This window comes from Eumetopias jubatus, unplaced genomic scaffold (genome assembly GCF_037043125.1).
Source record: "Eumetopias jubatus isolate StellerSeaLion01/CBP00866 unplaced genomic scaffold, mEumJub1_p1.0 scaffold_11, whole genome shotgun sequence".
NCBI classification, from domain to species: Eukaryota; Metazoa; Chordata; class Mammalia; order Carnivora; family Otariidae; genus Eumetopias; species Eumetopias jubatus.
This window is the reverse complement of record NW_028274817.1, coordinates 109,395,457-109,467,545: the sequence shown is the minus strand read 5'-3', so window position 1 is coordinate 109,467,545 and position 72,089 is coordinate 109,395,457. Positions and strand designations below refer to the sequence as shown.

Here is a 72,089-nt window from a genome sequence, read left to right as displayed (position 1 = left end):
ATGCAGCTCATTAAATATGTTATTATGTTGGCTTATGTTTCTCTTTCAATTTAAGAACTCAGCTCTTAGAAAACATTTGCCTGAAATGAGTCCAAGTAGTTTAAGCCGCAGAAGCAAATCCATTTTGACTAATAAAAGACTAATTCTCTAAATAAGCAAGATGGTTTTTCTTAAATGAGAATCTAATTGTGAAATCCTATATCCTTAAATTTAGCAAATTACTAGCATAGACATTTCTAAGCCTATGCGACTTGGATCAGATTTCTCATCATCAGAAAAAGGAATAATTTCTCTATCATCAGAATTTGAAATGAGCTGCAAGAACACAGGCCTCAGCTGGCAATCACCTCTAGAAGTAAACAAACCCACACGCTAGGACCTGGAAGATTTGGGTCCTCCATGACTTCTACTATCCCCCTTCCATGCACACCCCACACCCACCAGCCAATCACCTTAAGATCCTTAATTGGCCTTCTTGTCTGCCCTTTATTGGGGGCTAGGAATGGCTCCCATCCTTAATGTTCTTCCTCAAATTCCAGAGACAAGACATTAGTGCTCATACTTTCATGTAGAGCAGGTAGTCAGGTGTGACTGATCGACTCCCAGCCCTCAAGCCAGAACTGCATAAATTGACACACTCTAAAAGAGAAAATTAGCATGTAACATCTGGGTCTCTTCACTCAGAAATGCGTCAGTTAAGAATTAGTCTTCTGGCTATAAACAAATGACTTAGAGCCGTGTATCTTACAAAGGCAGATCTCACCACTCGGTCCTGGGGGAGCTGCTTTTGTCCCTTGGCATACGGTCAGCCACAAGAGCATCAATATTCTGGCTGTATCCTTTGAATTGTTGCAAACATCATTGGCCCAGTTCTGTCTTCTTATTACAGCCACCAGGTAAAGTCTCCTCACACTACCGGGCTCACTTATAGGCTGTCTTGCAATGTAGTGTGCGGATGACAAAAGTCTCAAAAAGGGGAGATTTGTGTAATGAAAATAAGCAGCAGAGACCAGAGAGGACTCTGAAAAAATGAAAAGGCTATGCACATATTCATTGCCTTGAGCCTTTTGGACATGTGTATATCCTAGACTTTTCAAAATAAATTACTTTGAGCAGACCCTCAAACCAAATTGTATTCTCTGTTGTTTGTTCTTGCTTATGAGTACATTCGTTGAATAAAAACAAAATGACTACTCTTGTATGCAAGGCACTAGCTGGGGACAGGCTAGTGGAACAGAGTCGCAGTCTCCAACCTCAGGAAGGTCACAGTCAATCAGGGGAGCCAGTCAATTACATAAGAAAAAAAACAATACCTGGTGAGAAAGGCTCTGATAAAATCAAGTGCTGGAGCTTTGGCGATGCAGACAAGGAGGGATGGACAGGAGGTACCATTTATACTGGCCGCCAGGAGAGGTGAATCCCCTGGGGCGAGTGGGAGCAGGGAGGTAGGGGTGAGGAAGAGAGACGGAAGGGTGCATCAGGAGAAGGCAGTAGCACAGATGAAGGCTTGCAAGTGACAGCATGCCCTATTATTGGACCTGATCGTCTCCTGATCATCCAAAGCTCAAAGAAAATGCATGAGAGAGGAGGAGAAGTTGCAAGAGAAGGTGAGAAAGTAAGAAAACAGATTGTGAAGGGTTTAGGACTGAATCCTAAGGTCAAGGAAAAGTGGGGTCGATTGGGTTGTTGCTCCCAATTCTTTCCCCCATTCATGTTACAGAACTGACCAGAGCTTTACGGTGTGCAGAGCAAACGTCCCTGCCCCTTGACCTTGGGTTTAGCAATGTGACTTGCTTTGGCCAATGAAACGGTAGCAGAGAAGGCCGGTGGAAGCTATGAATGAGCTACTTGGGTTCACCTGTCCTTTTGCGCCGCTGCGGTGGTCCGTGTCAAGGATATGCTTCGGGGAGCTGATGCCCCTTCAGGCTAGGCCCTAGAATGATGGTTCATAGGCGACACCTAAACCCTACCAGAAACCTGGAGTCCTACCCAGCTGAACCCACCCTGGGTGAGCCAAACTGCTGCCAACCTGCAGACCTAAAAGCATGAAAATATTTATTTTGGTAAGTCACTCAGATGTGGGGGCTGTTATAGAGCAAAAACTGACTAAAATACAAAACCATGGCAAATTTTGCCGAAGGGACTGACACGGTCATAGTTGTATTTTAAAACACTCCCTGGCTCCATTATGGAGAACAGATTGAGGGAGAGAAGCCCAGTTGGAAGAGGAACACAGCCAAGCTGAGAGATGGTTTTGTTAACCCAGAGAAAAATAAATGATGGGGTCTTGTCTAGGGTGTCAGTGGTAGGGGGCAGAGAGAAGCCCTGATTCTTGTTTAATATGTATTCCTTTTAGTGCAGTATTCTTGTTTTGTGGGGGGTTTTCTTTTTAATATAAAATCTATTTTCCTCTAAGACCAAGATAAGCCCACAATCTCTCTAAGACATTAGAGTGCAGGCCTGTTTAGCAATCCGGCTTCATTTGTTCATTCAGGTATTTATTCTACTGACATTTATCGAATGCCCGCCGAGTGTCAGCATAAGGAAATACGCCATCCCTGCCACCCCAAAGGCCATAGTCCAGGCTGGAGAGACAGGCACGTGAGCAAACATTTGCAATAATACATTGAAGGTACTGTAATAAAAATGAGAATAAAACCTACAGTGACATGAAGGAGAGAATAAAATCCTTTATTCTATTAATGTTCCTGAAGACATTTATATTCATTTGCATGGGCAGCAGTCTTTGTTTTATTCACTGATACATTGCAGCTGCCTGAAAGAAAATGCCTAGCACGCATGATTAGCGGATGCTTAATAAATGTTTAGGTTTCGTGCTTAATTTCCTGACCTGTGGCTCAGATCCACCCTTCTGTCTCTTTCCAGTCTGGACTGCCTCGGATACGAGTCCCAGGAACTGAGATGGTGGTCAGTAGGTTCACGTAGCAAAGCGAGTGTAGGATAAAGACTGAGAAGACATTGCACTGGGCCACCAGGATGGTGCTACTGGCTTTTGAGGGCAGAGTTTCAGTAGAGGCCTGGAGTAAAACATCACACTGCAAACACAAGCTTCTTCACCCTATTTTAAGTTCTTCAGCAGTAGGGACTGGAATAGTCACCATATGCACTGTAGATGGGGGAGAAAAGGTACACAACCAAGAAGGGCTAGCAGGATGGCTACTCCATTGATGGTGTTTATCTTAATGAATTCACCCTGGTCTAACTAAGTCTGGCCCTTGGTTGTTACTGTCTATGAGATTTATCTCAGAGATCATGATTCATACTAACCCACAGGGGACTAAATATGACACCCCAATATGCTTCATGATGAATTTTTATTGAGAAATAGAACTGCTGTGTGGACTTTTTTATTCTTATTTGTCTGTGATAAACATGGGGGTGCATATATCTTTTCAAATTAGTGTTTTTGTTTTCTTTGGGTAAATACCCAATAGTGGAATTATTGTGTCCTATGGTATTTCTACTTTTAATTTTTTGAGGGACCTCCATACTGTTTTCCACAATGGCTGCACCAATTTACATTCCAACAGTGTACAAGGGTTCCTTTTCCTCCACATCCTCGCCAACACTTGTTGTTTCTTGTCTTTTTTATTTTAGCCATTCTGACAGGTGTGAAGAGATATCTCATTATATTTTTGATTTGCATTTCCCTGATGTTGAGTGATGTTGAGCATCTTTTCATGTGTCTGTTGGCCGTCTGGATGTCTTCTTTGGAAAAGAAGTCTGGTTGGTTGGTTAGTTGGTTGGTTGGTTTGTTGGTTGATTGGTTGGTTTTGAGTTGTATAAGTTCTTTATATATTTTGGATATTAAACCCTTATCAGATATATCATTTGCAAATATCTCCTCCCATTCAGTAGATTGCCTTTTTGTTTTGTTGATGGTTTCTTTTGCTGTGCAAAAACTTTTTAAAGCTTTTTATTTTGATGTAGTCCTTTTTTTTTTTTTTTTTTTTGCTTTTATTTCTCTTGCCTTAGGAAACATATCTAGAAAAATGTTGCTAGGGCAAATGTCAGAGAAATTGCTGCCTGTGTTTTTTTTAATATTAAAAAAAATTTTAAGTAATCTCTACACTTCATGTTGGGCTCAAACTCACAACCCCAAGATCAAGAGTTGCATGCTATACTGACTAAGCCAGCCAGGCTCCCTCTGCCTGTTTTTTCTTCTAGGATTTTTTACGGTTTCAGGTCTCACATTTAGGTCTTCAATTCATTTTGAGCTTATTTTTGTGTATAGTGTTAAAAGGTGATCTAGTTTCATCCTTTTGCATGTAGCTGTCCAGTTTTCACAGCACTATATATTAAAAAGACTGTCTTTTCCCCAAAATGGAATCAAATTTCATTAGCTTGCCATAATTTCAGGGTTTGAAGCATCAGGCATTTTGGATATTTGTTGAGACTCACAGTGGACCCTCTCCCCAGGACAGGGCATAGAATGTTTACCCAGCTCACCGTGCTTTTTTCTAGGGCTTCATTACTGACCAAATGTTGCTTCTGATTAACACTTAGGTTTCCACAAAGCTTTTGAGGACAATTCCATACCTGAAGGCCATGTAGCTCTCACACGTGTAATGTTTGAATCCAGAAAGGTTGAATATGCCAATGCAGTTTGTAAAAACAATCTGCAAGTGAAGTAATGCTAAATAAATTAAAATTTGACTGGCTCTTCTTATAAAGCTGGTTGTAGTACCATAATGCTGGCACGCTGATTTTCATTTGGGGTTACACCTCCGTGACAAAGGATTAAGGAAAATTTCACAGCTATTTGTTTGAACAATCTTTAGTCTTCCAATGAACCACAAATTAATAAACCATTCTGTTAGTGATGTATTCACCTTTACATCTCCCCCAACTTACCCCTAATTGACTCAGCAGTTTCAAGATAAAATTGCATAGTACTGAATAAAATGTAAGCACACACATGTAAATAATATCACCATAGATCACCATTCTTATCAAATTTAGCCTGTCTGCATTTACCCATGCATTTATTGCTCTACAGGTTATTGGAACAGAGTAGCAGATTTCGATTGGCAGTTACTCAAGTCACCTGGTTGAGTGGGAATGGCGGTATCTTGCAACTTTCTCCATCTTAACTGGAAGGGGAAGTCCTTTCTTATTTACTTAAAATCCTTGATTGGCTTGTTAGTATTTCTACTACAATTGGTACTTGGTTTCCAGCATAAATTGTTTTTCTCTTGAGGCATCTGTATTCCTCAGATGTCTGGTTATTTTGGCCTATGAACTCATATTCCCATGGAGGTCCTGGCAGCTTAGCCTCATATCAACAGGTAATGGCTGAAGGCCAGCCCTAATCTGAGTCAACCCTAATCAAAGTTCAAGGGAAGCAGCAAGGAGTACTCCCTATATGCAAGTTCTCACACAAGGCTCTAACTATATCATTTGCTGGGGACAGGATGGTTAAAGAGTCATCTGTTTACTCTCATCCCACTGAGCAAATTCTGAGGGTAAGGGTACACCTTTGGACTCTCAGAGCAGTGGCACTTGGAGAAGGCAGTCTCCATCAGCTATGCAGGGGGCAGGGTGATTGCCTGAGGTCAGGCAGTCCACCCTGTCTTCAGCCACTCCACACCCCAGGAGCACCTGGGCTCTGGTTAAATTACTCCCACAGTCCCCCACAACCATGCTTTGGTCTCACTTGATTGTGCCCCTGCATTTGCTTTTTCCAAGAGCCCTGAAAATAATCCAGTCTGCAACCATCTCTTAAACTAATTTCCTAGCTTGGGGCTGCCAGGCCACAGAGGTAGTATAAATTCAGACTGAAAACTACCCTCAGAAAAGGTGATGATTATTTATTCCCATGGATGTGTGTGTGTGTGTGTGTGTGTGTGTGTATCCCTCCAACTCAAAGCTCAGATAAGGGTAGACCAGCTGCTTTGTTTTCTACCTCAGCTAATGGATGGCTTTGCTTCCTATTCCACTGTAGCCTTCTCAGGGTCCTAAGTTTATACAAGGTTCTTAGTTCCAGATCCCCATCTTGTCTGCTCCCAGACCCTTTTCGCTGGACCGCCAAGGCTGTTAAAACCCAAGCATCTTAGTTACAAAAATAAGAGTTCTCTCTTCCTCTCCGGGGGAAACAGTGTCAGCAGCTCCTTACCATGTGGAACTGTAGGTCCAGCTCTGATTTTGGCCTTGAAATATTTTCCTTACTTTCCTAACTGTGCATTTAAAATAATACTTGCCAGGGCGCCTGGGTGGCTCGATTGGTCAGGCTTCCAACTCTTGATTTCGGCTCCAGTAGTGATCTCAGGGGTGTGGGATCAGGCCCCAAGTCAGGCTCCGGGCTCCACGCAGGGTCTGCTCCTGATTTTCTCTCCTTCTTCCTCTGTCCTTCCCTCTACTTGTGCTCTCAATAACTAACTAAATAAATAAATAAATAGAATCGATAGATAGATAGATAGATGATAGATAGATAGATAGATAGATAGATAGATAGATAGATAGATAGATAAATGAAATGACACTTGCCTCCACAGGGTGCCTGGGTGGCTTAGTGGTTAAGCGTCCAACTCTTGATTTCGGCTCAGGTCATGATCTCCTGGGTCATGAGATCAAGGCCCAGTCTGACTCCATGCTCAGCCAACACTCTGAGATTCTCATGTCCTCTGCCTCTCCCCACACTTGCATGCGAGTGCACATAACACGAACATGTCCATGTTCTAGCCTCAGAGAGTCTCAGCCTTGCATCTAGCCAGGGGCCAGGACCAGGGCTATTGTGAAGATGCACCCCCCTCCAAGTGATTCTCATGTGTGTCTCCACTTAAAAACCATTGGAAAAGAAAATAACAAGCCTGGGTCATTACAGCATGCACGAAGACTGTTTATATTTTGCTGGAAAATAATCTTTGTCTATTTTTCAAAAGAAATGAAACCTTTATTGGCATCTACAAAGATAAAATGTTTTGCTACAGATGATTGCCTTTTGATGGTTAGTTCTTTTTATAGCTAATTGGATGCAGAAGAATTTGTTGGAATTATGTATTATTATGTAGTGGACAATTCCATTTTCTGAAAGGTAAGAAAAAATAGATGTTTGCATCATGTTTCCTGCATGAAAACTTTTCTTGACCAAAATTTTACTGAGCTCTGAAAACATTTTAAAATTTTTGCGTCATTTGCTTTACGTGTCAGTATGCCAAAAACCAGTATCAGAGATTTTGACCTTTGGCAGTTTTATCGCTGAATGGATAATAATTCAGCAATTTTTAATTGTGCCACTGATAAGATAACTGAATAAGTAAATGAAAATTTCCAAGTGCTAAGTACAGATATCCAATTTGCAGTTCTCACCAAAACCCATTAAATCCGGGTGGATAAAATGTCCATTCTAAATACTGTACATAATATTGTACAGAATTTGCCCAGAAGATATAAGCTAAATTTTTCAAGTCACCTATCAGAATTATTGTTGACACAATATATGCTCTGTGTTAAGGCGATAAAAATAGAAATTTTAAAAATTAGCTTTCTGCAAATTTCTTAGTTATCAAAAAATATTGGAAAATAAATGGAAGGGTGCCTGGCTGCGTCCATCAGTGGAGCATATGACTCTTGATCTGGGTGTTGTGGGTTTGAGCCCCACGTTGGGTGTAGACATTACTTAAAAAAATAACATTTTTTAAAGAAAAAAGAAAAAGAAAAGAAGAATTTTCTTCTGTGTTTTGACAATACTCATTATAATATCTAAACAGCGTCTCCTTGCCCCAGCTTAAACCAGGCAAAAATCCATATTCCATATACCATAAGTTGTTTTTTTTTTAAGATTTTATTTTGGGGGCACCTGGGTGGCTCAGTAGGTTAAGCAGCTGCCTTCAGCTCAGGTCATGATCTCAGGGTTCAGGATTGAGCCTGCATCAGGCTCCCTGCTCAGCAGGGAGTCTGCTTCTCCCTCTCCCTCTCCCTCTGCCCCTCCCCCGCCCCATCCTCCACCCCCCCCCGCTCACGCTCTCTCTCAAATAAATAAAATCTTAAAAAAAAATTTATTTTTAATAATCTGTACACCCAATGTGGGCTCAAACTCACAACAGTGAGATCAAGAGTCATATGATCTACTGACTGAGCCAGCCAGGCACCCCCATGATAAGTTTTATATGAGGTATCTCATTTATTCCTTGCAAGAACCCCCTGCTCATATTCATCCACATTTTACAAATGAAAAATGAAGTAATGTGCAAGACTGCACAACTGATAGGTGGTAGAGTTTTGATTTGAACCTAGAACTTATATGTTTAAGAAAACTGCACTGGCTCTTACATTTAAAAAACTAAAAAGCCCCCACATAGAAGCAGCTTCTCGTGTCCTTCTCGAACGTCTTTCAGGTTCAGCCTACTCGCCTCCACTCTAGCCTCCACCATGTCCATCAGGGTGAGCCAGAAGTCCTACAAGGTGTCCTCCTGCAGCCCCCGGGGCCTTCAGTTGCCCTATGTACGCAAGTGCACCCGGCACCCACATCAGCTCTTCAGCCTTCTCCTGTGTGGCCTGAGCACCAGCGTGAGTATGGTCTGGAGCCACAGTGGGGCTGAGAGTATGAGGGGCATCACTGCTAGCTCAGTGAACCAGAGCCTGCTGAGTCCCCTTAAGCTGGAGGTGGACCCCAGCAACGAGGCTGTGCACCCCCAGGAGAAGGAGCAGTTGGAAACCCTCGACAAGTTCACCTCCTTCATCAAGGTGTGGCACCTAGAGCAGCAGAACAAAATTCTGGAGACCAAGTGGAGCCTCGCGCAGCAGCAGGAAATGGCTCGGAGCAACAAGGACAACATGTTCGAGCTATGACAACCACCTTTGGTGACAGCTGGACACGCTGGGCCAGGAGAAGCTGAAGCTGGAGGTGGAACTTGGCAACATGCAGGGACTGGTGGAGGATTCAGGAAAAAGTAGGAGGGGGAGATCAAACAGCATGCAGACATGGAACATAAATGTGTCCTAATCAAGCAGGATGTGGACAATACTGACATGAACAAGGTAGAGCTGGAGTCCCACCTCAAAGGGCTGACTGACAAGATCAGCTTCTTAAGGCAGCTGTATGAAGAGAAGATCGGTGAGCTGCAGGCCCAGATCTCAGACACGTTTGTGTCTGCTCCATGGATCTGGACAGCATCATTGCCCAGGTCAAGTCCAGGACAAGGACATCACCAACGACAGCCAGGCTGAGGCCTACACCATGTACCAGATCAAGCACGAGGAGCTGCAGATATTGACTGGGAAGCACGGGGATGACTGCTGTCACACGAAGATGGAGATTTCTGAGATGAACCAGAACATGAGCCAACTCCAGGTTGAGATGGAGGGCCTCAAAGGCCAGAGGGCTTCCCTGGAGGCCGCCACCAATGATGCAGAGCAGTGTGGGGAGCCAGCTGTTAAGGACGCCAATGCCAAGCTGGCCAAGCTGGAGGCTGCCCTGCAGTGAGCCAAGCAGGACCTGGCGTGGCAGCTGCATGAGTAACAGGAGTCCGTGAACATCAACCTGGCCCTGAACATCGAGATCACCACCTCCTGCAATTTGCTGGAGGGCGAAGACAGCCAGCTGGAGTCTGTGAGGCAGAAAATGACTACTCACGTGGGCTGAGCTCAGCCTACAGGGCCCTCATGAGCCCTGCCAGTCACCTACAGCCTTAGCTCCTTCCAGTCCAGCTTCAGCTGCGGGAGGTCTCCAGTTCCTTCAGCCAAGTCAGCTCCTCCAAGACCATGGTTGTGAAGCTGGTGTGCAAGTCATCTGATGTCCAGTCCAAGTGAACAGCCACTGTGGTCTCTTCCAGCCTCCCTGCTCCTGAGGCTACCACAGAGCCTTTGGGGGAAGGAGCTGTGGAGGTTGCATCAGGAACAAGACACACACCTGAGGCTCAGCCTTCAGCCCTCAGCCTACCCTTGGGGGTGTCTACTGCCTTGGGTACCCCCTCTTGCCCATGCCCCCAACTAAAAGCCAATTCAAGTGTCTTTTCCCAAATAAAGCCTCAGATGGCTCTGCCAACCCCTCCACCTCAAAATTTTAAAATAAATAAGTAAAATAAAAAACTAAAAAGCAGAAACACACAAATAGGAAACCTACTCAAAGAACAACCTAGGATCACAATGTTTAACATCAAGTTTCATTGGCTAGACCCCTACAAATATATCCTAAATCCAACAACCTCTCACCTCCACTGCCTCTCACTGGGACTTCGCAATCAGGGACCTCAGTGGCTCGCACCGCAGTGTGCTCTTGGGATCAGCAGTATGGGCATCACCCGGGAACTGGTTAGAAATGCAAATTCTCCACCCACTCCGCCAACCCAGATCTAATTACTCAGAAACTCTGGGGGGTGGGAGTGGTGAGCTGTGGTTCTCTTTACTAGACAGTTATGGGGAGAGAAGTAGAGAATGCTCAGTCTTTAATGTATCTTGTCTTCTCATACACTTAGCTATGAAGTTAATGAAACTTTCCTATGGAAAAGGTACCACTGAGTAATTATTTCTTTTTAATGATAGTGGGTACACATACAAACAACAGACTTTTCACTTAAAATGCAGTAAGTTTTGATCTTGCTCTTTTTAGCAATATCTACTAACCTATACCAGGAATTCCATGCTGCATGGGGGGTTTTTTGCTTAAGGTTATAAAGGTAAAATTGGGAAACAGCAGGGCTTCTGGAGAATGGCAGAAAAGCCAAATTGCAATTTCTTAAAATATGAATATTGGCAGCACATGTCAACTTTAAAAGGAACTGGTCATTGGCACAGAGCACAGAAATAATCAATAGCTCTTCCCTGGAGTAAGTCCCCAATGTTAAATTTATAGTCTTTGGCCATTTTTCCTCAACCTAGGATCTGAGAGTAGCTGGGGTTAGGCAGATATATTCTCAAAGATCTGCAGTAACTTATCCCTTTTTTAAAAAAAAAAGGCTTGTAGGGGTGCCTGGGTGGCTCAGTCGTTAAGCGTCTGCCTTCGGCTCGGGTCATGATCCCAGGGTCCTAGGATTGAGTCCCACATCGGGCTCCCTGCTCAGGGGGAGGCCTGCTTCTCCCTCTCCCATTCCCCCTGCTTGTGTTCCCTCTCTCGCTGTCTCTCTCTCTCTGTCAAATAAATAAATAAAATCTTAAAAAAAAAAAAGGCCTATAGGAGGTAACCAGGAGCTGGGAAGAGGCGGGGAATAGATAGTTATTATTTAATGGGTTCAGAGTTTCTCTTTGGGATGATGAAAAAGTTCTGGAAATAGTGATGATGGTTATATACCATTGTGACTGCACTTAATGCCACTTTAAAATGGCTGAAACTGTAATGTTTATGTATATATATTTTACCACAATTTTAAAAAATCAGGTCCGTAGGGACTTCCATTTCCAGTAAAATGGCACATTAGCTATCCTGAAAAACTTCCTAGAACAAAAATGCATAAAATATTAGAAAAGTATTTTAAATATTTTGTAAATGCATGGTTGAAGTAGTGGAAAGTAAGGGAAATCCTCAAAGGTTTTATTTTTTTTAAGATTTTTTATTTATTTGAGACAGAGAGAGAGAGCACAAGCAGGGGGAGCAGCAGTAGGAGAGGGAGAAGCAGACTCCCCACTGAGCGGGGAGCCTGCCGATGACACAGGACTTAATCCCAGGACCCTGAGATCATGACCTGAGCCGAAGGCAGACGTTCAACCGACTGAGACACCCAGGCACCTTCAAAGGTTCTAAAAAATTTCAGGATGAGAAAACATGAATTCAGAGAGGGGAGTAAGCTCTAAAACTGATGTCATCTGCTGACCTTAGCTATTTTAATGTGCCCTCAGTAGGGACAGAAGATGTGGAAACTGGACCCTCAGTGAGTGAACTAGAACAGACCAAACATCCCCTGAGCATGACATTAAAGAAGAAACTCACCCTTCCTGGCCTTGGCTATAGATGGAAGAGAAAAAAAAAGTCTCCCATGGAATTTTCTGATTACAAACTAGCCTCCAGCAGCTTTGGAGCCTGTAAGTCTTGATAATTCCTATTGCTCCTAGATGAGGCTTCTTTTCAAACACCATCTTTTTTTAAAATGTGAAAAAAAAAATCATAATAGATAAACTTTTCAGGTAGAACTCACCTAATTCATTCACCTGTTCTTCATATGACATATTTTCCAGACCACTTACCCCCCTAACAGTCTTTCTTTGGGTACTTTCTGGTTTGTTCCAGGATCCTCTTGAGGAATAATGGCCACAGTGGGAAATAACATAGATTTGGCTCAACCTGTACAAAGTAGAATAGGACTATTACTGCTGGTGATTGGTGTGATACTTATCTACTACTTGATAACAAATAACACCAAAACTGAGTGTCTTGAAGTAACATTTCTGATCTCACCATTTCTGTGGGTCAGAAATCTGGGCCCAGTTTAGCTGGGTCTTCTGGCTCAGGGTCTCTCACGAGGTGGCAGTCAAGTTGTCAGCTGGGCCGCAGTCGTCTCAAGGTTCAGTCGGGGAAGGATCTGCTGCCAACCCTGCTCGTGAGGTTGTGGACAGTATTCAGTTCTTCAGGCTGTTGGTCTGAAGGCCTCAGTTCCTCACTAGCTATTGGCCAGAGGCTGCCCTCAGTTCCTTGCCTCTCAACAGGACAGCTTATAACACAGTAACTTGTCTCATCAGAGTGAGAAGTGAGAAGAGCCAGAAAGAGAGAGAGAGGGAGAGAGAATAAGGAATATAGAAGTCACAGTCTTTTGTAACCTAATCATGGAAGTCACACCCCATCATTTTGGCAGTATTGTATTTGTTAGAAGCACATCACTAGGTCTAGCCCACATACAAAGGGAGGGGATCACACAAGGCATGATTACGAAGAGGCAATGATCATTGGGAGCCATTTCAGAAGCAGCCTACCACAACTGGACACCACACCTCTAATGGTGTCCTAATCCATCTAATTGGGACCTAAAAAATTAATGATTTGGATTTAAGTGACGCCTCAGGTTAGTGGAGCCCTAAGGTACTTAGCAAAAGTAAATGTTACTCCTCTCAGGAGGAGCTTACCTTAAGCTCAGGCATTAATTACTTCCACCAGATAGAATTCCAACAAACATGAGTTTGCAATAAAAAAGGAAAAAAACACACATTACCATGAGCAATAATTAGCAGAAACAAAGGATCAGAACAGCTGACATTACAGATACTGGAATCATCGGATACACAATATATAATGACCGTGTTTAATATGTAGAATTGAAAATATGACTAAGGAACAAGAAAAAGTAAAAAAAAAATAGCAAATCAGATTTGAAACAAAACCGAATATAATTTCTAGAAACTAAAAATAAAATAATTAAAATTGGAAAATCAATAGACCGTTCAGAACAGCAAATTAAACACAGCCAAAGTAAGAAATAATGAACTGAAAGATGAATTTCAGGAAACACCCAGAATGCAGCATGATAAAGACACGGAAAATATTAAAGAGAGGGAAAAAGACAGGGCGGATAAAGAATCTATTACATCTAATCAGACTTTCAAAATGAGGGGGGAAAAAGAACAAAATGAGAATGGCTAAGAATTTGCCATGTTTGATGAAGATGACAAATCCTAAAATTCAACAAGCTGAATAGTGCTGTATACCTACCTAGCTTTCAGCTCCACATTCATCCTTCTATCCCCAGCAAGGTAGCCCTGGGGTTGGGTGTTTGCAAAATGCTGTCCCAGGCTCCTTTAGCAGGTGGCTTCTTCCTGGATTCCACCAATAAGAGGCACTGGTTGGTACTTAATCTTAAGTAGAAAGAGGGTAACAGTAGGAGTTCTGCTCTCACACTTGCTCTCTTAATTTTTCTCCTTCTGGCCAACAGCCCTTAGCCACAACATTTCCTCCAACCATCCAGCCCAATCATTCCTGGGATGGTGGCCCCTTCCCCCACCCTCCAAGGTTCTAGTAGCATAACCTCCTCCCTTTGGTGCCTTGAGCCTTAGGGATATGCTAGCTACTTTATGCTTTCCAGTCTCCCAGCTACCTCGCCTTTGTTCCTCTTTCAACCTTCCGATATATGTGTAGCCAATTCCCTTATAAAATCCTCTCTGCTTTGAAGTACCTAGCATTGTTGTCATTTTCCTGCCTGGACCCTGACCCATATACCAACAAATTCCAAGCAAGTTAAATAAAAAGAAATGCACATCTAAACACGCCAAAGAGGAACACCAAAAAGAAGACAGATTACCTAAAACAAGAGACAGTTAAACTGACAACAGACTTCTCGACACCAACAATAGAAGCCAGAAATTAAGTAACATTCTCAAAATGCTAAGTGAAAACAACTTTCAACCTAGAATTATATGCCCTATGAAACTATCTAAAATAAGAGGGAAATCAAGATATTTTCAGATAAGCAGTAAGGGATTACTTTCAGAGCCTGCTGGATTAAATTACATTTTTTTATTAAATTACGAATTAAATAACAGCGATGCAATGAAGTTTTGTTTAAACCTTGGAACTTGGCACTTGGGATCTTGTTTCCCCCTGAGCCTTGTCTTTAGAAGTCCAAATGGCTGAAGCAGAGCAAAATATACCTACAACCCCAGAATATGCCTCTTTGGCATATTGATTATTTTAAACTAGTTTGTTTTGTTTTGTTTTGTTTTGTTTTTTAAGAAACAGCAAAGGGGAAGCTTTGAAAACTGAATACAAGTTACCCTTTGTAAGAAAGAAACATTTACAAGGCAAATCTCCATTTGTAGGGGTGTCTCCCTCTGTACCAGAAGGAGGAGGATGACTCTTAATCTCTAGAAACTCTTATCAGTGCAGAAGGCAACAACTTAAATCTGTTTAACAACCTTACTCTTGTTTACTGTGCTTGTCCTGGTCACCTCCCATAACTAGCTCCCCCCACTAACATCGTTTGTTTCTAGCTGAAGATATTTAAGGTGGTGGCTTGGGCTATTTCAAGGAGTTACTCAGTTTTCCTGGGTCTCTCCGCTGTATATAGGAGGTGTACATGTTATTAAGCTTCTGTTTGCTTTTCTCCTGTTAATCTTTTATTATGGGGGCGGGGTCTCAGCCAAGAAACTCAAAGGGTAGAAGGAAAATTACTTTTCCTCCCCTATATGGCCAAATGCCTACTTCAATATCATTTCTGGAATCTCTGAAAATTTGCACAACCAGTGATCATATGACAGAGGAGATATCATGATATATAATTAGTGAAACAATGTCAATAATATGAATAAGGTGTATCACTTGAATGTACTGAAAATATTTTAATGTTCACTTTCAAACATACATGCAGAGTCTAAAATAACTTGAGGTAAAAACATTTTTATGTGCTTTCTAAGTTTAAATCCATCACTTGATTAACAAATGTATACCCATTACTGAAGAGTAAAATGCTGTGATAATTATAATTTTTTTAAAACTATTAAGCTTATGTAGAGAAACAATTAAGAATCTGCATTGCTTGGCTTTTGCTAGGTTATGGTGTAGCAACAAACTCTAAAATAAAGAACTGTATTTAATTTTTTCTTCTTCACTTCCACTTAGGTTATAAGCCTTACAAGAAAAAGTCTCACTAAGGAATTCTTCACATCTTGCAAGGGTAAATTAATGGCAGAATGTCAGTTTGTCACGTCAAAATTTCACAAGCAGGAAAAATTCCAAAGTCCTGTTCAATAGCATCCTTGATAAATCATCCTCAATTTATACATAAAAAAAAATAAAGTATAAGAAGAATAAAAGAAAGTGCTAAAGCAAAATGAGGTCTCAAAACCACATTTTATTCCCACTTAGCAAATTTCAAAATAATAGACCTCTTGAGAAGGTTTTAAGAAGAGAATTCCTTATAGTTCTATGCCTAGGGAAGCTAAAAGTTAAAGAAAATCTTATCGACAATATTACTATAGACCATAGGTCAGCACACTTTTTCTTTTAAGGGCCGGATAACATTTTAGGCATTGGCAGCCATTAAGTCTCTGTCACAACTACTTAGTTCTGTTTTGGTGCAAAGGTAGATAATATGCAAACAGAGGAGCATAGCTGTGTTCCAACAGAACATCATTTACACAACAGGCAGAGGGCTAGATCTGACCCTCAGGCCATAATTTGACATCTCCTACCAGATACTACGAACTATTTTCAATATTTGAAGATGAAGGATTTTTTTTTTGTATTTGCTAGAGCTATAAATGCTAGTTTTAAGTTCCTTCTAAAAAAGTGTCATTGGAAAATTTCTTGAATACTGTTCTGCTGTATATAGAAAGGCTACAATATTGTTAAATGTGTTACTTTATAGAGGACATCAGACATTTGCATATGTAGAAACAACTACAGGTCATATTTAAGTCAGATGAAATGGTAGATTAATAATGAATTCCACTCTGTTTCTGTTCAGAGATTGCTGTGGTCTCACACAGCTATCAACATTGCATTCTGACTAAAGAACTACTTATAGAATGGAAAAATCAGTTGTAAAATGTGTCACTATTATTAATAATAAAACAAACATGGTAAAGGCTAAGAGTGATTTAGGAATCATAAGTATACAGTGTTTTGTTTATACACACTTCAGTACTCTAATCAAAAAGCCATTATCACTGTCTATAAGCAGAAGGATAGTGGGCCACTTCATCAAACTTCAAAGACAAAAGTACATGATGTCCAAAGATTTTGGAATTGCCTTGTCATATATTTAACAAGATGTTTAAACAATTTAAAAGCCATCTTGAACAAAACCAAAATAATATGTTTTAGATGAAAACAATACATCTTATTACAACTGCTTGCAGAGCAAGTACTTTGCTTGCTGGAACCTGATGAAAAAGTAACCAAACTGATAGTTTCAGAGTACAAGTTTTTCTTACATGATAGCTGTTAAAGAGATTCTCTTCTGGGCGCCTGGGTGGCTCAGTTGGTTAAGCGACTGCCTTTGGCTCAGGCCATGATCCTGGAGTTCCAGGATCAAGTCCTGCATCGGGCTCCCTGCTCAGCAGGGAGTCTGCTTCTCCCTCTGACCCTCCCTCCTTTCATGTGCTCTCTCTCTCTCATTCTCTCTCTCAAATAAATAAATAAAATCCTTAAAAAAAAATTAAAAAAAACATTTTCTTCTCCCACCAGAAAGATGAAGACACTCATGTACACGAGATGAAACTGAAACACAGATGGAAAAACCTAGATGACTGGTTTCTTGAAAGCCAATTATATTGCTCGATTAGCACATTTTTAGAACCAAGGTTTATAAGGACAAACATTATTCACATGACTGTAAAACAGCAATTGCAGGCAAAATGTCTATATATATTAGGAATGAAATGATAAGACAGCACTTTCCGAAGAGATTCAGAAAATATTTTCTTCAACTGGCACAAGAAACTTCCATTTATGGGACTGTTTCCACCAAACTGTGCCATCTTCAGCAACCATACCGACTGGGATTTAAAATGGAGAGGAGTCTTTACCTTAGTCGGTGCCTAGTAAACAGAAAGGAAAGGCTTAGTAATTATGTGGCAGCATCGCATCAACACTAGCAGTATCCCATAATGACAGCACTAACCAAACATTTTGTGTCACTACACCCTCCATAGGTGAGAGTGAATGGCTATTTATGTGGTAGATAACACTACTGTGTATTTCCAAGTGTTCTTCTCTCTTTCCGGGTGATGACACTCCCTCTGCCCTTTATGTTAAGTACAACTATTTGACTACTTTTGGCTAATGAAACATGAGTGGAAGTAACATGTGCACATATGGGCCATAGCACTTCACTGCCAGTGGTACATACTCTAGTCTTCTCTTTCTCTGCTGCACTAAACTCTGAACCTCATTTTGAGATGTGAGCATGATAAAATGGTGGAGTCTCCATCAGCATGTGAACCCATCATGGATACATAGCACAAACAAAAAATAATTCTTTACTGTTTTTAGCTCTTAAGATTTCTTTTTAAGATTTTTTTATTTATTGGGGTGCCTGGGTGGCTCAGTCCGTTAAGTGTTTGCCTTCAGCTCAGGTCATGGTCCCAGGGTTCTGGGATTGAGTCCCACATTAGGCCCCCTGCTCAGTGGGGAGTCTGCTCCTCCCTTTCCCTCTGTCCCTCTCCCCCTGCTCATGCTCTCTTTTTCTCTCCCTCAAATAAATAAAATCTTTTTAAAAAACTATTTTTTATTTATTTATTTGAGTTCAAGAGCAGGGGGAGGAGCAGAGGGAGAGGGACAAGCAGATTCCACACTGAGTATGGAGCCCAATGTGGGGCTTGATGCAGGGCTCAATCCCAGGACTCCCAGACCATGACCTGAGCTGAAACCAAGACTCAGATGCTTAACCGACTGAGCCAGGCTCCCCTAGACCCTGGGATTTTAGAATTTGTTATCCAGGCATAACCTAGTTTATCCTGACTGGTATAATTTAGTGTCACAAATGTAGAGTATAATGACCCCAGAAGCAAACTATCAGCTTACATTGATAAGAAACAAATATTCCTGGGATGCCTGGGTGGCTCACTTGGTTAAGCATCTGCCTTCGGCTGAGGTCATGATCCCAAGGTCCTAGGATGGAGTCCCACATCAGGCTCCCTGCTCAGTGGGGAGTCTGCTTCTCTCTCTCCCTCTGCAGCTCCCCTGGCTTGTGCTCTCTCTGTCAAATAAATAAATAAAATCTTAAAAAAAAAAGAAAGACATATTCCTGCATAAAACATCAGACTTTAAAAATCTGAATACTAATATTTTTCATAATAAATTTGTAATAATATTTTAAATTAATATCTAATGTTATATCTCATGTTGATTCGGGCATCTCAGAAGTTTATTATATGATGTTGATATTCTGCTTCAGCCAAATATTGATTTTTAATAATGAGGCTATTTTGCATTCAGCCAAAATATATATCTGGTACCCCCTCTAAAAATAATAAATTAAAATTATATGAATAATTTCATAATAATAGAGGCTATGTGTCCTCTATTTAAAAGTTACCGGACACGGGTGCCTGGCTGGCTCAGCCAACAGAACATGCGATCTTGGGGTTGTGAGTTCAAACCCCATGTTGGGTGTAAAGCTTCAAACAATCAATCAATCAATAAAATAATTACCTGACAGAAATGTGAAACGACCTGTAAATTAGGTCACAAATTTGTTTTTAAGGAAATATACTTTGATCTTCTGGAATTCAGGAATTTTTTGCTGCCATCTTGCATCCTCTATCTTGTCTCTTCTGCTGCCACCAGCTGGCTTCCACTACTGATAAATTCCAGAAACCAGCAGGATTCAATTTAGTGTTTTGTTTTGACTGCTGGGTCCCTGATGAGAACACCAAGTCAGCTGAATAAGTAAATTTTTAGGTTGGGAACAGAAAAACACAATCAACTCATTTCCTACATATTTTGGGTAATCAGATAGCCACACAGTAGCTAGTACTTGTCCCAGCAAGGGGTCCAGAAAGGGCTTCAGGCTAACAAAAAAGATCTTAAGTTCATAGTCTCTTCTGGGGGGGGGGGGGGGGCAAACAATGTTAAAAACTGCAGTCGTTATGTAAGAGTGAACAAAGGTCAGTTCAAACACAATAGCCTACCAACAGTCTCAGTGCAGTTTTAAGCTTTAATAACTTCAGAAGTACAAATTCTACAAACTTAAAACATCCTTTGAAAGTAAAAATACCATGGCACCTGGACAGCCCAGTTGGTTAAGCCTTTGGCTCTGGTCATGATCGCAGGGTCCTGGGATTGAGCCCAGATTGAGCCCCGCCTCGGGCTCGTGGGTCATCGGCTTCATCAGGGAACCTGCTTCTCCCTCTCCCCCCTGCTTGTGCACTCTCTCCCTCTCTCTCTCTCAGATGAATAAATAAAATCTTAAAAAAAAAAAAGTAAAAATACCTAAATTTCTTTCATGCTTAGTCTTGGGAATTTTTGAACAGTAAATGTATTTCAATTTTTTGTTTCAATGTTTATCTTCAGTTGAGAGACTAAAACACTTGAAATTTAAAATTATTCAAAATTCATAAAATAAGTATAAAAGAAATTTAAATAAACTTTCAAGTGATGGCTTTTATAAGTTTGTAGCAATTATACTTCTGAAATTATCAAAACCTAAAAGTGCACTAAGACTGTTGGGGCACCTATACATGGAAAACTGTGGGGTCAGAGAGTGCTTGAATACAAACTTTTATAATTTACACCCAGCTACATCCAAAATAAGTTGAAACATTTTGTAACAACATATATGCGCACATGTATGCAAGGAGATGTAAAACTGAGTCTTAAGGGCTCTTGAAACTAGAGGGACATGGTACTAAATTATTAAATCTTTAGGAAAAGGATGGGAGAATGAGGCAAATTAATACCAATATTTGTAATACAGCTTTATAGTATTATACTATCATTTTTACTTCGGAGGCCGTTGAGGGTCCATTTTTATTAGGAATACTTGTTCTTAAAATAGTATTATGTTCTCCATATTAGTACTGATATTATCATTGCTAATGATGCTTTTCCGGAAAAGTTAACTTACAAAAACATGAACATTAAGAGAATGCATTAAAACACTCCATAAATAAGGGTTTTCCTTCCCTTTAGAAGTCCTCTAGTTCAGTGATTCTCAATCTTGTCTGCACAGTGGAATGACCTAAGGAGCTTAAAAAATACTGACTCTTGGGGCGCCTGGGTGGCTCAGTCGTTAAGCGTCTGCCTTCGGCTCGGGTCGTGATCCCAGGGTCCTGGGATGGAGCCTTACATCGGGCTCCCTGCCCCACGGGGAGGCCTGCTTCTCCCTCTCCTACTACCTCTCCTACTCCCCCTGCTTGTGTTCCCTCTCTCGCTATGTCTCTCTCTGTCAAATAAATAAATAAAATCTTTAAAATAAATAAATAAATAAAAATTAAAAAAAAAATACTGACTCTTGGGTCCCACTCTGAGCTTCTGATTCAATTAGTCTAGGCTGGAAAATGGGCAACGGAAATTTTAAAAGCCCCGCGATGATCCTACTGTACAGCCAAGGCTGAAAACCACTACTCCAGGTCAACATATAATCAGGTATAAGTCAACATAAAAATAAGTGCAGATATTCAGAGCTCCAATTTTTTAAACATAACACCAATTGCAAAAAGAACCTAATTTAATCAACATGAATGAATCTCAAAACTATTATGTTGGTGGGTGGAACTAGAGGGTATTATGCTAAGGGAAATAAGTCAGTCAGAGAAAGACAACTATCATATGATTGCACTCATATGTGGAATTTAAGAAACAAAACAGAGGCTCATAGAGAAAGGGAGGGGAAAATAAGATGAAAACAGAGGGAGGCAAACCATAAGAGATTTAACTATAGGAAATAAACAGGTTTGCTGGAGGGGATGTGGGAAGGGGGATGGGGTAACTGGGTGATGGGCAGGAAGGAGGGCACTTGATGTAATGAGCACTGGGTGTTCTATGCAACTGAAGAATCAATAAACTACCTCTGAAACTAATAATACACTATATATTAACTAATTGAATTAAATAAAATTTTTAAAAAAGTATTATGGTGAGCGAAATAAGCCAGACACAAAAGAGTATACTTATCCTATAGCTCTATTTACACAGTTTAAATACATTGGAACAGGGCGCCTGGGTGGCTCAGTTGGTTAAGCAACTGCCTTCGGCTCAGGTCATGATCCTGGGGTCCCGGGATCGAGTCCCGCATCGGGCTCCCTGCTCAGCTGGGGGTCTGCTTCTCCCTCTGACCCTCTTCCCTCTCGTGCTCTCTGTCTCTCACTCTCTCTCAAATAAATAAATAAAATCTTTAAAAAAATAAATAAATACATTGGAACAGGGGTGGGCTGGGGGGACTGCCTGGGAAGAGACACGAAGAAAATTCCTGAGATGGAAATGTTCTCTATTTTAATTAGGGTACACTGATATAGGCAGTTATCAAAACTAATTGAAATGGACAACTGAGACCTGCATTATGATTTCGCTTTATGTAAATAACACTTCAATTAAAAAAAAGAATAAACATAATTAACTTAAATCTGGATACCTATGACAGGGTCTGGGAGGCGGAGTCATGACCTGCCGCCTTCAGAAGACCCCAAATTCTCACCAGCTTTAAAAGGAACAACAAACCCCAGACCAGAACCGGAGAGAATAGCGAGCCAACAGCAGGGAGGGCCAGAGCCTAAGAAATCGCTAGAGGTCTGGGAGCCGGTGTCGAGCAGACGCCCACACCTCGGCGCCCGGGTGTCCCACGAAAATAAGCCCCCGCCCCCTTTTCCGGTGCGCACATGGCCGTCTCGGTGTGCTTTCCGGAAGGGTCCGGGGAGAAAAGGAGCCACTGCGAAAAAGGAACCGGCAGCAGCTTGGTTCCTGCGCGGATGCTGGGGCTGTAGGCGCCGCGCTTTCGGCTCGTTGCCGCTCACAGGGAAGAGGACGCCGGGGCTCGCTTTCCCTCCGCTGCCTCCGCCACTGCCATGATTCCAGTGTCGCTGGTGGTAGTGGTGGTGGGCGGCTGGACTGCCGTCTACCTGACCGACTTGGTACTGAAGGTGAGGGCCTCGGGCCTAAAGCCCAAGCCCGCGGTGTCCAGGGCCGGGGCGCAAGGCCCGAGGCCTTTTCTCTTCCTCTGCCTCGCGCCTCCCGGGCTGTAAGCCGCGCGGCCAGTATCCACGTGCGCCTTTCCGCGTGGCGCCCGGGCCCCGTGGAGTATAAAACACGGCAGACCGCCGGAGGGGTGTGGCGGTCTGCGCAGCTGCCGCAGTCGCATTGCGGGGCGCTGCAGGCCCCGCTGCCTTCGGGTCCTGCCCGGGAGGCGCCAGTAGTGGGTTCGGGAGGGTCGGGGTTTTGCCAGACCCCGCGGCAGTGCACCTGGGAGGAAAATAAAAAGTCCGCCTAGGAAAGGCATTGTTTTCCCTCGTTGTCTTTAAGGCCACGACCCTCCAAAGACTGGTACTGGAACGAATCTAAATCAAGTTGTGTTTTAGACCAGCGGGCTCGAACTTTAAAAGTGCATACAATCATTTGGGGTTCCGGTTAAAATTGCTTTCTGATTCAGCAGGTTTGGGGCGGGGCCTAAGATTCTGCATTTGTAACCAGTTCCCAGGTGCTACCAGTGTTGTTGGTCTACAGACCAAACTTCAAAGTAGCATACTCAGGGAACAAGGATTTAAATAACTAGTTTCTGGGGCGCCTGGGTGGCTCAATCGTTAAGCGTCTGCCTTCGGCTCAGGTCATGCTCCCTGCTCGGCGGGAAGCCTGCTTCTCCCTCTCCCACTCCCCCTGCTTGTGTTCCCTCTCTCGCTGTGTCTCTCTCTGTCAAATAAATGAATAAAATCTTTAAAAATAAATAACTAGTTTCTGACTACTACAATTCTAATTTGCACCCTGTACCCACTTCTTCACACTAATCTCCTTCCCCCACCCTACATGTACATCCCGGGTGCACGGTCCACTTTTCAGCTATTTGGGAAGGGTAGCAAAAATTATGCACAATTGTCTGACCACATGTTTCAAGCAACCTGTGAAATTGAATGGGGGGGGAAGGTAACAATAAAGTCATTACAACATACAGATTTTATTCCACAGTACAGTTCTCAAGTGTTTAATAAAACCTTCATGTTATGAATACCGTTTTAAATAGAATATTACAGTTTAGTATTGTGTGTTTTAGGTGTAACAGTAAAATGAAATGATACTTGTGCTTCTTTGTTGGATTTAAACTTACAAAGTGAGGAGGTTTTACAGGAGAGTCCTTAGAGCAAGGGCTGGGTTCAGCCACTTCCCAGCCTTTGTGACCTTGGCCAAATTACTCTCTGTGCCTTGGTTTCTTCATCTTCAAAATGGAAGTAATAATGGTAAGGATCTTCTGAGATTGTAGAGAGGATTACATTAGTTCATGCACATAAAGCTTTGCTATTCAACCTAAAATTCAAGTGCCAGCAGCACTCGCATCATCTGGGAACTTGTCAGAAATGTAGAATCTCAGGCCTTATCTCGGACCTACAGAATCAGAATCTGTATCTTTACAAGATCCTTAGGTGCTTCCTCTGCAGGTACTTGGCATAGTGTTCAGCATATAGCAGTACCAGCCACTGCTTCTTTAAACAGTGATTTTGTTTAGAAAAAACAAAACCACGTGATTTCCTCATGTTGCATATGTGACAAAAGTCCAAAATAAAAAGAACTTTTCAAACCTCTACAGTCTCTGGTCAAGTGTGTGAGGTGATCAGGTTACTTCACTTTCAGTAACAGCCCTTAGTTCTCCAACAGAGCACTATTCCTTGAGCGAAAGACCTAACTCTCACTCAGAATATCTCCTGGGGAATGGAGAAACCTCAAGTTTTAGGAGTCCACACCTTCAGCTTCTCTGCTTCCAACTTGGTCGGCTGTTCCACGTTTGGTTCTTCTAAGATTTCCTTAGTAGACATATACTAAACGGGTGTGTCACTCTACTTTTCCAAGTCCTGGAAAACAAGCAAGTTTTTAAAACTTCACCTAAAGACTGAGAACAGAGAACATTACGGATCCAAAGGCGAACAGATACTTATATTCAGTCAGGTCATTTCTTATGACTGATAGGGCTGAAATATCCTTCTAGAGACAAATTTCTCAAATGGATGAGCATCAATATAACAAAATACATAACTGCTTTCTGTAACTGAGGGGTAATAGGGGTCAGTGTCAGGGTATATAAAACAAAATCCTGAACTACTCAAGGACTTCAGACTTCCCTAAAGATATAACGCTTGTTAAGCTGTGTATAGCAGCTATCCCCTCAACCCTGAAAAATTTAAGTTGCTAAGACCCAAGATGACTTTACGTAAGTTTTGTACTTTTAAATGATCAAAGGCAGCCTAATTTCTTAGGGTTGTTGCTCATAAAAGGATAGAAGGCACTGATTCCAACTAACTCGTCCCCTGTGTTGGATTGGTTGGGGGTCTTTTTAAATTATAGCACAAGACCTCTTTTTGTCGTAACAAGGCTTCTAGAACTCTGCTGTCTAGTGTGGTAGCCACTAACTACATGTGGTCATGGAGCATTTGAGATGGCACTAGTCCAAACTGAAATGTGCAGTAACACTGGATTCAAAGACTTACATACAAATAAGTAAATGGAATGTAAAATATTTCAGTAGTTTATTTATTACATGTTGAAATGATAATATCTTAGATATTTTTAGTTTAAAAATATATTTAAATTAATCTGTTTCTGTTTACTTTTTAAAATTCAGCTACTAGAGAAGTTAAAATTATATATGTGGCTTGCATTTGTGGCTCTCACATTTCTGTTGGACAGTGCTCCTCTAAGCAGAGCTCAGCAAACTTTTTCTGTAAAGGGCCAGATGATAAGTATTTTAGGCTTTGTGAGCCACATAGCATCTCTGTCACATATTCTTGGTTTTTGTTGTCTTTTTTTTACAATCCCTTAAAAATGTAAATACCATCCTTAGCTCACAGGCTGTACGAAAACAGGCTGTATTATGGGGTCCCTGGCTGTCTCAGTCGATAGAACATGTGACTTGATCTCAGGGGTCGTGAGTTTGAGCCCCACATTGGGCATAGAGATTACTTTTTAAAAAAAAGAAAAAGAAAAACAGGGTGTAGGCCACATTTAACCCATGGGTCATAGTTTGCCAGACCCTAACCTCAGTAGACCAGCTAGTCTGAGACCTTTAATATCCTGAAGAATGAACATAAATCTTTTAAATTATAAGTGTCTGGACAGTCAGTGTCTTGCTTTCCTATAGAAAAGACTTTTTTGATTTTCTTAAACTTCATACATGTTCTTCAAAACTGAGTGATGTTGAACTTTTCTTTCTCTCCTAGTCATCTGTGTATTTTAAGCATTCTTATGAAGACTGGCTGGAAAACAACGGATTGAGCATCTCCCCTTTTCACATAAGATGGCAAACTGCTGTTTTCAATCGTGCCTTTTACAGTTGGGGACGGCGGAAAGCAAGGATGCTTTACCAGTGGTATTCTTCATTTTCTTTTTTTTGTTTAAATCAGTCGTTGTGATCATGAGAAATGCTTGTTGAATGAACTGTTTCCATTATTTTCCAATCTGCTGAGTTTTAAAATGGCAGTATAAAACTTTTCTAGTTTTATATAAACTTAGGAGATTACATCATTGTACTTTTGCATACATCAAAAATCCAGGTTCTGTATCTTGATCTGAGTGGTAGATACATGGGTGCACATGTAAAAATTCTGTGAGCTGTCTGTATGAGACTTGTGCACTTCACCGTGTAAGTTATACACTACTAGAAATGCAAAAACAAAAGAAATGCAAAAAAAAATTGGAGCATTTTCTATCAGGAAACTAATTCTGTAGAATTCTGTCCCCTGTCATCACACATAGAAACAAGGGTCCAGGGAGTCATAGGATGCCCAGAAGTCTGCAGGCTTTTCCCTATACTTCTTTTGTGATACCCCTCCAGGGGAATGATATTTAAAATATTTCACAACCATGGGACGCCAGCTAGTCTAGGCTCAGTCGTTAAGTGTCTGCCTTCGGCTCAGGTCATGATCCCAGGGTCCTGGAATCGAGCCCCACATTGGGCTCCCTGCTCGGCGGGAAGCCTGCTTCTCCCTCTCCCACTCCCCCTGCTTGCGTTCCTGCTCTCGCTGTCTCTCTGTCAAATAAATAAAATCTTTAAAAAAAAATAAAATATTTCACAACCAGTAAGGCATATACACAAACCAATTGGGAAAATGGCCAGCCAGATTGTAGCAGCAGGGTTCTGGAGTACCCTGGCCATGCCAGGCATACCCCTTTAGTTTAACAAATTTTTTCAATCGAGGAGCATGTAGTGTTTATTGTTAAGAGGTTCATAATGATCTTTGGGACACCGTAGAGACTGACAGGTTTTGTAGTTGGCAGAATTTCTAGTGTGGGCATAGGAGGCCTTTGTCTAAATTCCTTTTTTTTTTTTTTTTTAAAGATTTTATTTATTTATTTGACAGAGAGATAGAGAGCACAAGTAGGCAGAGTGGCAGGCAGAGGGAGAGGGAGAAGCAGGCTCTCTGCTGAGCAGGGAGCCGGACATGGGGCTTGATCCCAGGACCCTGGGATCATGACCTGAGCCGAAGGCAGCCGCTTAACCGACTGAGCCACCCAGGCGCCCCTGTCTAAATTCCTTTTTGCTAGAAATTTAGCTCCAAATGGAATAGAGCTAAATGTAAATAATCAGATCATTATAAAGCAAAATATGTAATAGCGGATCAAACAAAATAGAAAGAAGGAAATTATAAAGAGCAGAAATCAGTGAAATAAAAACTATACAGAAAGAAAATCAGAAAAGTCAAGTGTTGGTTCTTTGAAAAGATTGATAAAACTAATAAACCCCTTCCATAATTATGAAGAAGAAAACACAAGTAACTAAAAATCAGAATTGAATGGTTAGTATAAAAAAGATAAAAAGCAGTAAGCATTAGCAAGGATGCAAAGAAAAGGGAACCCTAGTGTACTGTTGATGGTAATATAAATTGGTGCAACCACTGTGGAAAACAATATGGAGGTTTGTCAAAAAAAATGAACTAAAATACCAGCAGATGGTAGCTACACTTGTAGTGAACACAGGTATAAACTTGTTGAATCACCATGCTGTACAGTAAAATTAATGTAACATTGTATGTCAACTATACTTCAATCTAAAAAAATTTTTTTGAAAAATACCATATGATCCAGTAATTCCACTACTGGATATTTAGCCAAAGGAAATAAAAACACTAATTAAAAAAGATAGATGCACCCCTATGTTTATTGCAGCATTATTTACCATAGCTGTGATATAGAAGCAGCCCAAGTGTCCATCAATAGATGAATGGAGGGGCGCTTGGGTGGCTCAGTTAGTTAAGTGTCCAACTCTTGATTTCAGCTCAGGTCATGATCTCAGGGTCGTGAGTTCGAGCCCTGTGTCAGGCTGTGCACTGGGTGTGGAGCCTGCTTAAGACTCTCCTTCTCCCTCTGCCTCTTGCCACCCCCCCTTGTTCTCGGCCCCCACCTCTCAAAAAAAATAATAAATAATAATAAAAGCTTAAAAAAAAAGACGAATGGAGGTGCTCTTCGGTGACTCAGTCAGTGGACCCTCCGACTCTTGGTTTCAGCTCAGATCATGATCTCATTGATCATAGGATCAAGCCCTGCTTCGGCTCCACACTCACCGGGGAGTCTGCTTGAGGATTCTCTCCCTCTGCCCCTCCCCCCACTCGCTCTCTCATTCTCTCTCTAGAATGAATAAATCTTTTTAAAGAAAGATGAATGGATAAAGAGGGTGTGGTATATATACATAATGGAATATTAGCCATAAAAAAGAATGAGATCTTGCCATTTGCAACAACATGGATGGACCTAGAGGATATTATTATAAGTGAAATAAATTAGACAGGTCCAGACAAATACTGTATGATTCTACTTACATGTAAAAACAAAACAAATGAACAGCCAAACAAAAACTAAGCAGAGTCTTAAATAGAACAAACTGTTAGTTGCCGGACAGGAGGTAGGCAGGGGTATGGGTGAAATAAGTAAAGGGGATTAAGAGGTACAAATTTTCAGTTACAAAATAAGTCACGGAGATGAAAAGTACAGCGTAGGGAATATAGTCAATAATACCGTAATGATATTGTATGATGACTACACTTAGCATGGTGAGTATTGAATAATGTATAGAATCGATATGTTGTATATCTGAAACGAATATGTTAATTGTACTTCAATTTAAAAAAAAATCAGAATTGAGAAAAAGGAACATTACTGCCTATTCCATAGATGTTTTTTAAAAAAATGAAACTATTGTGAACAATTCTGTGCCTATACATTTGACAATTTAGATGAAACAGACAAGTTCCTTGAAAAACACAACTTATAAAAAGTTAGAAAATATGGGGTACCTGAGTGGCTCAGTCGGTCGGGCATCTGCCTTTGACTCAGATCATGATCCTGGAGTCCTGGGATCGAGTCCCACATCAGCTCCCTGCTCAGCGGGGAGCCTGCTTCTCCCTCTCCCTCTGCTGCTCCCCCTGCTTGCACTCTCTCTCTCTCTCTCTGGCAAATAAATAAATAAATAAAATCTTTTAAAAAAAAGTTAGAAAATGTAATAGATTATTCCCAACTGTAGAAGGGTAATTAGTAATTATTAAAACAGTAGAAGGAGACTGTTGTTAAAGTTTACCATGTTAATATTTAAGCTCATCACAAAATATAGCTAAAATAAAATGCAAACAGAAGAATTGGTAGGGGAAAAAGGAAATGGATGTCTATAATGTCAAAAGAGCTTTTTGTAATTATATGAGAACGAGATCAAAACAATTCTATGTAAATGGGCAAAAGACATGAGAGGAAAGAAACTTTTTATTGGGAACAGTATTCAGCCTCTTCAGCTATGAGAGAATTATAAACTATTACAGTTGCTTAGAGAGATCAGTGCCTGTGCTTCAGTCACATACCTGAAGTTCAAGTAGGAGAACGAGGCAGAAGTAGTGAAATTTTTAGCCATTACTTTGAAGCTATGAAATGTGGCTGGTCGATGAATTTGTTAACCCACAAATTGGAAGGAATTGGGTGTTTATGTGATTTTGTTTCCTCCCGACAGGTTCAATTTTGGAATGGTGTTTGGCGTAATTGCCATGTTCAGCTCTTTTTTCCTCCTTGGGAAAACGCTAATGCAGACTTTGGCACAGATGATGGCTGACTCTCCCTCTTCTTATACTTCCTCCTCTTCTTCCTCTTCCTCTTCCTCCTCTTCCTCTGCTTCTTCCTTTTCATCATCTTCCTCTTCCTCCTCCTCTTCCTCCTCCTCCTCACTTCACAATGAGCAAGTGCTACAAGTTGTGGTAAGTACCTTCTTTTTGCTTTTTAAGTTTATTGCAACACGAATATAAGGTATTTCTTCTGGCTAGCATAACTCCTCTCCATATTATAAATATGGAAATAGATGAAAAGTCTCATTTCTCAAATTACCTGCTTAAACAAAAATATTAATGGGAATCTAGCAAAGATTTGATGCAATATGTAGTAGCAGCAGTAGTAATAGAACAAATGCACCACCATTAAGATTGTCAACAGTTATACAGATACTTGATTCAATTCATGTTGTCTTCTCGAGGTGTTAAATGATTGTTTCTATCAAGGAATGAGGTGACCTATTTAAGATCTCTGTACTGTATAAATAAATTGCATTTTAACCCTGTGTAAAGTGTTCCCCTTTCCTCTTCATGGCTTTCAGACTCTAAGCAATAATATCCTTTTATTTAAAGATATAAGACCTTCAGTAGTCACTGTGATTTCCTGATGTGAAGAATAATGTGCTGAGTTTTACTCCTTTACTCCTTTATAAGCTATTTATAATAATTCTCACTTGAAAGCACATGTATAAACCTATATCTTATTGATGCATGTCTCCAGAGTGCGGAAGGGTGCTTTACCATTGACTAACTTTTATGTCAAATTTTTTACATGTATAGTTTTTATTTCCGTGAGTCATGGGTGTTATGTTCTTAATCATGCTCTTATTAATGGAATAGACTATTTAAGAGCTAGTTACTGATTTTTTTTTAACTCTTCTTTTTGTGGTTTCTACTAGGCTGGGCAACTATGGATAGATTTAGAAGTCATTTGTAGAGAATGATAATGAATCTCTCCTATGGTCATAGCTCTTTTTTAGAGGTTCAAAGGATTCGCCAGGTGAGGCCTCAGAAGAGATGATTTATTTCTTCGACATTTACTAAATGTATTCTGCCTACTGGCCCTATGCTGAATCCTGCTTATATGGGGAACAAAATCCAATCCTAGCACTCATGGAGCTTTTAGTCTGGAGGGAGAGCTGCCGTGATTGTGCTACAACTGGACAGAGTACCAGGTACTATGGCACAGAGAAGAGGCATGCTGAGATGTCCCTGGCCCTGGGAAGAGAGGAGAGGAGAGCTTCAAGGGAAGGGTGAGGAGACTCCCCATAGCCTCTAAGGAAAGGTGGCAGTTAAGCATCCCAGTAACAGAGAACCATATTTGCCTATTAAAGATCTCTATACCGTATAAATAAATTGCATTTTAACCCTATGTAAAGTGTTCCCCTTTAGGGAGGGGGCAATAATAGAGTAATAATAACAGTGCTTCCTGTGTGAGGTTTTTGTGCCCATTTTATTTTATTCTTGCAACAATCTAGAGATAAGTATCTCATCACAGATGAGAAAACCAAGGGAGGGAGATGTTAAGCCACTTGCCTGTAGTCACAGCTTATAAATGGTGGGCCCATTGTTCACCCACCACTGACTTCAGAGCCATTATGCTGTACTCCCTAAAGAAAGACCAGTAATTCTTCAAGGAACTATAAAGTAACTTTCACCTGTGTCTGGGTGGTATATTGGTGTATGGTATATGGTACAGGAGATAAGATGGGAAATAGAGATAGGGTCTGGGTTATGAAAGACCATTCTAAAAAGGTTTTTTTTGGGGGGGGGTATCTGGCTGGCTTAATAAGGCTGGAGTCATCCTAAACTCTCAGGCTACACAACAGGTTATTGTTTGCTAAAGAAGAGATACTAGAAAAAGAAGCAGGTTGGGAGGAAATGTGATCATTCACCTGTCTGCCTGCTAGGATTAGAATGGCAAAATGTTTTTATTATTTCTTCTTTCTGCTTCTCAGTTTATTCATAGAGTTCACAAAAATATTGACTCTGTTAGGAGAGTCATGCTTCAGAACCACGAAAAAGCTGTCCTCTGTAGTCCACTGTGCATATTTATGTGTGCATTTAAGAATGTTAAGTCTTCTGGCTTTGATATGAGTTCTTGTAGCTCAGAGAACGTACTTTCTATTTTACATTATAATTCCTACAGCCTCATTCAGTATTAAATCCCAAAAACCTGGCACTCTGTGTCATTGAGAGATCAGAATTCTGGTACATCTAATACCCTGTGTGATCATGGCCAAGACAGATGGGCAGTCACATACTGTTGCCAGGAAATAAGACCTACCATCTGTTAGTATAGTCACACACTCAAATCCTTAACCTTATCTCATCATTACATCCATAAAATAATAAAGCAAAAGGGGCGCCTGGATGGCTCAGTTGGTTAAGCATCCAGCTCTTGATTTCGGCTCAGGTCATGATCTCAGGGTTAAGAGATCAAGCCCTGTGTTGGGCTGTGTGCTCAGCATGGAGTCTGCTTGAGATTCTCTCTCTCCCTCTCCCTCTGTCCCTCCCCCGCTCATGCTCTCTCTCTCTCTCTCGCATGCGTGCATGTGCATGTGTGCGCACACTCTCAATAAAATCTTTTAAAAATAATAATAAAGCAAAGGAACCAATGTCCTATTGAATCAAGCCTACTGATGTATTTGAAGTAAAGGTAAAATAAGATGGATACTTATAAAAAGAGAGAGAGTGTATAAGAATTAATCTTAAGTACATAAATTTAGAAGAGGGGTCAGAGAAAAGGAAACTAGTGATCTGAACAGGCAGACCCCTAACAACATGGAAACAGCAGGTATGTAGAAGAGTGTACCCTGATATTCCCTTTTTTTTTTTTTTAAGATTTTATTTATTTATTTGACAGAGAGAGATAGCGAGAGCAGGGACACAAGCAGGGAGAGTGAGAGAAGGAGAAGCAGGCTTCCCGCGGAGCAGGGAGCCTGATGTGGGGCTCGATCCCAGGACCCCGGGATCGTGACCTGAGCCGAAGGCAGCCGCTTAATGACTGAGCCACCCAGGCGCCCCATCCTGATATTCTTAGAAAGAGTTGCTTAGTAGGGGCTGAGTAAAGAGAACTTCAGATAATGAGCATCATAAAAATATTCATATATGTTGACCATTTATTTCCACATCTAGGACTCTAGTTTTAAGGAAACACTTCCAAATATGGAAAAAAAGTATTCATCAAATTCTTCTCCTAACATTATTTATTATAATGAAGAATTAGAAACAATCACAATGTGTAATTGAGGAATGCTTAAGTTATGGGATTGTCATACAGGGAAATATGCATACATTAAAAATGAAAATTATGAAAACTAGTTTCATAACTAAGGAAAGACACTTGCAATTTATGAATTTAGAAAGTGATCCTGCAACATGGTTTGAATCTCCTCTTCAGTTACTAAAGGAGACTTAAAAGTGAAATTCCTCTGTGCACAAAAATAAATTCCAATTGAATTAAAATTGAAACACAAAATCATAAGACCTTGAAAGATAAAAAACAGGTTTCTGGTATATGAACACAGAATTAGGATGACATAAGCATAACACTAATGGCACAAACCATGAATATTGATAGCTTTGATGACATAAAAATTTTTATATATCAAAAAACTAAAAATAAAATTAAGCAAAAGAACTTGGGAATACATCTGTGATATGTATTACAGAGGACTGATCGTAGATATTCGAAGTGATCGTCTAGAGCAATAAGAACAAAAGAACACTCTAGGAGAAAAAAATAGACAAGTCATGAGTAGACTACTCACAAAAGACCTATCAATGGTCAGAAGTAGGGGAAAAATTGAGCTTTAATAATCATCAAAGAGGGGCACCTGGGTGGCTCAGTCATTAAGCATCTGCCTTCAGCTCAGGTCATGATCCCAGGGTCCTGGGATCAAGCCCCACATTGGGCTCTCTGCTCCACGGGAAGCCTGCTTCTCCCTCTCCCACTCCCCCTTGTTTGTGTTCCCTCTCTTGCTGTGTCTGTCAAATAAAATCTTTAAAAAAATAAAAATAAAAATAAAATTTAAAAAAAAACAAAAAAACTAAAAAAATAAAAATAAAAAATAATCATCAAAGAAATATAAATCAGTGAGAAACTTTATTTCCCTCAAATTGCAGATTTGAAATATTTGAATAATACAAGTTTGCCCAAGGTTATGGAAGGGTCTGCTTCTGGTGAACACTTTGATATGTATCAAAGTCCTTTAAATTTTGTGTAATGATAGCATTTATTACTCTCCATGAAGCATAATATTAAACATGGGACAAGAATTATTTAATCCTCAAAATTACCCTTTTATGTAAATGTGGTTATTTCCATTTTAATAGTGAGGAAATTGCAATGTTGGGGGGAATAATCCAAACTTCCTTGAGGTCACTTTAGCTAGTTGGAGATGGATCCAGAATGTCAAACCCAAGTGACATGTCTCCAGAGCCAGAACCAACCATGCTTGTCTAAGAATTTATTCCCCCAAAATATTTGAATATATGTGTCCAAATAGGTTTGTCACAGTATTTATAAGAGGAGAAACTTTTAAAACAATTAAATGCCTAACAGTCTATTTTATAGAATGCAATACAGGTATTAAAAATCATGTTGAGAGGGCGCCTGGGTGGCTCAGTTGGTTAAGCAACTGCCTTCGGCTCAGGTCATGATCCTGGAGTCCCTGGATCGAGTCCCGCATCAGGCTCCCTGCTCGGCAGGGAGTCTGCTTCTCCCTCTGACCCTCCCCCCTCTCATGTGCTCTCTCTCTCTCTCTCTCTCTCTCTCTCTCTCTCTCTCTCTCTCTGTCTCAAATAAATAAATAAAATCTTTAAAAAAAAATCATGTTGAGAAAAAAAATCATGTTGAGCCAGAAAACCCTCGTGGAAAAATGTTTATGATGCCATTAAGTGAAAGGGGCAGGTTTCAAAACTATATCTATAATAAAAGTATAATTTTTTAAAAATATATGTATATGAAAAGACTAGAAGGACATAAAACATTGAGAATGGTTTTTTGTTTTGTGTTTTGGGATCAGGATTATAGGCTTCTGTTTTTCTGAGTTTTCCAGTTTATAATTAAAATAATAATAAGACAGGAGGAATTTCCTCTAGAAGGATACTTTTAGGGTCCAACTCCTGGACTATGAGAAATAGATGCTCAGTGTGTAAATAATGATGCCTGGTGTGCCCCACCTAACCTAATTTATGGAATTTCTCCTTAACAGTTGACATAACTTGGGAATGATTATTTATCTTACAAGGCGATTCTTGGGTATCTAAAAAACTATACCATGCAGCCCTGACAATAGCAAACTTGCTTTGTGTATGCAGTGATACATGCACATCATCTTAGGAGCGTGTGCTTGCAAGACAACTTCTGCTTCTTCATAGGTCCTTGATATGTCTATATGTTCAAAGAACTTATTTCCTGCATTAAATTTTAATATAATACTTATGTATCATTTTGATACTATTTTTCTGACCAAGGTACTAGACAAATTTGATGGAATCAAAGAAATGGAGGTCATGGTGCTCCCACTCCTACACCAATGAGGCACTTGATTACACTACTCTTAATTACCAGTGCTCATGTAACTCAAGAATATTAAAATGAAAACTCATTGATGGGAGGCAGGAATATCCTATATTACTCACTTAAGTACTTGGAACCTTGCAATAACAATTCAGAAGAAGGACTAGGAATTGTAATAAGAATTTCCAAATCAGGCTTCTAGCCCCTGAGGGTAGAACAGTTGCTGACTCTGTCATTGTCACGCCGCATTCCCTGACACTTTGCCAGGTTCCCTAATTCTTTCCCATGGTGAATACTTCAGGAAGCTAAAGTTTTTACTTTTTTTAAAGATTTTATTATTTATTTGACACAGAGAGAGCATAAGCAGGCGGGGAGGAGCAAGGGCAGAGGGAGAAGCAGGCTCCCCGCTAAGCAGGGAGCCCGATGCAGGGCTCCATCCCAGGACACCGGGATCATGACCTGAGCCGAAGGCAGACGCTTAAACGACTGAGCCACCCAGGTGCCCCGAAAGTTTTGACTTTTTAACCTGGTGTTTACTGTTATCTTTAGACTGGTGGTGTGCTTAGTTCAAAAACTGCCTAGTTCAAAAAAACTGATGTTTTTACTTTTATTGTGATACAGTAGTGAAGTGAACCACTGCTATTCATATTACTTTTACTTTTTTTAAAAAAGATTTTATTTCTTTATTTGAGAAAGACAGAACACGAGCAGGAGTGGGGGGCATGGGGGTTGCGAATTCTCCAGCAGATTCAGTGCTGACCACCGAACCTGAAGCGGGGCTCAAGGCAGGACTCAATCTCATGACACAGAGATCATGACCTGAGCTGAAACCAAGAGTCAGATGCTTAACCAACTGAGCTACCCAGGCACCCCTACTTTTAGTTTACAGAACCTTCAGCCTGGAAGTTTAAGCTTTAACCTGGAGTGAACATCGTGGTTTCTTTGTGCCCATGTGTGTATTTATCATTGTGTCTGTGAACAGGTTCCTGGTATAAATTTACCTGTCAACCAACTGACCTATTTCTTCGCTGCAGTTCTCATTAGTGGTGTTGTACATGAAATTGGACATGGGATAGCAGCTATTAGGTAATATTTTTCTTTCTACTACATGTAAAAACTTTTTACTTAGAAGGGTTTATTACTAAAATCTAAATTTGATAGTTTTTTCTTTCTGTGGATATTGCCCAGTGCATATCCACATTATTTTGAGGTACCTTCTCTTTTATAATGGTTAATATATTGATGAATATACTCAAATAACTATGTGCACATCTGTAATCTAGGTCTTCTACCCTTTGCCTTTTGCCAGCCTGGTTATATCTTCATGGTGCTTTAAGATTTTCATCAAACCCTGAAACCTAATCTTTATATTCATCATTAGGTTGGAATGATAACTGCTACACTTGGAGACCACCTACCTGCCTTCTTAGTACTTTGTTTGACTTATTGGCTGAAATACTTTCCTACTTCTACTCATGGCCTCTGCTGGCTAGAGCAAGAACATTGAAAGCTCTGGGTTTGTTAACAAATATCATAGCCTATCTAGATACCCAAGTAGAAGATAAGAGAGGATGAGACCTGGAACTTGCTTTAAGTATCATGCCCTGTTCTTGTCTTGACTACTCAAATGTGTCATTGTAATTACACCTGAGTATTTTAAAGGCTCCTAAACGTAGAAAGTTGTGGTAAGGGAGCACAATGCCCCCTTCACTCCCACTGACAATTACTGCCATGGTGAACACACATACTGATGGGAATGTGTTTTATCCTCTGGGTATGTGGACCAGATAAAAGATTTTATAGAATTTTTTCTTATTACTTTCCAGTTGCTTATGAACAAGAGTCTGTTGACTGCTGATAAACCCTCATCTTGACAGCATATACTGTTACACAAGTGTGACATATAGTGGTTTAAGTGGGCAGCTACTTTTTTTTTTAATCTCTCACCTTTGCTTCCTTATTTTTAGCATTGCAGCTTTTAGGGTTTTGCATATAAAATCATTGTTATTAACAGTTTAATACTTCAATGTATGTTTGTGAAACAGTGTGGGTAATCTTTTATGAAATCCAACTGCCAAGTGAAAGTAAATTTTACAGTCATATTCAGTACTAAATGACAGCACAATATATTTGGGGAATGGTTTTTTAGAGTAGCTGTTTGGTCTTATGAGGCTATTATATGTAATTCCATTTTTAGAGAATGAATTGATAAAAAATAGTTCTCTTAAGGACAGTTTGAGCATTATGCATATTTAAGTATACTTATTTTAACAATAATTCAAGAGGAATACACTTAAATAAACCTCCACTTTTATTAATAATAGCTAAAACAGATAAATATTTAGATACTTTACTTGAATTATACTTTCTTTTGTGTCCGTCTCTGAAAATAAATCAGAGTAAACCATAAAAATGTTTTTCATTTAGTTTTTCACAGAAATATTAACCATGTCTTTATATATGTGACTAATTTCAAGTTATTTGCTCAGCATATTGGTTTCTAAAAGTTTTGAAGTTTTAAGCCTATTTTAGAATGCCCTTGTTTTACATAATAAAATTTCATAGATAACCAAATCTGTATACTATTATAAAATTATGAGATAAATATACGTCATATATGAGTTTATTTTTCTCGACTGTCCAGAGAGACTTGTTAAGCAAGAATTTAAATCACAGTGGTAAGTTTTAAAATACATTATTAATTTGAAAAATGCAGTACTAGTAGTAAATTCCTTTTTCTTATGTGATTTCTTAGGGAACAAGTTCGATTTAATGGCTTTGGGATTTTTCTCTTCGTTATTTATCCTGGAGCATTTGTTGATCTGTTCACCACTCATTTGCAACTTATATCACCAGTCCAGCAGCTAAGGATATTCTGTGCAGGTAACAAACCTAAATTTCTTTATTCATATGTGTATCATTATGGAAAATATTCACATCACAAATGAAAACATCTCACCTTTTGGTTCAGTTTGTAAGATTCTCAGTTAAAAGTAATAAAGCAAGGGGCTCCGAGCTGACTGAGTCTGAGGAGCATGCGACTTCTTGAGCTTGTGAGTTTGAGGCCCATGTTGGGTGTAGAGATTACTTAAATATTTTTTTAAAAAGTAATAAAGCAAAATAATTTACATTCCAGTGTCTTCAAAAACAACTTTAAAAAGGTTGAAAATAAAATGAACAGGACATACTGTGGAAATGTGAACAGGAAATATGACTACGTTGTTAGTTAGACATAGGGGGTGACTTAATAATCATAAGGAGGGTAATCCACAGTGAAAATGTAATCGTTGTGAACTCACTGCATCAAGTAACAAACCATCAAAGCAAAAATGGAAAAGATGCAAGTACAAGGAAAAAACAAAAATGTAATAAAGGAAGCTTATCTCTTAATACATGGCAAGTAAGTATGAAAAGTCAGATCATCAAAACTCAAATTAGTGAAGTAAAATTCAATAAATATGTCAAACTCTGTATCATGACAGTTTCTTTTCAAGTGATCATGAAACATAAAAATTGACCAATTCGGTTCCAAACATAATTGTGGTATATTTAAAAATGATAATGACATAAGTTGTAAAGTTTTGCTAAAAGGAAAATTCACTGCCTTACAGAGTTATGAAATAAGAAATGAAAGTAAGTTAAACATTCAACTGAAGAAGTGAGAAAAGAACTATAAAATAGTTAAGAAGCAATGTAATAAGGATATAGGTAGAAAATTACAAATTAGGAAAAAAAAAAAACCTTGGGCCCAAGAGGTTTTTGAAGAAAAAAAGGATTATACATGGCAAAAAGCATGTATAGACAGAATGACAACTGATACAGAAAAAACTAAATTATAAAAGTGTTCTTTGTTCATCTCTGCACAAAATTTTCAAAAACTTGGATAATTAATTAAAAATATAAATGGCATAAACTCCAGAGAAGATAGAAAAAAAATCTAAATAGGCTAATTACAACGGGAGAAATTTAAAAAGTTGATGAAGAATGTCCCTGAAAGTTTCATAGGTGTAATCCTTTCCAATCTTGAAGGAAAGTTTTTTTTTTAATTCCAACTTATTTATAAACTTTCCATAGTGCATGGAAGAAATTAAAAAAAAAAACTAGACTAATATAACACTGACACAACATCTTGTAAAGTACCAAAAACTCTACATATGGTGTATCTAAACAATGCAAGGATGGTTCAACAATAGGAAATCTTTTTGAAAGTGGTAAACATTATTTACCATTAGGGAAAAGTAATCCTCATCGAGCAGATATTGGACTGGGTATTTAACAAAATCCAACATCCATTAATGGCTAAAAAAACAAAAAATTTCCTTAAGAGAAGTAAAAATAGCTGGATACTTCCTAATGGCATAACACTAACAAGCATTCCTATTAAAGGACAAGACAAGCAATCCCATTATCAATTATCACTGATACCATTAAGTGGGTCTCTAAATATGGGTCAGTACAGTAAGAGGGAAGAAAGGAAAAATATTAGGAGTAGGCCTTTTTTTCAGATACTGTTATATACTTTGGTGGGAGAAGGAAAGGAGAAAAATCAACAGAAATATAGAAAAATTCAGTGAAAAACCTAGTAACCGAATTAATATTTAAAAAACAATAGCGTGGCGTTCGGAGGGGGGAGGGGAGAGTGACATGCGCATGAGGGCTGGAGCGTCCATGAGCGCGCGTGAACGTAAGCACGCGCTTGTTGAGGTAGTGGGAAGCGCATGCGCCGGGCGCTCCCAGAAACACTCGCGTCTTCCGTGTCCTCGGCGTCCTCAGCCACGACTTCCGGGTCTTCTGAGTCTTGTGACTCAACCGCCCACGCCCGCCTCTGGCGCTCGTGCTTTCCTCTGGAACTCTCGCTTTTCTCAGCCTGTAACACAGCCTGCCCAGGAGCCAAAGCCTTTGTGGGGCTCTCAGCCATGGCCTCAAATGACGCTCTCTACATCCCCACAGAAAATTCGGAGATACTTACAGATACTGTGGAGCTGCACCAGATCCATGTGGAGACCGTCCCAGTAGCGACCGTCCCCGTGGCGGCTGTCCCTGTGGAGACCATCCCCGTGGAGACCATCCCCACGGAGACCATTCCTGTCGAGACCATCCCTGTGGAGGCTGTGGCGATGGAAACCATCACAGAGTATGAGATTATCAGCGGCAGTTGGGTCCACGGTGGCCACCACCATCCACCTCTGATCGCACTGCAACCGCTTTTTATCAGCAACTCGAACCAAGGGGACCACGACCAGGAAATAATCATGGTGCAGACACAGGAGGAAGTGGTGGGCTACTACGAGTCAGACAACCTGCAGGCCAACAGCAGTTTCGAGAACCAGATGATCATTCCGGTTGATGAAGACAACGGCTTCCAGCCGACCGTGACTTCCTTGTCAGCTACCACATCACCGTCAACCTACAGCCGCAGCAAGAAGCGCAGCAGAAAGGCCAGCGGTAAGAAAAATTACACCATCGGTGAGCCCCAGGCGGGAAGTAGCAACTCCAAGGAGATGGGCCCCAAGAAATGGGAGCAGAAGCAGGTGCAGATCAAAACTCTGGAGGGTGAGTTCTCTGTCACCATGTGGTCCCCAAGTGAGAAAAGAGACGATGGGACAGGACAGATTGAGAACTCCGCTCCTGATTATTCAGAGTACATGACAGGGAAGAAGCTTCCTCCCGAAGGAATACCTGGTATTGATCTCTCAGATCCTAAACAACTGGCAGAATTTACTAGAATGAAACCAAGAAAACCCAGAGAAGATGCTCCAAGAACAATAGCTTGCCCTCATAAAGGCTGTGTGAAGATGTTCAGGGATAACTCTGCTCTGCGGAAACATCTGCACACACACGGTCCTAGAGTCCATGTATGTGCAGAATGTGGCAAAGCTTTTGTCGAGAGCTCAAAATTAAAACGACATCAACTGGTGCATACTGGAGAGAAGCCCTTTCAGTGCACGTTTGAAGGCTGCGGAAAACGCTTCTCTCTGGATTTCAATTTGCGTACACATGTGCGAATCCATACTGGAGACAAGCCCTACGTATGCCCCTTTGATGGTTGCAGTAAGAAGTTCGCTCAGTCAACTAACCTGAAATCTCATATCTTAACACACGTAAAGAATAAAAACAGCCCGTAAAAAGAGCAGACCTTTCTCAAACTTGGGAAGTGTCTTCTAGGAGTGTGATTGCAAATAAATATGCCTCTCTTGTGCATTGCTTCCAGGAAATAATTTTTTTAATGTTTCCTACACATCTAAGGGTCATGTTTTGATAGAGTAGTAAAAGTAAATTAAAAAAAAGTATTCCTTTATATAAGATAACATTGTTAAGATGCTATATCTTGTTCTGTAATGCTATTTGAAATACATGGTGTTTTTGTAAAGTTTGGTCCCAACAGGAGGATAATTTATGAACCTCACATCAAAAGACCGTTCTTTATACAACTGTTCTAAAAATGGGACTTATTTTCAGGTTTTTTTAAATATGAAGTTCATGTATTGCCTACAAATTTTTAAAGTTCTGTATTTTCCAGATGTTTATATTTAATACTTTTAGGAATGTGTTTGGTAATTCTTAGTATGTTTGTTCTGAATGTTGATAATTTTGCTTGCAACAGATTTTCTTTAAAAATGAACAATTACATATGTAAAGTATTTTCCTGTTTAAAAAAAGTTATATAGGTTTTGTTTGCTATCTTAATTTTGGTTGTATTCTTTGATATAAACACATTTTTCCTAACTTAGCTGCACTGATTTCCATAGTATTGAATATTAGATGTGTTTTAGTAGTATTAGTCAGTTTAAATCTATTTTAGTCATTTTATTTCCCCAAAATACTGTCGGGTGCTGTTGTGTGGTATTTCTCTGCATGTTCAGTTAGTGGTGTTCAGTTGTACAATATATTGTGTGTATATTGGCTTTAACACTTGATGTGTATATCTTGTGTAATAGAAAAAGCAAAAATAAAATACCTCTTCTGAAGAAAGAAAAAAAAGCTTGCCTATATGAATACCATAGCTAGAAAATAGAGAAAATGGGGAGGGTGCTACTGGCATCTGGTGGGTAGAGGCTAGGGATGCCGCTAAACATCCTATAGTGCACAAGACAGTTCCCCACATCACAGAATTATGTGTCCTAAAATGCCACTAGTGCCACCGTCAAAACACTCTGCTCTAGAAAAAGTAAAAATATATAAGTTAGAACAAAGATTCCTTCGGTATACTTACAAACAAATCGTTAATGGACAAGAGGTTGTTTAAATAAAGGAAATGTTTATTGCCACTTAGCCATCATGGGCAAATCTGGAATCTAGAGGGGTGCTGTTCTACCAGCTGCCTCCCTGACAAGAGAAAAGAAGCTGCCCAGAGAGTCAGGAAAGCAGTGCTGCTCTGTGCCCCCTCTGACTGTTTGGATGGGAAAACAATACTATGGTTGTGTGGTGGTATTATCCTGATAAGGGAGAAATGGTGAGAGTGCAACTCTCCTCATGGCAGTCTCCTCATGAACTGCCATCCTGAAGAGTTGGGGGAAAGCTGAATTTAACACATGGTAACAATGGCAAATCTAATCAATGTTGGGGATGGATTATTTTGTGAAATTGTACTGGGACTAGCAATTTGGGGGGGAAGCGGAGTTTATAGCTGTATCCCTAAATTAGTTTCACTAGAGTAAATTCCAGTGGGCAAAAAAAAAGTTTTTGCTTTATTTTTTTTTTAAGATTTTATTTATTTATTTGAGAGAATGAGAGATAGAGAGCATGAGAGGGAAGAGGGTCAGAGGGAGCAGCAGACTCCCTGCTGAGCAGGGAGCCCGATGTGGGACTCGATCCCGGGACTCCAGGATCATGACCTGAGCCGAAGGCAGTCGCTTAACCAACTGAGCCACCCAGGTGCCCTATTTTTGTTTTTTAAATGAAGCTTGAGAGCAATATAAGAAAACACCAGGTGAGTATCTTCTGTAATCTTGAACTGGGAAAGGTTTAATGCAGAGGAGCAATTTGACCACACCAAAATGTAAAATGTCTGCATAGGCAAAACTATAAGCCAAGCCAAAAAACAAACTGGAAGAAAAATTGTAATACCTCTTACAAAGGACCAAATTCGGGGGCGCTTGGGTGGTTGGATAAGCATCTGCCTTCAGCTCAGGTCATGATCCCAGGGTCCTAAGATCGAGTCCCGCATCAGGCTTCCTGCTCAGTGAGGAGCCTGCCTCTCCCTCTCCCCACTCTTGCTCTCTCACTATCTCTCTCTCTCAGATAAATAAATCTTTTAAGGGGACTGACCTGGGTGGCTCAGTCAGTTAAGCGGCTGCCTTCGGCTCAGGTCATGATCCTGGAGTCCTGGGATCGAGCCCCACGTCCGGCTCCCTGCTCAGCGGAGAGCCTGCTTCTCCCTCTCCCTCTGCCTGCCACTCTGCCTACTTGTGCTCTCTCTCTCTCTCTCTCTCTCTCTCTCTGTCAAATAAATAAAATCTTTAAAAAAAATTTTTTTTAAAAAAGGACCAAATTCTTCAATATATACATTCAATAATAATATATACAAATTAGTAAAAAAATGTGAACAGGCGATGGATAGAAATAGTTCTCAACAGAAATACAAATAGTCTTAATAAACATGGAAAATGTACAAGCTTATACTTAAACAAATCAGAACAGATTTTACTTTTAACCTAGCAGATCGCAAAATCTAACATTGCATAGCATCCAGTGTTATTTACAGAGTAGGGAAACCTATGCCAATTATGAGAACATTGATGCAGACTCCCTGGAAGTCAATTGTTTTTTAAGATTTTATTTGAGAGAGAGAGATAGCAAGAGAGAGCATGAGCAGGGAGGAGAGGAAGAAGCAAACTCCCCACTGAGCAGGGAGCCCAACGCTAGGCTGGGAATGGGGCTCATTCCCAGGACCCTGGGATCAGGACCTGCGCCGAAGGCACTCAACTGACTGAGCCACCCGGGTGCCCCTGGAGGTCAATTTTAATGCACATTTTTTTGACCCAACAATTCCATTTCTATGTAACTTTCCATACCTTCATAGATGCATGCTTAATTAGATAGATAACAATATGAACAAAGCTGATTGTTGCAGCATTGTATGAAAAAGTTAAAACAGCCTAAGTGATCATTAGTAGGGAACCTTATAAATAAGTCAGTATGTTTTTTAACATGGATTACTCTGTAATGGATATAAGAACTGGGCATTCTGATAAATTAGGAAAGTAATGGATATAAGAAAATAAAGTGGATATAAGAAATGGAATAGATATGAATATGCAGATGAGGGGAAAGTCCAAAATACATGCATGGAAAAGCAAAATATAGTTTCCAATAAATAGTTTGATACCATTGGTGTATTTAAAAGATCTCTCTGTGTATAGAACAAAAAAGATTGTTTACCCATTCTGTCCTGGACTAGACCTGCTCTGGATATTTCTGGAATTAAACAACTTACAACACTTAAAAAAAAAAAGTGGGAGAACATCTTAACAGTGTGAATAAGGTACATGAAACATGTCTTAGCTAGGTATCTGACTACCCTAATAGCTAAAAATAACAATGGCTTAAACTCTCATAAAACATTCCAAATGTAGGTAATTCAGCACTGATATGTTAATTCTATTATTTGGAGGACTCAGGCCCTTTCTGCCTTGTTAGCTCTATTATTCCCAACATGCAGCTTCTATGTCATGGACTCAGGTTTATCTCCATCATAGCCCCATTCCAGCCATAAGGACAGTGAAATTCCCATCACCTCCACTCATACCCTGTTAACCAAAGCAGGCATATGGCCATACTCAGCTTCCTGTGAGTATAGGAAATGCCTTTGGGTTACATTTCTGTCACTATAAAACATTGGTTCTCAACCACTGGTGCTGTTACCCTCCTGGAGATGTTTGGAATGTGTGGGGCGTAGGCAGTATTCTTTGGTTGCCTCAGTGAGGGGAGAGTACTAATGGCATTTGGTGGATGGGAGCCAGAAATGCTAAACATCCTGTAATGCAAGGGACAGACTTGTACAACTAAGAATTGCAAGGTTCAGAGTGCTAGTAGAGCCCCCACCCTGCCCCATGAGAAAAATTAGTAGAAGAAGGAAAGACTAGGTATGGAAGAAAAGGGTATCTAGTGATGTGCTAGTGATTGTTTAAGCCCTGGCTCTGGAAGGGAGAATGAGGAGCTCTCCATATGTAGCATTTGCTGGTTTCTGTGGTATAATTTCTCCTGCCTTGACCAATTTCAAGGTGCCAACCCAAAGTCCCTGAAGGAGGAATTAGGAAGAGATGTACACAGTCAGCTGTGGCAAGCTGGTAGGACTGGCCTCCCGCATACCACTGAGTTCACTTTCACCTTCTCTATATTTAAGGGGGGGGAAAAAAAAGGAAAGAAAGAAAGAAAATCTCTGTATATATGGTAGAGATGGTTATAGTCTGTGACACGGTGTAAGATACTGTGTTTGGTCCATCGATATTACTCTCCATAATAGTTTAATTCTTAAAACACTCTCTTTTTCCAAGTACCATTTGAATTTCCATGAACCAGCTCAGCAAGAATTTTTTTTTATTTCATCTTAACTTTTATTTGAATAGGTTTGAAATTTTTTTCAAAGATCACAAGTATGCTTCAGTTAATGTGTACATTTTCTGAAAAGAAGATGAAGCAAGTAGAAAATATTAATTCTCTTTATGTTTTATATATGTATTAGAATATATAGATTCTACTAATGTTAAATCATATTAGTATATGGTCTTCTTTGTGTGGTATTGACATGCTCATTTTACATTTCAGAATCTGAAATGGAAGAGGCCTCTAACTGAACATTTTTCCTCGGTACTAAAGTAGTTTTATCTGCTTCACAGCTTCTTCTGGTTACTTCACTAATTTATCAGAATGCCCAGGTATTCTGAAGTCCAGATACCTAGATCATTCCTGCCCCTGGTTGAGCTTATTCCTTTTTTTCCTCTCTTTTCAGGTATCTGGCATAATTTCGTCCTTGCACTCCTTGGTATTTTAGCTCTTGTGCTCCTCCCTGTAATTCTCTTGCCATTTTACTACACTGGAGTCGGGGTGCTTATCACTGAAGTTGCCGAGGTAAATAATGAGGATTACGTGGGGCATTCGTTTACCAGATTCTGTGATGTAACACTTAGCATTTTATGTTAGGAATGTATATTCAAGTTTCCATATGCAGAATGTTCAGTTTCTCCTGAAGAAATTACTATAATCCTTTTGAGTTGAACAAAAAGTTTTTTGAAACCCATTGGCTTTTTAAAAATACTTAAAATTGTTTCTGTTCTGAGTTACAAAGATAGTGTCAAGATTTTCTACCTGTACTTTGTTGATAAAATGCATCATTTAACTTTACTGTTTATTTTTATAACTGTGCTTTTGAGTCAGATGTCCTTATTCCTAAGTAAGAAGATTAAAACCTAGGCTAGCCAGCCAGAACTTTTCACAGGAGCTTAAGTTACTTTCTTCAACTCTTTATTTCACTGCCTTAGACAATAATTACTACAATGGCATCAAGTCTTCTATTCAGACCTTCAGAAGAGGAAAATTACCTTAGTGAGCAACTGGCTCACGTATTCATTGTGCTGATGGTATAGTCTGCATATTTGGGACTGTGTTTAGATAAGGACTTGTCTTACAGTTTTATCCACTGAGGGTATACAAGATAATGAAGGCATCTGATGACTACTTTCACAAAAAATTTAATCAGCTGTTTGGGAAAAACTTTATCATTTTAATCTTGATAGTTGGCAAGTAGGTTTTCTTTCAGTTATGAAAAAATATGAATCTTGGAAAAGTAACTGTAATTGTTAGGTATTATTTTATTAATGTTCTAGGACTCTACATCTTGGATTCAAAGCTGGCTTATTTTCTGCATTAGTCAAAATATTCTACCTGATTAACTCAGTGTCTTTATTATTTGGTCAGATTAATCATAGCTTGTCTTCATACGTTATCTGATTTGGTTGTACCCTCTTCCCAAGGATTCACCAGCCATTGGACCCAGAGGCCTTTTTGTGGGAGACCTTGTCACCCATCTACAGGATTGTCCTGTTACTAATGTACAAGATTGGAATGAATGTCTAGATACCATCGCCTATGAGCCCCAAATTGGTTACTGTATTAGTGCATCAACTTTACAGCAGTTAAGCTTCCCAGTTAGAGGTGTGTATATTTCTTCAGTATAATATAATGCTTCAAGCAGCAGTACTTGCCATTCACCAATTCTTAGACCATGTCTATAGATGTGTTTTGTTCTAATTTCTTTAAAGCAAATCAGTAAAGTAATAATAGGCCCAAACTAGGAAACATTCTTCTTGGTAAGTTGGGTACTAATATTTATATATTGTTGAATTTCTAACTAATTTCATAATATTATATTTGAGTTTTAGGACTCTAGTATCTAATTCTTCACTTAGAAGAACTTGTGTTAAGGCAGCATTCAAGCTCAACCATAACCAATTAACTAAATTCCAGTAACTAAATACCTGCATGCTGTATCGGTGGTGTCCTATCCAAAGCTATTTGGGGTAGTTATTTTATGTAGGCATCTAGAGGAAGTCATTTTGGCATCCGAACATACACTTTGAAGTCAGATCTTTTGTTCTGTGTAGAAAGTGACAAGGTGAAGCAAGTTTATTCTCAGAAGCTGCCAAATTTATTTTGAGTTCTTTCAGCTCTGAAAAATCAGCCTCCCAAGTCTTTATACAAAATCATGGGGCCCAGATTATTATCAGTGTTGAAAAACACAAATTATGTTCACAGACAATCTCTTTAAGTCAAGAAACGCCCTGGATGCTTGTCCACATCTACTTGGGGTTAGGAAATATGATAATCAAGAAAAACTTCACTTAAGTACTGTGTGCAAGAATGGCAGAGTAGTAAGAACTGATTTTTAATTTTTTTTCAAATGTAATCTTCCATTTATAATACATTTTTAAGAACTTTTATTATTCTACAAAGTTTTCAAACATACATAAAAGTCAAGAAAGTAGTATGGGGGTGCCTGGCTGGCTCAATCGAAGGAGCATGCAACTCTTGATCTTGGTCAGGGTTATGAGTTCGAGCCCCACGTTGGGTGTAGAGATTACTTAAATAAATAAAACTTAAAAAAAAAAAGGTAGTATAAATGAAATCCCCTGCATCCTTTTCCCAGCTTCAGTAATTATCAGCATTTTGCCAGCTTTTTTATCTAATCAGCCCACTTTTGAGGGGAGTATTTTAAAGCACATCCCAGGCATTGTATCCTTTCATCCATGAACTTTAGCATGTCTTTAATATATGATGACTTTTTAAACATGACCATAGTACTGTTATTCACACCTAAGAAAATTAACACCAATTCCTAATATCTGGTTGGTATTCACTTTTTCCTAATTGTTTTTTTCATAGTTGGTTTAGATTGGATGGTACCTTTTAGTGTCTTTGAACTTGGAACAATTCCCCCTTTGGGCGGGGGGGATATCATTTAAGAAACAGTCATTGGTTTTGTCGAATTGCCCATATTCTGGATTTGTCTGGCTCTGTGTTATCCTTATGATGTTGTTAACATGTTCAGTTATCCCTCAGATTTCCTATAAATGGTCATTAGGTTTAGAGGCTTGCTTAAATTCTGGATCCATTTTTTGAGGGGATGAAAATATTTCATAGTTGTTGTTCACTACTTCCTATTGCATCATGTCAGGAGGCACATAGTGTTACACCCTGTGGTAATGTTAACATTATTCAGTGGGCTAACCTGATTCTTTAAGGTTGAAATATTTATCAATTTTTCTTGTTCTCAAGAACCACTTACCATCTTCCCAAACCTTTCAGATGACACAAGGTTGGTATATGACCTCTAATGCATTCTTCTCCGAGAAAAATAACACATTATCTCATACTTCTTAAGTCCTTTATCATTTTCCTCCAATTTCTCTAAATTTGGTATAATTTCTATTGAATTACAAAAGCCAAACTGACACAGTGATCAAATAAAGTTCTTTCTAGTAGAATTGTTTTATTTAGGATATCTGCATTTCAGATGTTTAAGGTTTTGTTCTTTTCCTGTCATACAGAATGGAAATGAAAATTTTCCCTGAAATACTCTGAAACTCTTATTAACTTTTTGAGTATTTCACTTTTATGAGTCATATGGTATATTTTGGAGGTATTTGTGTAAAAACCCAAAGCAGGTATTATTCTTTCCACACTAATAAAAAAAAAAAAAAATCAGTCCCAAAGTAATTCTTCAATATCTATTTCATCTCCTTAGGAGTGACTATATTAGGATACATGTTTATTCTACATGATGACTGTGTCTGATAAACCTGTACCTCTATTTAACCATTTTAAAATGGAGTACATATGGGCACCTGGGTGGCTCAGTCGTTAAGCAGCTGCCTTCGGCTCAGGTCGTGATCCCAGGGTCCTGGGATCGAGCCCCGCATCGGGCTCCCTGCTTGGCGGGGAGCCTGCTTCTCCCTCTCCCACTCCCCCTGCTTATGTTCCTGCTCTCGCTGGTGTCTCTCTCTGTCAAATAAATAAATAAAATCTTAAAAAAATAAAATAAAATAAAATAAATAAAATGGAGTACATATATTTAGCCAACTTACAGGAATCTTAATGACTATAAATGTAACTTTAAATAAATACCAGATTAATTTTAATGGCAGACTTGACCACTGGGGCTGTGGACATTTTTAAGAAAGCTATGGATTAATAGTATTTTACATGTCTCTAGTACGTTTTTTTATCCTTCATTATAAACATTGGGGAAACATACAGCTAAATACAGTAATACAAAGTGGTCAATAATCCAAAAGTGATTTGTGTTCATTTTGGAGTGGAATTTAGTATACATAATTAAAATTCTAGGAAATCGGGCACCTGGGTGGCTCAGTCGGTTAAGCGACTGCCTTCGGCTCAGGTCATGATCCTGGAGTCCCGGGATCAAGTCCCGCATCGGGCTCCCTGCTCGGCGGGGAGTCTGCTTCTCCCTCTGACCCTCTTCCCTCTCGTGCTCTCTCTCTCTCATTCTCTCTCCCTCAAATAAATAAATAAAATCTTTAAAAAAATAAAAATAAAAAAATAAAATAAATAAAGTTCTAGGAAATTATACCACTGCAAAACAATAAAGCCACCTTGGAAAGATCTGACCCTGGATGTGCATGTAAGCTGTCCCAAGCAATCATACCTGGCCCCTTATCTCTCCCGGGTATATTATTAAATTTTTTGAAATATAATTAAGCAGACTGGATGTTCTTCTTAAAATATTAACAGAAGAATTCTGTCAAATTAGAAAAATATGGTTAATCCACGTTAGGAAATTGTTTAGACCTACTTTTTCTTCTGTTAATCCTTTCCTGTTTTTCTTTCCTGAAAGCATTGTCTGGCGTAAAAAAGACTATACTCAACAGGTCCACCATTTGAACTACATTTTCAGGAGCATGAGATTGAAAACGAAAGGCAGCTGCTCCCTAAAATGAAGCTTTGAGCTCAGATTCAGACATCCCCCTTGAACAGCCTGTATTCCTTTTCGGAGGAGGCAAGGGTACCTCCCTGTAACTGCCTGGGAATGAGGATATTGCCCTGTCCTACATACCTTCAACTCAAGTGAGAAAAGACCTTTCCCCGCCTGGTTTAAGAGAATCAAAGGAAAAGTTCAGGAAGCCTTTCCATATATTTTGAGTACCCAGATTGTTTTTATGCCTAAGCCTTCTTTAATGTTTGGAGTAAAGTATCTGTTTTTCCATTGTGAATGTCAAGTTATGATCCAAAGTTTTTTTGCTACCCTAAAGTGAAGAGAGAATGTGTGTGTGTGTGTTTATAATTTTTTAGCTACTGGTTACTAGGTGATGCTGGTATAAATTCTGCTGTGGAACTAAGAATAAATAATTAGGCTTGCCTCCCTGTGTTGGAGCTCTAACTACATTTATATATTTAATAAACTAGAGTAAGAAAATTGTTCAGTTCATTTTAGTAATATAGAAAGTAGTGGGGACTATGAACTGGAGATTGAAAAAGTCTCTTCTTTGCAGCCAATAATTATTCTAAAATTAACCTCTGGTGGGGTACCTCGCTGGCTCAGCCGGTAGAGCCTGCGACTCTTGATCTCAGGGTTGTTAAGTTCGAGCCCCACATTAGGTGTAGAGAGTACTTTTTAAAAAAAAATTTTTTTTAATATAATAAACCTCTGGTCTAGACTATTCTTTGGAGGCTGGACTATTTCTACAACTTTGTTTTGAGGCCCATCTTAGGGTATATTCAGAATATGCAGGTTGTCCCTATAGTAGAATTCTAAAACTGATCTGTTCTTGAATTGCCTAATTGTCTTCCAGACTGAGGAGATTTAAGGGCCAATTCTAATCTTCTAGAGTTAAATTCAACCTATGAATGCCTCGGGGGCTTCTCAATGCAGTCTTGACGGCTCTTTGTAAAGTAGAATTAGACTGGCCTCTCATTCTTAATAAAAGTATGTACACTAGTGTGAAAATTGTCTGTGGCATACCATCTTATAGGTTAAGAATTGAGTTACAGAAATTGGCTTAGCAACTTGTCCTTAAATGTGACCCAGTAGAAAAGATTCTAATACAACTTTTTTTAACAGATAAACAGAGAAATAATCAAATTTACTTCTCAAATCACAACAAAATATTTAACTCTTTATTGGAAAATTCTGTTTGTCAAGAGGTATTTAAACTTGTCAGGATGGCCACAGCCATGGATTTATGTTTGGGTTATAGTAATCACCATAGGAAGAAGCCATAACGTAGAGGTTACAAATTGGTGGTAGCCCAGAGGCCATATCCAACCTCAGCAGATGTATTTGGTTTGGCTTGCATGGTATCTTTTTTAATATTAATTAGATGCCAATAACAAGAGGCTTCATATGAAAGTACAGATTTCATATTTCTTTTGGAATAAAATAGATGATCTGTGGAATCAGGCCCCCAAGTTGAGTAGCCTCACTGCTCACCCCTTAAAGCAGGATATATATTTTCTAATTCATCACAGTCCCAACACTTACTACTTTTTCCAAAACTATGCACTTCATTTATTTGCTTCCTGGTTGGCCCCTTTAAGCATTTGTGTTACCAGACATGCTGTATCAAAAGTGTTATCAAATTATTGACTTTCAATTCTGCATTGTATACATTCCTCCAAGAAAAGTTAGTGATCGAGCATCAGATGTAAATTTTCTAAACAATTACTAATACAAAGGCAAATGGCATAGAACATCATTCATGTATTCAGTGTATATTGAGTTATGCACCTTATGTAAGATTGAGAAACTTTTTTCTCAAGGAGCTCAATCTAGTCAGAGATATAGACCATGTGATAGGGATTAAGGAGTGTACTTGTGATGAGCACTGGGTGATGTATGGAAGTGTTGAATTACTATGTTATATACCTGAAACTAGTATTACACTGTATGCTAACCAATTGGAATTTAAATAAAAACTTTTTAAAAAAAGAAGCAGACCATGCCCATATTATTATGGTACAAGGTTAACTGTAGGTAATGACAGGAATTGGTGGGAGTTATGGGAGTTGGTGGCAGTCAGTCTTGACTGAGAAGATGAGGGCAGGTTTCATAATAGCAGCCCTTCAGTTGGGCCTCAGCAGTGAGTTTAGTTTCAGGAGGCCAAGACAGAAATGAACCCTGGTACCGTAGACAAAAAGTGGTCAGGGAACTGCTAGTAATTTGGTTCAGCAAGATAATAGTATGAGATAAGGTGATAAAAGAACGGAAGTCTCTCTAGTCTCTCTATTTTAGTCTGTGGAATTTAGACATTATTTGGGAGCAGTGCAATCTTTGGAAGTTTTGAATTAGAGGAGTTAACATTCTTGTAGTTCTACCTTGGAAGGTTAATCTGAAGCATTCAGTATGTAAGAAAGGCTTGCAAATGCTAGCTAGCTGGTGAGCAAACAAGACTTAACTAGGATTCTTCAAATGGGTCGGATGAGAGGGAGTAGAATCTACATTCAAATGGGAATATATAGGTGGAAAAATAATAAGGAGGTTAAAATTGGTGGGATTTGGCAACTGATCAGAGAGAACACTGAAATTGTAGCCTGTATTGGTAAACAATAAAAAATCCTAAACAACTTTTTACCTTATACTTTATAATTAAGGCTGATGAATGATTACAGGCACAGGTTTGTCTGTGCCATTAGATACTCAGTTTGCTTTCATATTTCAGAGACAACTCATCATCCAAAATTTAAATACCTGTTCAATTATGCTAAGAAAACAAAACAAAACTACCCACACAGCCAAGCAATGCAGAGGAGAAACTGACTTATCAGCCATTTTGTTTCATCTCTGTTTTGTTCTTCGTTTTATGTTGGCCAAGGAGAGATAGTGACAGTCTAACCAATACAAGATGTCTTCCTCAAATAACCTAGTTTTTTTCTTTTCTTTTTTTTTTTTTAAAGTAGGCTCCCCACTGGGCGTAGAGCCCAATGCAGGGATTGAACTCAAGACCCTGAGATCAAGACCTGCGCTGAGATCAAGAGTCAGAAATTTAATGGACTAAGTCACCCAGGCACCCCTCAAATAACCTAGTTTAAAAAAAACTGTTTTGGGGTGCCTGGCCAGCTGGCTCAGTCAGTAGAGCATCTGACTCTTGATCTCAGGGTCAGGAGTTCAAGCCAACTGTTGGGTGTAGAGACCACTTAAATAAATAAAACTTTAAAAAAAAAAACTTTAAAAACAACAACTGATGGCAAAAATAAAAAATCCTTATAAAATCACATTGCCTATCAACTAACATTTTCATGCCAGTGTTCCTGAAGATACTCTTGTAACAGAAAAGCTTTTTGTGGTACTAGAAAAATGTACTTTTTTTTTTGTAATTCTCTGGTAACTTTGCTCTTGAGTCTATCTTCCTCAGCACATCTGAGTATGGTAGTGTGAATATAAGAATCTAAGTTTAATTGGTCCATGCTACACATCGATTTATGCTTTACAAGTTTGATATGCTGAATGCAGGAAACCTTCCAAAATAAATACATGGAAATAATTTTTTATCCCACCTGTATCAGTGACTTAGTTTTCTTATTCTGCCCTAGATACAAGTGAGGCAGTCTACCAAAGAACTTTTAAAAATAAATGAATAATGGGAATAAATAGTTGCCCTGTTTCCATTGTCTTCCAAAAATGGTAACTGGATTACTGGTAGGCTGGCAAATATTGCACATCTCTGGGGTCACATTGGGCTGCCCTGGTTTTATGAGGAAAGCCCCAAGGTAAGCATTGGAGGTAAGATAGATATTTGATATAATAGTGATTTTAGGGATGAGAGTCTCTTAGGCATCCTCTCGCCCACTCTGCTAACACTAGAACGCAGGAACTCAGTAGTAATCCTGGATCAGTAGCATTAAAGCCACTAATAGTGGCTCATTAAATATTTGTGCTTGACCTGCTGGAGTTATTGCAAAACCTTACTGAGACCCTGGAACTCCAGCTTTATTTGTAGGTAAGTTTATGTGAAGACAGGTAACCGAGGGGAAGTGCTGCTTCTTGATTCCAAACTGGACACATCTCTTTTTGTAATATCATGTCCTTTTTTGTACCATAAAATCACTGCAGCAAGTAGCCTGTCAGACTGAACTCTGAATCATATAGTTGTTTCCAAATTTGTGTGCACTTTACTCTTTTTGTCTTTTTCTTTTTTTTGTGGTTCTTTTATTGTTATGTTAATCACCATACATTACATCATTAGTTTTTGATGTAGTGTTCCATGATTCATTGTTTGTGCATAACACCCGGTGCTCCATTCAATACGTGCCCTCTTTAATACCCATCACCAGGCTGACCCATCCCCCCACCCCCCTCCTTCTTGAAAGCAAAATTTTTATTACAAATGTACTTCTGTATAACAGATTCTAATAAATTATTTCTCTTTAGCATACAAACGGCTAGATGGTTCGACCGAATGCTGTAATAATCACAGCCTCACGGATGTGTGCTTTTCATACAGAAATAACTTTAATAAGCGTTTGGTGAGTTGTCCCTGAAGCAGTCTTGTTTGTCTGATATAATTTTTACAAAATAATCATATAGAACTAAAATGGAGTCTATGAAAATTTTACTTTTTGCTTTGTGTCGTTTTATTAAAATTTCTACATTTCACTTGTCACATTTCATCTGAGAATCTTTAACAATTTATAGCTGTAATATCTTATTTGGCCGAAGTGGAATACTTGAATCTAATTTATAGTAGGTGCACATAAATGGCATTTCTTCTATATGAATTTTGTTCCTTTTATGCTCTGTGACATAAAAGATATTAAAGAGCTGTAACTTTCTGGTTTTCTTGTTATAAATTATTGACTAATTAATATTTTGTTCATAGCACACATGTTTACCTGCCCGGAAAGCAGTTGAAGCCACACAAGTTTGTAGAACCAATAAAGATTGTAAAAAAAGTTCAAGTTCAAGTTTCTGTATAATACCTTCTTTGGAAACTCATACTCGCTTAATAAAAGTGAAACATCCACCTCAAATTGATATGTTGTATGTAGGCCATCCACTGCACCTTCACTACACAGGTGAGTATTTATTGTGGGGCGACCCTCAGAAGATCATTAAGATGCCATATATTCTCCATGGTAGAAACTCAGTACAAATCCTGTGTTAATTTTATTTATTATAAATGTGACCACTTTTCAAAGTCTTATTACCTTGTTAAGCGTTGCATGAAATTTACCATTAGGAAAATAATCTGAATTTATGAAGCAAGATGGAGCTGAATCCCATGTCTGCCTATGGAGAGTGATGTATTTTCTTTTCACCACCGTTTATGCCCAAGTCACATAGATGATTTCTCAGATGTTCTCTGAGAGTTTACTAAATCTATCCAAGCTCCCAAAAACAGTGGCAAGAGCAACATACCCCAGAGAATGCCAAGAGTCATCATAAGACTATAATTTGTGTATAACACATGAATTTTATATGAATATAATTTTCAAAACTGGGCCACCATAATTGTTTTAACAGTGGCTACATGATTGGACTAAATAGATAGCTTCTCCATATGGCTGAAGATCGTATGGTCCAACTCATTTTGTTGTACAAGAATTTTTTAAGTTCCTTTTTTTGTAACAGTTGTATTGAAATATAATTCACGTACCATATATTTGACCCTTTTAAAGTATACAATTGAAGAGTTTTTAATATATTCAGAGTTGTGCCACCATCACCAAATCTAGTTCTAGAATATTTTCATCACCCCAAAAAGAAACCTCATATCCATTAAGCAGTCAGTTCTTATTTCTCCCCAAACCGCCCCCCCACCTCTTGGCAATCACTAATCTACTTTCTCTTTCTGTAAGTTTGCCTGTTCTGCACATTTCATATAAGTAGAATATTTTGTGACTGACTTCTTTCACTTAGCATAATGTCTTTAAGGTTCATCCATGTTGTAGCATGTGTCAGTATGTTCTTCCTTTTTAGGGCCAAATATTCCATTCTATGAACATACCACATTCTCTTTATTCACTCATCAGTTGATGAACATGTAGGTCTTATGTTACTCTTTAAAAGGCTCTCCCATTGCTTTATAGGCATATCCTGAGATACAACCTGGGTCATTCTTCTTATTTATTAATAGTTATAGTGATTATGATTTTAAGGTTATATCTCTTTGATGGATAAGGACTCTTGATAAATTCTGGCATAGTTTTTAAGTCAGTCTCTGTATTTAGTAGTCATACTTGGTATATAGTCAGTTTTATCTTATTCTCACCTCCAAATATAAGTGCACACTGGGACATGAATTTCTGTATTCCACTATATTTATTAGGTGTTCTAGAATAATTGTTTTTATATGCGGGGCATATACGCTGCCTGCATATGTCTGGGAAGGGCTTTCTCAACCAATTTAATAGGCTAGCCTAATTTTTGACCATATGGAAAAATTTTTATAATACTGTTGCTTATCTGTGTGAACAATATTCATTATTCCTTGTTTTTCTTTTTTTAGTGAGCATCACCAGTTTTATCCCACGTTTCAACTTTCTAAGCATAGATCTGCCTGTGGTTGTGGAGACATTTGTCAAGTATCCTTTCTGGTGTGAAGAATGTTTTTATAAGTGTTACTTGGAACATGATCAGGCTTACCTTGAATAGAGCATGCATAGACCTTACAGGTACCTATTGATTGCTAACAACTAAGAAGGAGACTTTAAAGTTGAAAAAGATCAGATTGTACCTAGGAGGGAAGAAGTCATGGGAGAGAGATGGATCGGGGAAGGAGAAAAGTTAAGATATGGAAGGAAGGGAACCCAGCCTATAAACTGAGAGTTGAATTTACAGATCTAAGACCCTTTAGTAAGTTTATAAAGAATGAAAGCTTCAGTTACTACCACGGTGATGAATTCTGCCCCTTCTGAGCCTGTTAGCTCTGACTAAATGGAGGAATGATTAAGGGAGATCGACCTGGTTTCCACTATTAAAATAGCAATTCAGAGGACAAAATCTTGTGTTCTTTAGCATATTCAGTTTGAATATAAAACTTGGTTTTTTAAAATTCATCATTATGAAGAATCTGAACAAACCAAACAATTTGTAAGGGTTCTTTATTTTTGTCACTTTTTTTTTTTTTTTTTTTTTACTTTCTAGATTTTAAGTTTATTTCTAAGCATGGATCTTTTTGTTTTTTTTTAGTTCCAGTGTAGTTAACATTACAGTGTTATATTCGTTTCAGGTGCACAATACGTATTTTTGTCGCTTTTAAATCACTTTCATTTCCTTCCTCAATAATTTGCAAAAAAATGAAAGGGAAAACAAATGAGCAGCTACTGAAAAGTATGTACAATCAAGATTGTAACCTTATAGATAATAGTAAAATAGAGTTGAAGCAGCCAAAATCTTTATGTTTCCTAAGATAAGTTAATACTCTGTAAGGATCAAAAAGTGATTTTCCCTTATCTCTAATTGCTTCCACATTCCTTTCCCTCCTTGTGTCATTAGAGGATTACAAAGACTCCATCTTCCTCTGAGTTTGCTATAGATTGCCTTCGTTTATAAATGGTTGTCCTTTTATTTTTCTAGTCAAGGTTTTTGAGCTTTGAAATAATATAAATAATTTGTTTGAAACAGTAGAGATCTGGGGTGCCTAGGTGGCTCAGTCAGTTGAGCGGCCAGCTCTTGGTTTTGGCTCAGGTCATGGTCTCAGGGTTGTGGGATCAAGCCCCTCATGGGGCACCTTGCTCAGCAGGAAGTCTGCTTCAGGATTCTCTCTCTCTCCCCCTCTGCCCCTCCCCCCTGCTCACCCAGGTACCCTTACTCACTCTAAAATAAATAAATAAATAGATCTTTTTAAAAATAAATAAATACCAGAATCTAAGAAGGCATATCCTGTACTGGTGGGCAGAAATTTAAAGAAAGGAGGGAAGTCAACTATGATCTCAAATGCAGTCCTAGTAAAATATCTTCTTCTGACTATTAGATATGTGTTTTCCACTCAGACTTCACAGTCGGCTCCTTAACTCATTTTAACCAGGTACCTGATTTCCCTCTCAGGAGCTCTAGCTATTGTTAATGCAGTGCCCTGCTTTGCTTTGGATGGTCAGTGGATTTTAAACTCTTTCCTAGATGCTACCCTTACCTCAGTGATTGGAGACAATGATATCAAAGATCTGATAGGATTTTTCATCTTGCTTGGTGGTAGTGTACTTTTGGCTGCCAACGTGACCCTGGGACTCTGGATGGTTACAGCACGGTAATATTTGCACTCATCTTGCAGAATGATGCTTCATATGAAATAGAAAGCATTTCCTTAAAATTATATTTTAACCAACGACTTTAAGCTCCTCCTGTATCAGAATATCCAAACTCTGGGATGGGGGATAAACAGAAGGAATGAAAGGCATAGTCTCTGACTACATCCGACTTTTAAAGACTGAACTTAACCAACTTCAGATGCTTGTGGAACAATTTCTAAGCAAGTGAAAATTCATGTTAAACCATTTTGTGTGACTACATATCATATTGCAGTAGTGTAAAGGAGAACTGAATTGGGTGGAATTAATCGGGGAAAACTTTTTGAAAAAGCATCATTAATCCAGATTTGAAGAAGACCAGACTCTGGCCAAGTGGAAGGGTGAGCATTTTCTTGGCCTATATCTCTTGACCTTTTTCTTAGTTTGAAAAGTATTTTAAGATTTATTGGTATATTATTTTGTACTCTGACAACTGAGGTCTGATTACAATTAATAAAATTCTATAAAGGAATCTGCTAACATGAAAGGGAAAATCTTTGTCAAATGATACCAAATAAGTGAACAAAGTAGGAAGTAGGGCTTACAGTGATAAATGCCTTGCCCCACAAGAGTTGCCTCTTTGATAATGTGTCCCCATACGCTCCTAAAGCAGCACTGTGTTCTGACATTCAGACTGAGCTACAAGAAGTATCTTCCACTTGCAGCATGTGGGTTGAGGAAGTTAAAGTTGAGCGTGAGAACTGAGCTTGGTCTTCTAACAGATCACGAGGCAGATCTGCTGCAGTCCTGGTTACCATTCTCTACAGAGCTCTGAAGCTCGGAGCCTTTCCAGGGTAGACGTTTTCTCTGTGCTGCTGGGGTTATCTGGGGCCTAGGTCGTGGGTTCCTGTCTTCAAGGAGCAACTACCTTAAGCTCTCAACCATACTCTGTCCTCACCAGCAGCTTCTGTGTTTCTCTGTAGTGAGTAATTAAACACCCAGTCCTTGTTTTCCATCTTTCTCCCAAGCTACCTCTGTGGGTCCACAGAAGACTTGGTAGTACAGTGAGAATGGCCACACGTGAGTACAGACGTGGACTTGCCAGGGCCCGGGAACTGCCTCTTGAGCCCAAAAGAGCCCTGAGTAGTTCGAGGTCTTTTGGACTGGAGCTGGAGCCCTGGAAGATCCAGGAAGTCACCAGGCCACTGTGAACTCTTGGTCTTCTAAGTGTCTGAGCGTGCTGTTTTTTGATGAAAAATATGTGCTTCCCTCATACACTCAAGCACATTAACAACTGTGTACCCAACTTTTTCACTAAGTGAGGCATTCCATGGGGTTCACCTTTTTCTGATCATTGAGCTGCTCTTAGGCAATAAAGGTTTTTAATCATTTTTAAGAAACTCTTTAGACTGTATGCAAGTTTGCCTGCCTTCTTAAATAGAAATTATTTATTGAGTATAATGTTAAGATTTTATTAATGACTTGAGGTCATCATTTAAACCATACAAGTTATTCGTTTATCCCAGAAAAAAGGTGGTGGTTCTATTCTTAGGTAGATAGTCATTCAGGATCAAAGTCTTAGCAGAGAGCTCAGACCTGGTTTAGGTAGTAGAGCTTGGGGAATGCCATGAAATACTTGCATAATTAATTTGATTACATGAACTATGCAGTTTACTAATGAATATGTCGTATATGTGCAGATCAGTTTTTTAAAACAGAGAAGAACTTAAATAGAGGAACTCCGACCCATTAACTTCTTTTTCTGGGTGGAAAAAACAACAACAACTGTAACAACAACAACCAAACACCTCATTTTCTTGTAGCATTTGAACATCTTGGTCTCTTGCTTCATAGGGTCAGGCTTTGAGAACCACTCCTATTAGGATAATGAGCAGATCAATCGCATTTGTATAGAAATGGCCTCATCGTGTAAAAAAGGAAATGTTGTCGTCTCTTCAGCTTGATTGTGGGCACTTCTAGAGCAAGGACCATGCCATATTCATCTTTGCATCCCTGGCACAGTGCATGAGACATCATAAATACTTAAACGTGGTTGAATGGATGATGAATAGTGGTATTTATGGATTAGAAAAGCATGTTTCTATTTAAGTAAGCTATGAATAGTATTATTGAATATTTACTGTAAATATATGTTAACAAAACAATAACTTGGAAGGTCTTTGTGTCCCTAGTATATTATTATCTTCATGAAAATAATCCATTTTGGTTACTGTAGAGCAATTAGAAAAATGAATTACATTTGAAGAAAATGTGCTTTCTGTGTTGTCATGTTCAACAGTACAACTTTACTTTCAGTGTTCCTACTCTATGTTGTTTACATTTTCAACAGTTTTTTTTTAAATCACCTACAATATGTAAAGAACGTATATATTCTTTTCATCTCAGTTTGAAAAGACATGCGTTAAACTTGACCTTTTGATGATCGCTCTTATAGGGTCATTGTCTTCTATTCTAACAGCAAATTTTAAACAAGCACTTCATGGATACATGGCTTTCAGTCATCAGTTTGTCCTATGGTATTTATTGAATGTCCACATACTAATTGATGGTGCACAGGTATTTTTTTCTACAGATCTTTCGACTGTGCTGTAATTCATTCTTAGTATTCAAGTTGAAGATACCAAGATACCATAGTTGCTGGCATTTGATGTTTAGCAATAAAAGAATAAATGTGTACCAGCACTCTATGTTTTATCATATTTATGTGTTGTCTTTTTTAAAAAAACTATTCTATCAAAAGTGTTCCCTTTACATACAGTATGATCTTTGTTGTTTTCAATTCTTGTTTCTAAAAGCAGCCTTCACTTTTTCACTCAAGCAGTCCTTATATGAAAGTTGTTGCTGGCCACAGAAAGAGGCCTTTTTTTTTTTTTTTAAGATTGTATTTATTTATTTGAGAGAGAGAGCTCAAGCAGTGGGGAGAGGGAGAAGCAGGCTCCCCACTAAGCAGGGACCCTGACTTGGGGCTCAATCCTAAGACCCTGGGATCATGACCTGAGCCGAAGGCAGACACTTAACTGACTGAGCCACCCAGGTGCCCCAAAAGAAGTCTTTTTTAAACAAGATTCCTGAGCTCTTACTAGTGTTTTGGAAATGGCCTGTTTATGGATGAAGAAAGAGGACTATCACGTTTCCTTTCAATAGTGTCTGACAGAAGTCTTCTCTAAGTTAGTCTGTTTCTTAGGAATTCATGGAAAAGTATTTCAACTCTGACATTTGGTTCGTCTTGACCTTTTGCTCTAGCACTTCCTCCCTTGTCCACAGGGCCAGCCTCAATCTCTCTCTCCCTCTCTTTTTCTCTCTTCCCCTCCCACTCTCTCTCTCTTTCCCTCTCTATGCCACCCATCCCCCCTCCACACACACACACACACACATAGGCACATAATCTCTTTCTAGATTACCTAAAATCCAGATAAAATAGGCTGGAAATTTAGCCCAAATCCTGATTGGCTAGCATCATTCCACGCCTCCTTTTTGCCTCTGATCCCATTCTACTACAGTTAAGAGCCACAAGACTAGATGACTGATTATCTAAACCACTTTTTTTTAGCAGCTTGAGATAGAATTAAATACCATAAAATTCACCTGTTTAATGTGTACAATTCCACTGTAAACTCTTTTTCTTTTAATGACTACTCAAACAATAGTATACATCGGCTTTAGTATAATCTAACCTTTTAAGCAAATGAGCATGTGATAAAAGACTGGGAAGAAAGAAAATGTTTCATTTATTTCACAGCTTTTAACTCTGAAGTGGTTTTCAGTACTGGAATAGAGTTGAATAACAAATCATTTTTAAGGGTAAGCATGTAGAGGGGCGCCTGGCTGGCTCAGTCAGTAGAGCACGCAGCTCTTGATCTCGGGGTTGTGAGTTCAAGTCCCATGTTGGGTGTAGAGATTACTTAAAGATAAAATCTTTAAAAAAACAAAAAAAGGTAAAGCATGTGATTGGCACCTTGGGTGGCTCAGTCGGTTAAGCATCTGACTCTTGATTTTGACTCAGGTCATGACTCAGGGTTGTGAGATCGATCCCCATGTTGGGCTCTGCACTGGGTGTGGAGCTTGCTTAAGAGTCTTTCTCTCTTCCTCACCCTCTGCCCCTCCCCCCCCCAAAGAAGATAAAGCATGTGGATATATTTTCTTTGAGACAATATGCCTTTTTAATCGGTGTATTTGCAAGCTACTCTTGCTGTTTCGGCCATACTAATTTGAATAATTCATTGTATATTTTATCAGACCATGGTAAATGAATTCAATGAAAGGAAAGTCTCTATTTCAAAACCTAATACCACAATAGATTATACTCAGGGTGGAGGTAGGGAAAAAATGGTTAAAGGAAGCTGCAATTCTAATTACCAAGCAGGTGATATTGCCTAATTTCCCATTGAAGAGAGACAAAAACATCCTTATAGCTTAGTTTTATTTAGCTAAAGATTGAAGGATATTCAATAATTGTCCCTTCTTATTAACTGACCATTTCTCAAATTTTTCTACTGATGTGCTCCTGACACCTTAGAGAAGGGGAAAAACTCAGAAAGATCTAAGAGTAGAACCCTGTAATTGGCTTCCATCCTACAAAATTGAAGTCTTGCTTTATCTTAAATTTATGTAAATTTTACACTCAGTCAAGTATCATAAAGCCAGTTCTCTTAAAGATATGAAACTCTAAACTGTGAAAGAATTAGGTGCTAAGAATATTAATATTTTTTTCATATGTCCCTAAAACACATCGGTAGTAGTTTATAACAGCTGGTCTGTAGACTAGTGACAGTCTATGATGGTATTTTTGTCTATTTCTAGTGAAATGAGAAAAATATGTTATATCTAATTACAAAATAAGGAAAATGTATTTGTGTTGTTATAAGGTGCCTGCTGTCCTTTATCAAGAAGCTCTCCTTTATTTGGATTATGGAAACACATACATAAGTTCACTTAGCCCTTCTAGATTGCTCTGCAGAATGTCTCTCTAACTGACCCTCATCAGCAAGGCATTAGGGTTCCATATTTCCCCATGCCCTTACCTCCCCCTGAATTGTCTGACTTTTCATTGGGTGCAAAATGGCATTTCCTTTTAATTTGCATTTCTCAGATTAATAAAGTTGCGCATCCATACACTTGTTTAGCCGCTTAGATTTTTCGTTTTGCCAGTTGCTTATTGATACCCTTTGCCGGGTTGTCCATTGAGTTTACTAAATTTTTCTTATTGATCTGTAAGAATTTTTTGTATATTCTAGATTAGGAGTCAACAAACTGCTGCCTGCAAGCCAAATCCTGCTCACCACCTATTTGTGTAAAGAAGGTTTTCTTACAACATAGCCACATTCAGGGGCGCCTCGGTGGCTCAGTCTGTTGAGCCTCTGACTCTTGACTTTGGCTTAAGTCGTTATCTTGGGGTCTTGGGATCAAGCCCCTCTTTGGGCTCCACACTCATTGGGGAGTCCGCTGGAGATTCTGTCTCTCCCTCTGCTCCTCCCCCTGCCCTTTCTCTCTCTCTGAAATAAATTAATCAATTTTTTTAAAAAAGAACACAGCCACATTCATTCATTTATATATTGTGTATGGCTGCTTCCATGCTACAACAGCAGAGTTGAGCAGTTGCAAGAAAGAACGTATAACCCCCAAAGCCTAAAATATTTACTATCTAACTGTTTACAGAACAGCCCATGTTCTAAATATCAATCTCTTGTCCATTTTATTTTATTTTATTATTATTTTTTTAAGATTTTATTTATTTGACAGAGAGAGACACAGCGAGAGAGGGAACACAAGCAGGGGGAGCGGGAGAGGGAGAAGCAGGCTTCCCGCTGAGCAGGGAGCCCGACGCGGGGCTCCATCCCAGGACCCTGGGATCATGACCTGAGCCGAAGGCAGACGCTCAACAACTGAGCCACCCAGGCACCCCTCTCTTGTCCATTTTAGATGTTGCAAATAATTTTTACCAGCCTGTCACCCATTTATAAGTTTTATTTATGAGGTTTTGTTGTTGAACGAGTATCTTTAGTTTGATATAGTCAAATCCATTAATTTTTTTATTGTTTTCATGAATCATTTTGATTCATTCACTGAAAAAGTGCTGTCCTATCCCAAAGTCACAATAACATCCTACACTTTCTTCTATTTGCTTTAGAGTTGTACTTTCACAATGAGATCTTTGATTTCTAGAATATATGGTGGGAGGTAGGAAATCCAGGTTCCAGGTTTATTTTTCTATGTAGCATGAACTATTTTTAAAATAGATATAACAGTATTTTCCTTTTTAAGATTGTTAAAGCAGTTTACATGAAATTCTTAATATGGTGCCTGGCATATTCAAGATATTATGTACTTAAATTACTTATTTTCATAATGCAGAATTATGACATAAATTTTCCCTGATATCCCTGATCACAGTGGTGTCAGATCCTGCCTCCTTTTGATATGCCTTCTTGGCTTCCACTGTCGTCAGGCTCGCTCTGGTTGTCCAGAATGTCTTCCAGGCCTTGACCCTTTTAAATAGTTCTTCCTCCAATTAAAATGAACCAAAAATCATAATACTTAAGGTATTGGCTAAAGATTTTGCTCACTGAAACTATTCAAAATAACCTGTGTTTGTGGGTATGGGTATTGATACCAGCCAGGCACCCCTGAATATGACATAATTAACCAACCCCTATTATTTCCAGTTTTGCAATGTTATAAACAAAGCAGTGAGGAATATACTTATAACTAAATCTTTTTGCATATCTATGATTTTTTGGATAATTCTAGAAACTCTTAAGATAATCTTAAAAGAAAAATTACTTTCTTGAAATGTGAACGTTTTATATATACATATCGCCTTGTTGCATTTACATTTTTTTCTCTTAATTGGATATGCAAACAGCATCCCATTTTAATTTGCATTTCTTTGTTTAGAAAAAAAGTTAAACATTTTTAAATGTATTTATTGGCCATTGTGTTATTTTTGTTTATTCCCATCCTTTGCCCATTTTTCCTGGGAGTGATTATCGTCTTACTGCTTTTCATCATAAGCTCAGCTCTGCCATTTGATTTGTTACACGTGAATAAATTAAAACCTCATTTAAGTATAATGCTAATGCTTATTTTTATGTTTTTATATATCATGATCTGTTAAGCTTTGCCTTATGTTTTCCACCTTTGGTGAAATGTTTTCAAAGTCTTCTCAAGATTTTATAAATATTCACGAACATTTTATGATCATTTTATGACTTCATTTTTTCAAATATTATAATCTTTAATTTACATGCAAGGTATTTTGATGTTGGTGCAAAGTAGGAATATAATCTTGTGTTTTGTTATCCCTAAATGATTAGCCAGTCATCTCAAAGGAGATGGTTAGTCTTAAGAGCTATTTCATGCCAGCCAGGAGGAGACATAAATTTATATCCTTTTGAGAGAATGGTTATAATAAGTGAAATTATCTCTCATTTAATGAACCATTCTTATTTATATAGGAGGCAGCTATTTATTATTTACTTTTTCAGTTCAGTAATACAGTGAATTGAGAATATGTCTTGTACTTTGACAAGAGTCCTTAAATCATTTTTTTCCCTAAGGTGTTTTTAGTTTTATTGAAATAGTGTTTCTCATTCCTAAGCAATATAGATTAGCAATCTGGAGATTATCCTTAATTATATCATTATCTAAAAGTACTGTCTTCATCAACGTCTTAATTGAAATATTTTTTTGCTTCTTAGATTTTCAAGCTTTAATTCCTCTCTCTGTGGATTGTTTAATATTAGTCTTTAAAGGTTTAAAAAAAGATCTGTCTTTGAAATAGATGTCCTGATTTTAAAGTAAGTATCTTCTCTTCATCTGTTTTAATTATATAATGATTTAAGTTTGGAACACTGCATTCCTTGATTACATGTTCAAATATATGCATTTTTAATCATAATTTAAAATCATGAAAATAAGAGGTAATGAGGATACTATGAATTTGCATTTTATTTCTTATAAAGTTTGAGCAAGTGTGCTTTTTTCCCCATTTAAAATGTTTTTCTTCTGAGATCATTGTAGTTGGTTTTTAAATTTGCCAAATTTTAGAATATGACTCTTGTAAATATGCTACTCTAGGAGATGGTTATTGGATTTAAAAGTTTCCATTTTTCTTGCTTAACCCCATTCTGTAGTCACTAGAACTGATAGAAATATTCTTTCATTCATTTAAGAAATATTTATTGCATACTTACTATGTTCTTGGCACTGTTCTGGGCTCCAGGGATATAGCAATAAATAAGACAATTTTTCTTTTTTGTATTTTGTAAGGAAAAAAACTATTTATTTTTAAAACAATAAATATATGCTAAGCATTACTAAGTGTTGCAGGCATGGGGTGGCAAGAGATTAAGCCAAGAAGGTTAGCAGAGGCCAGGTCTTAGAAATATGTTATGGACTTTAGTCTAATTGCAAATGGGAAGTCACTGGAAGTCTCAAGCAAAAGAGTGACATAATCACATTTGCATTTTGGTGGATCACCTTGACTAAGGATAAAGGATAGATTGGAGGGAGGCAAGTCTGGAGGCAAGGAAATTGGTTAGGAGACGATTTCACTAATCTTGGCAAGAGGTGATGGTGATATAAAATAGATGGTGACAGTAGAGGTTGAAAGAGAGAGAACAAATCAAAAGTAGGATCCACTATATTTGATGGTTTCATGTGGTTTAGATTCAGGAAGGAGTCAAGAGGACTTCAGGTTTCTGGCTTGGACAATTGAATGGTGGCTAGGAAACATCAGAAAAGGAGCAGTTCAATTTGGAACTCTTGAGTTTGACGGCCTGGGAGAACTTCAAGTGGTTTGTTGGACATACAGGTCTGGAACTCTGTAGAAATTAGTTGGAGACACCATGTACAAGCTGATTTACCACAAATATGTAATTAAACCCATGGGAGTGGATCGTCTAGGGAGAGAAGGAAAGGGAAAGGAAAGAGAAGGTATCCTAGGATAAAGCACTCAAGAACACCAGCTTTTAGGTAAAAAGGATACAAGGAAGAGGAAAAATGAACTTTAGAAAATTAGGAGGAAGGGGCGCCTGGGTGGCTCAGTTGGTTAAGCGACTGCCTTCGGCTCAGGTCATGATCCTGGAGTGCCGGGATCGAGTCCCACATCGGGCTCCCTGCTCAGCGGGGAGTCTGCTTCTCCCTCTGACTCTCTTCCCTCTCGTGCTCTCTCTCAAATAAATAAATAAATAAATAAAATCTTAAAAAAAAAAAATTAGGAGGAAAACCACAAGTGAGAGTTTGGTATTAGAGAAACAAAGGGAAGAGAATGTATCAAGATGTCAATAATGTGAGATAGTACTGAGAGAGGCTGTCAAATGTCCATGGGCTTTAGCAGTTCATAGGTGATCTTGAGAGATCAGACCCAGTACAGCACAGAAAGCTGAGCCAGGTTGTGGTGGGTGGAGGGGGGGTGGGGGTGCAGGGAGAGACTGCAAATGCAGAAAACGCACCCAAGAAGTTCCGTTTGGGGGGGTGCCTGGGTGGTTCGGTCTGTTGGGTGTCCAACTTGATTTTGGCTGAGGTCATGATCTTGGTGTCATGGGATGGAACTGTGGGCACGGTGTGGAGTCTGCTTGAGATTCTCTCTCCCTCTCCCTTTGCCCCTCTCCCCACTCGTACTTGCGCGCTCTCTCTCTCTCTCTCAAATAAGTAAATAAATAAAATCTTAAAAAACAAAGTTCTATTTGGAAGGGGTGGGGAGAACTGGGACTTGGTGAAGGATGTAGAGGAAAGTGTCAGTATTGTTGTTGTCATTGTTTTAGCACTAGGAAAATTGTGGGCATGTTTTTGGTGCTGATGGGAAGAACCTAAGAAAAAGAAAGTAGATCATCAAGGGAGGAGATTGGGCTCTAGAGCACAAGTAGAGCAAGAGCCTTCAGCAAGAGAGATGCCCTGTCTAAGAGAGGGAAAGAGAAAACATGGATACAGTTATCTTGAATCCTAAGTGTCTAGAACAGAGCTTGGCACAGAGTAGGCACTCTAGAAATCCTTGTTGAGTATGGAGTTCTCATACAGCTGCAAGGAGCAGTTTAGCCAACCCCCCTTCTAGATAAGACATACTGTCAGAGGCGATTGAAGAACAGGTACAGAGTGCTCAGCTCTAGGATAATAGCATTGAATTTCCTGATTTTGAGAATGTTCTCTGTTTACCTAAGTTCTCGGGAAACACAGGGCTGAAGTATAGAAGTTGAAAGGGTCCAGAATAAGACTCTGTGGCATAAAAATTATTTTGAGCTGAAAACGTTTGAGTTCCTAAAATGCCTTATCTGCCTAAAAGCAGAGCTTCCCAAAGGAACTCAATTGTCATAAATCTCCTACCCAGGAGCACCTCTAACCTTGTCAAACAGGCATTGATACAAAACTATCATAGCTCCCACCAGTTCTTCTAGGGGCCCATTCATCTTTCCAAAAAGTTACTTGTTTTTTCATAAGTGCCCTTTCTTTCCTCCTTCTAAGAAGTCATTTATTCTCCCAGAAGTGACCTTCTGCCCCTACCCATCCCCTATTAGATGCCAGATAAGTCCCAAATTCTGACTGCCTTGAGTCACATTTCTTTGTGAGCTCCTGTGCTGTGTGTGTAAATAAATCTGTTGTTCCTCTTGTTCATCTGTCTTTTGTCAGTTTAATTTGCAGACATCAAGTCATTAACCTAAGAGAGTAGAGGAAGTTTTTTCTCTCTGATAGACTAAAGGGGCATGATGTGTGAAACTTACTCTCAAATGGTTCAGAGAGAGAGATAATAAAGCCAAAATGGCAAAATATGGGGGCGCCTGGGTGGCTCAGTCGGTTAAGCGTCTGCCTTTGGCTTGGGTCAAGATCCCGGGGTCTTGGGATCAGCATTGGCATGGGGCTCCCTGCTCTACGGGGAGCCTGCCTTTCCCCTCTCCCTCTGCCTGCCACACCCCTTGCTTGTATTCTCGCTCTCTGTGTCAAATAAATAAATAAATAAATCTTTTTTTTTTTAAATGGCAAAACGTTAACAATTGTTGAATCTCGATGAAGGGCATGAGGGAGTCATTTGTATTCTTCTTTTTCCCTTGTATTCTTCTTGAAATTTTTGTTTGAAATTGCTTCAAAATAAAATGATTTTTTTAAAAAAGAACCAGCTTCTGCATTTATTGAATTTCTACTTTTTAACTTTCTATTTTATTTTATTTCCAATTTCAACACTTTTTATTTCCAGCTTCCTGTGAATGGCGAGCATGAGGAATTTTAAAGACAGAGCTGCTTTTTGGATTTGGGCAAATTATGTCTCTGTGTTTTAATTTCTTCTTTTTGAGAATAATACCTACAAAACTTTGCTATGTTAACTGAAACAGTCACACAATCGGCACTCATAAATGTTTTTCCCTCCCTTTCCAGGACCTGTTCAAATCACGGTGCCCTTATGAAACCTTCCCTCATCACCTCCATGATAAAACTTATTTTGTATTGCCCCATACATTTAACTAAAGTGGATTTGTCATACATTACATCTTTGAATTCTCCCAATAACCTTCCAGTCATTTTCTTTGCCTTATAGATTAGGACATTTAATGAAATTAAATGACTTGGCTAGGATCACACAGTCAGTAGACATGCAAGGATGAGAACTCAGGTTCTTTTAGTTCCAAGTCTTGTGTTCTTTGTTACACCATAATTTGATATTTCTCCTCAGGTGTTTTTTTTTTAATTGTGGTAAAATATACATAACAAAATTTGCCATTTTAGCCATTTTAATTGTACAGTAGTAAGTACATTCACATTGTTATGCAACCATCACTGCTGTCCATCTCCACAACTCTTCATCTTGAAAAACTGAAACTCCATACCTATTAGGCAATAACTCCCCCCTTTCAACAACCCCTGAAAACCACCATTTTACTTTGTGTCTCTATGAGTTTGACTATTCTGGGTACCTCATATGAGTGGAATCATAGAGTATGTGGCCTTTTGTTACTGTCTTATTTAACTTAGCCTAATGTCCTCAAGGTTTATCCGTTTTTTTTTGTTTTTTTGTTTTTTTTTTAAAGATTTTATTATTTATTTGACAGAGACACAGCGAGCGAGAGAGAACACAAGCAGGGGGAGTGGGAGAGGGAGAAGCAGGCTTCTTGCCGAGCAGGGAGCCCAATGCGGGGCTAGATCCCAGGAGCCTGGGATCATGACCTGAGCCGAAGGCAGACGCTTAACGACTGAGCCACCCAGGCGCCCCTAGGTTTCTCCGTTTTATAGCATGTGTTCTTCCCAAGTTTTATAAATATCTGTGCTCATGGCATTCACCTGTGACCCCATGTGCCCTTGACTCTTTGCTTACCCTTGGTATGGCCACCCACATAGTGCCTAGTTCATAACAGTAGTCAATGAGCTCTGTTGAGTGGATGGCTAAGGCCACTCTAAAGGAGAAAATGATCCTCCTCTTATACGGTATATTCCAATTTCACATCTACCTTCAGCTACTGGAGACAAGGAGATGGATGAGCATAATTGTTCTCTCTACTATTGCAGTGGAAGGCCAGACATTTAACAGAAGTTTCCCCATGGTTGGAAGGATGGCAGGCACATGAATTTTAGTCATGTACAGTTAGCTCCCTGCTCACTGTAAAAATCATATATGCAGTAGTCTTTAAAAAGAGGAAAAAAAATCTTTAAGTAATATGAGTTGAGTGAGAGTTTGGTAATGTTTTTTTCCTCCCCTGAGAAAAATAAAAGTGACTCACCACATTATGGTAAGAACGAACTCTTTGCATGATTGGCCATCAATCTTTGATGTCATCTGAGTGTGCTGAAGATGCATTTGCCTTGTCATGCTATTTGATTATTATATAGTTCCTATACACATTAAAGGATAAAAAGAGGAGAAATGGAATAAGAAATATTTTCATATTTAGCTCTGCCACCTACTCATGATTTCCAGAAGGGGAAGTCCCTTCTCACTAGCAGGCCCATGCCTCCACCTCTGTGGAGCAGCAGAACTTCAAGGGCCAACCTGGCTTCAGAGCCAAGAGAGAATGTAGCCTGGTCAACAGCAGCCCCAAGAAAGTCGAAGGTCTTCATCCCCTTGTCTAACAGCAGATTGCTGGACTACATGCCACCAGTCCCACTCCTGAAGCGCAGAACATTCAAGGAGGATGTCCAAAAAGCAGAGGCCACCTACTCCCCAGGAGGAAAGGCTATGCTTCAACCAGCCTAACTCTACTTCAAGAAAAGGCACCCAGAAGAGACACAACCTGAGGGATTCATCCAAATGTTTCTGCCAGGACCTCTACCACACTTTGGACACTGG

General features: G+C 39.2%; 1 protein-coding gene and 1 pseudogene across 4 annotated transcripts; both read left to right on the top strand.

Moving 5' to 3' along the window:
- Positions 1-8,391: 8,391 nt before the first annotated feature.
- LOC114223611 (keratin, type II cytoskeletal 8 pseudogene) lies at positions 8,392-9,604 on the top strand (annotated as a pseudogene).
- Positions 9,605-22,264: 12,660 nt separating this feature from the next.
- On the top strand, positions 22,265-66,604 carry MBTPS2 (membrane bound transcription factor peptidase, site 2). Of its 4 annotated transcripts, none has more exons than XR_015769486.1 (12): positions 22,265-22,458; positions 25,735-25,883; positions 29,505-29,745; positions 36,105-36,208; positions 37,878-38,005; positions 46,074-46,192; positions 47,095-47,275; positions 55,005-55,099; positions 55,453-55,648; positions 57,082-57,157; positions 58,603-59,202; positions 66,520-66,604. XR_015769486.1 is itself a non-coding variant. In XM_028122599.2 (11 exons), exons 1-11 carry the CDS (start codon positions 22,384-22,386, stop codon positions 58,823-58,825), a joined length of 1,587 nt encoding a protein of 528 aa, XP_027978400.1. In that variant the 5' UTR covers positions 22,265-22,383; the 3' UTR covers positions 58,826-61,521. The 4 variants fall into 4 exon arrangements, 2 of the variants coding, with proteins under 2 accessions (XP_027978400.1, XP_027978399.1); XR_003612196.2 differs by lacking the exon at positions 66,520-66,604 and adding an exon at positions 59,830-61,521; XM_028122599.2 differs by lacking the exon at positions 66,520-66,604 and having other exon boundaries at positions 58,603-61,521.
- Positions 66,605-72,089: the final 5,485 nt, after the last annotated feature.

What these genes read in the sequence shown, in the direction of transcription:
- MBTPS2 (XM_028122598.2), top strand. Translation starts at nt 22,384, where the DNA reads ATGATTCCAGTGTCGCTGGTGGTAGTGGTGGTGGGCGGCTGGACTGCC. An exon ending in CATGGGATAGCAGCTATTAG is followed by an intron (nt 36,209 to 37,877) that starts GTAATATTTTTC and finishes GTGATTTCTTAG; the next exon opens with GGAACAAGTTCGATTTAATG. An exon ending in GCTAAGGATATTCTGTGCAG is followed by an intron (nt 38,006 to 40,072) that starts GTAACAAACCTA and finishes ACATCCCCACAG; the next exon opens with AAAATTCGGAGATACTTACA.